This window comes from Myotis daubentonii, chromosome 11, assembly GCF_963259705.1.
Source record: "Myotis daubentonii chromosome 11, mMyoDau2.1, whole genome shotgun sequence".
Lineage (NCBI taxonomy): Eukaryota > Metazoa > Chordata > Mammalia > Chiroptera > Vespertilionidae > Myotis > Myotis daubentonii.
The window spans coordinates 42,429,044-42,501,132 of NC_081850.1; the positions used below are offsets into that span (position 1 = coordinate 42,429,044).

The window sequence follows — 72,089 nt, forward strand, 5'->3', positions numbered from 1 at the left end:
CAGGCTTGGTGGGGCCACCAGGCCGGCAGGGGGGTTAGTGAGGGGCGACCAAATAACTGAGCAGCAGGCTGCGTGGGGCAACCAGGCCCGCAGGAGGGTTAGTGAGGGATGACCAAATGACGACCGAACAGCAGGTTGTGTGGGTCGATCAGGCCGGCAGGGGGGTTGGTGAGGGGCGACCAAACGACCGAGTAGCAGGCTGAGTGGGGCGACTAGGTCCACAGGGGGGGCAGGTTGGGGGCCAGTTGGGGGCAAGTAGGCCAGCAGGGGGGACAGTTAGGGGTGATCAGGCAAGTAGGCAGGTGAGCAGTTAGGAGCCAGTGGTCCCGGATTGTGAGAGGGATGTCTGACTGCTGATTTAGGCCCAATCCCCCAAGAAGTCCTGGGTTGGAGAGGGTTCAGGCTGGGCTGAGGGGAACCCCCCTCCCATGCATGAATTTCGTGCACCAGGCCTCTAGTAATTAATAATACTCTATTATATATTTGAAAGTTGCTAAGAGAGTAGATCTTGAAAGTTTTCATCACAAGAAAAAATGTCTAACACTTTGGGGTGATGAATGTGGTAATTGTTTTACAATATATACATATATTAAATCATTATGTTGTATACCTTGAACTAATGCAATGTTATATGTCAATTGTATCTCAATAAAATTGGAAAAAATAGAAAAATCACCCATTACATTCATAAGAGCTATCTTTATGAAATCCATTCTTTTTTTTTTTTCTTTTGGTGCCCCTGACCGGAATCCAACCTGGGACCCTTCAGTCCGCAGGCCGACGCTCCATCCACTGACCCAAACCGGTTAGGGCAATAAAACCCATTCTTAAACTTGTTCTCTTGTCCCAAGGTTCTTGTCTTTCTTCAGGAAAATTATTTAAATGTCCAAGATACAAATCCTTAGTTTCCTTTTGGGAAACCTTATCTTCTACCCACGGGGTTATTGTCACATCTTCAGTAGGTTCCATCCTCTTAAAGATTGGACTCGGTGGGATGCAGTGCTTCCCAATAGTATGTTTCCTAAGTCAGAGTTTTCAAATCTGGAATAACACTTACCATAATAGTTAGGAGAAATGGCATGAGCAGGTGGTCCAGTATTGACTTTGCCACTCCTGGTCATATGGAAGAACCTAAAGTAGTGGGTAGAATCGTTACCTTCCTGAGGTTCCATTGATGGTGTGAGTTGCAAGTATGTTTTTTTTTCCCTCTTCTGAGTCTAGCACATAACAGTTGGAACACACACACACACACACACACACACACGTTTTAAGAAGAAAGATTAATTCTCAGATACTGTATGGTCCAAATTCATCTGGAAGAGGGGATTCATTTTTGCCAACTGCCCCATATTTTTTCTCACAATGGGAATATTAATTTATGTTTTTATAGAACTACAAGAGGCCCGGTGCACGAAATTCATGTATGGGGGGGCGGGGGAGGCGTCCCCCTCAGCCCAGCCCACGCCCTGTCCAATATGGGATCCCTCGGGGGATGTCTGACTGCCGGTTTAGGCCCAATCCAGGATCGGGGCTAAACCGGCAGTCGGACATCCCTATCACAATCCTGGACCGCTGGCTTCTAATCACTCACCTGCCTGCCTGCCTGGTCGTCCCTAACTGCTCCCCTGCTGGCCTGATCACCCCTCACTGCCTCTGTGTGCCGGCCTGATTGCCCCTAACTGCTCCCCCGTTGGTGTGATCGCCCCTAACTGCTTCCCCTGCTGGCCTGGTCACCCCTAACTGCACCCCTCCCACCGGCCTGGTTGCCCCTAACTGCCCCCCTCCCACTGGCCTGGTTGCCTCTTACTGCCCCCCCTGCCAGCCTGGTCACCTCCAACTGCCCCCCTCTGCCGGCCTGGTTGCCCCTAATGGCCCCTCCCTGCCAGCCTGGCTGCCCCCAACTACCCCCTTGCCAGCCTAGTTGACCCTCACTGCCCCCCCTGCCAGCCTAATCGCCCCTAACTGACCCCCTGATCACCCCCAATTACCCCCCTCCCACTGGCCTGATCGCCTGTTATTGCACCCCCCGCCAACCTGGTCACCTCCAACTGCCCCCCTCTGCTGGCCTGGTCACCCCTAATAGCCCCTCCCTGCCATCCTGGTCGCCCCAACTGCCCCCCCCCCCCCCCCCCGCCAGCCTGGTCGCCTCATGCAGCTGCACACAGCCTGCTGTTCAGTCGTTTGGTCACCCCTCACTAACCCCCCCTGCCGGCCTGGTCGCCCCATGCAGCCTGCTTATATAGTCGTTTGGTCATCCCTCACTAATCCCTCTGCTGGCCTTATCCTGGGCAGCCATCTTGTGAGGGCATGAGGGTTAATTGCATATTACCTCTTTATTATATAGGATGGTTTCTTACCCATAGTTCTATACCTTACCTTTGAACTTTGTGGCCTAGAAGCAGAGGCTGACTATCTGTTCAACAAATAGGGGTCATAGTTATTTTCATGTTTTGCCAGGGCTGACCAGCAGATCCTGAGTGATGGATGAATAATTACTCTGACACATGTTTCTGTGAAAGAGAGGGCTAAGGGACTTCTAGGCTTGAGACACCAAACAGCCCCGTTCGCCAGCCTCCTTAGGCTTTTATTATAACAACAGCTTGAACTAAAATTGACTTTTAGATACTATCAGTAGCGTAAGCATCCTTGAGAAGACACATGTGTCCGCAATGTCCTTTAAGCAAGGACGTCTAAAGACTAAATATAAAGTTTCCAGTAAAACACCCAGGGGATCAGACTTGTTTGGAAAAGTTAAGGCAGGGGCAGTTGCCTTCGACCAGCTCTCCTTAGAGTCCCCCGAACTTTTGGAGATTCCTCCTTCCAAACTTTCCAACTAAGTCCGTGCTTCCCCACAATATTTCCAAGCCTATCTTACGATTAAGCTATGACACATGATTAACTTCTGGCTGAAGAAATGTGGGCAAAGTGATATATACCATTTTAAGGCTTGAGCCACAGAACTCTTCCATGAAATTTTACTTTCTCTTTCCCCAACTGCCAGCTGGATGTCAATGCTAATATGACTTTGGAAGCCATATGTTAAAGACAAAAGAACTTTAATAATTCTAGGTACTTGAATGACTACATGGAGTCATCTCCTCTCCTGAAAATGGCAGTTTGACTATGAGTGAAAAAACAAATTCTGTGGTATTTGGCCATGGAGATTTGGGGGGATTTTCTGTTAATAGCAGCTAGTATTTTCCTAACACTGGCCTCTACTTGAAGTAAGTAGTGGTCCTGATACCATTATAATAACCTGGTTATTAATAACAGGAAAGGAGCAAAGGAGAGACTGGATAATATAGGCAAGCCTTTTATGCAGTTGACATTCTCCAAGTCTGTTCCCCACAGATCACTGTGGGAAGGGACTGGACAGTAGAGGCATGCCCAGTAAGGTCTGGGTGATGTGGGAAGATGCTTATCTGTCAGTCACACCTTGTAGCAAATCAGTGGCCTGCATAGATGTGGCCACTGCAAGAGTGGGAAAGCTGATATCGTTAACTCCTCAACAAAGTAAGTTCCCTCTCTTGCTCTCTTGGCCCACTTGTTCTCTTGTTGCTGTAGGCGCACTCTCCTGCATTCACCCACGTGGCTCATGGCCATAGGGGACCCACACAGTGGACTAATGGACTAATTAGTCTGATGCTATATTGGACTTGGCTTCGCCATGGAATGAAAGCTCTGGATACTGGCTTTGCTTTTAGCTCTGCTAAAGCCCTAGCTGCACCTTTTGCAGGACTGGTTTAAGGAACATGGGACTTTACAAACCAAGGGATCTAACTTTACACAAATAAAAACCATTCATTCTCCTGGGTAAGTCTTAGAAAATTCTTTTTCTCAAGATATCACAAACACCCCACTCTCACTAGTGATGGAGGAATTCCACCCACTCAGTTCCCTGGCGGTATTCCCACTTTTGATCACATGCTAATTATACAAGCACCTGACCACTTATAAGTCATGATTAAGTTCTTAATCAAACCACCATGGTTTCTGGGTGTGTGTGTATAGGGGTAAGAGTGTGGCAGGGAGGGTAGGTCATTTTGCTCTTACAGCTACATGTGTTCATGACAAATGTCTCTGATGAACACTGAATACATTCAAACCTGAACTAATTTTATTTCTTTATTTTTTATTTCAATTATTGGCATTACTCTTACATTCACTCAGACAAGCTTCCTGCTTTCATTTTCTCATTTAATTAGTCAAAGAGTCCTTTTGATCCTACATTTTAAACACTTCTCATATTTATCTCTTATTTTCTTCCTTTCTATTCCCACTGTGGGAGATCAGATCTCTATTATTTCTTATCTGGATTATTGCCCTGGCCTCATAACTCCTCAGTCTCCAAATGATACTACATCTTGCTGCCAGATTAATCTTTTTAAGGCTCTGTTCTGATTGTATCATTCCTCTATCCAAAAACCTTCAGTAATTCTCCATTGTCGGCCAGAAGTGTTCAGATTCCTCTGCAAGGCATTCGAGGCACTTCACGACCTGATTCCAAGCCAAACCTTATACCTCCCACTGCTCTCCTTTACATAGTTGTACGCCAGCCGAACTGGACCGCTTACTGTTTCTTAAATGTACACTAGTTCCTGCCTCCTTACCTTTTGCTCTTTTTAAACTATTTCGTTCAGCTTATAATTTCCTCTATGTCCATTGTTGCCTGTCAAAACTTTGCCCTTCAAGGCTCAGATGAAATATCTCCATGAAATCTTTTCTGATCTCCTCAGTGATAAGGAATGCCAGTAACACTGCACATACCTCCCTTCTGGCACTTGTGACATTTTACTTTGAAGTGTCGAGGCAATGAATTGTAGCGGATTTGGTGTCAGATAACTTTGGTTTGAGTCTGAGTTCGGGTTTTTATTACTTTTGTGTGATCTTGGTGCAAATCATTTAACCTCTCTTAACCTTAATTTTCTCTCACATTAAATAAGAATGAGCACTTCTGTATAACTCACAGGGTTATTTTGAATATCAAATGGAAAGATATATGTAAAAGTTTTACAATCTAAGTTTATATTTTGTCTAATCTCAGGTACCTGTCAAATTTCCTGTTTCTAGGAAGTATGTTTCATTAATTTTTTAATGGGATTTATAGATCAGGTACTCAATAAATGTTTGTTTGTTGAATTAATACATTTTTAATATAATTTATATTGTAAAGAGAATGTCAAGAATTATTTTAAGTTTACATTCCACATAAATATTGATTTTTTTTAGTGTAGTCTCTCCCTTTTTACATTTATTTAAGATTTCTTGTTGTAGTTAATCCTCACTTGAGGATATTTTTCCCATGGGTTTTTAGAGTGTGGAAAGGGAGAGAGGAAGGAGAGGAGAGAGGGACGGAGAGGAACATGATGTGAGAAAGACACATCAATTGATTACCTCTTGCATGTGCCCGACTGGGTTGGGGATTGAACCTGAGCTACATGGGCCATGGCAAAATTTCTTCTTACAACACTTCCATTCTTCAATTCTAATGGGGCAAAGTCATGCTGTCTATTTACATTTATGTAGTCATCTCTTCAATGTTGATAATCCAGTCCAATTAAAACTTCTATCAATTGTATCATAAGTCCTTTGACAGTTTATTTATTTCAGTGTGGAAATTTTTTAGAAGTCTCCACAGTACTGTAACTTTGGGCACTTAGATCTCATCATTCTTGTACCTCATATTTAGCCCTGTCTCCATGCCACACCCCATAAATAAAAGAAAAAAAGTTTTTGTTCAAAAGAGTTTTCTTATGAAGGAAGTGCTTCTTCTTCCTTAGTGCCCTGAAGGCTAGTTGAAGTGCAGGAAACCACAGGGTAGAAGTGTAGGACTTTCTATGTGGTCTGCATATAATCTGCACTCGCCAGAATAGCCTGCCCTGCTTTTTGGTCAATCCAGATTGCCCAACTGGATTGTTACTCTTTATTTCTATTTTCCATTTCTTCTAGTGTCATTGGTCCAGAACCACTCAACAGTTAGGAATGAGACCCACAAGGGAAGGGTATGTTGCAAGAAACAGAAATATTGAATATACAACAGTTCAGAGAATGTAGATCACAATGAGAGTGTGTCACTCGGTACAAAATGTTCATCTAGAAATCACTCTTGTTTGTTTCTGTGATTATACCAATGAAGAATCAAGCCAAGTGAACCACAGTCCTACTCTGGGCCTGCAGAGAGAACAAGGGGTGCATTTCTTCTCCAGTGGGAAGAGTTACTTAAGTGACAGTTTAGGATTAAGGAGTGACATCATTCCTACTTGGAAGAGTCTGGCTGGATTTGGTGCCATTTTTGGAAAGTGAGAGTGATGCACCAAGAATGGTAGACTGCTGAGAAAGAAAATTATGTAGAAACCTCCCAATCCCCCTGAGTTTTATTCAAGAAGGAACTCAAGGGCAAAAGACAGCCTGGGCACCAAAGTGCAGGTTCCTGCTAATAGTCTTGATATGGAAAGAATTGTGTGCCTGAACTACTTCAAAGCATATTTGTCTGATCCCATACATTTATTTAGATGGAATCTTAGTCTCACAGGTTTTTACATAGAATGTTCTATCTTGTCTTGTGTTGAGGGAGGGTATTTCATGAGAAGAAGAGGGAAAATGCTGAGATAAAAATGGAGCATAATTTGTTTATGAACCTCCTCTAGAATAGTCATTGCCATAGCCTCTGTGTGCCTTAAGCTTGTATAGTTTGTGGTTGGAGGATAGGATTGCCCATGCTGACAGAGAAGGTGGTGGCAGACTGGGTAATCCAATATGGAGTTTAACACACATCTAAATAAAAGTAAACATGTTTTTGGCAAATTGATAAATGATAAGAAGATCAGCTTCCTGTCTTCAATAGGCCAAACTGTGGTTGATTAGCTTAATGCTTAGTTAAGGTGATAGAAGTTGAATCCTGGAAAGGACCAATTTTCTTTTCAGAAACCCACTCTGCCCCACTGATGAGGCACACGGCTAAGCTCAGCATCTTCTGCAGGGCAGTTATTTTACATATCTATTTTCTCACAGCTTCTTGTCAGTAAGTTTTAAAATAAACAGACTAGAAATACTGGTTATAAGAGGAACTGATAGAGAACATTGATGATACCATCCCTACTGGAAAAAGTCCAATGTGGCACCTTCTGGATTTGTAGGCAATAATATCTTTTGAATTCAAAGCAATTCAAGACTGACCCCAGGAAAGGGTTGGACTGGGGGCAAGAATGCTAATTTTAGTAAGTTTTAGTAAATTTAGTATACCTCTGCCCCTCCCTGCCTTTTCAACTTCTCTGTGCTCAGTTTATTTTGTTAATCCTTTGAGATGTTCTGAACTCCAGTCTGTGGATGGGGGAGGCAGAGCGGCACGCAGACTCCTCTTGGCGCTGGCATACAGGCATGTTAACTAGAAGCATACGTGGGGCCAGTTATTTGAATTGAAAACAGACTTGAATGAAGAGCTAGCTATATTGTGTTCCAATATCTCCATGTCCAACAAGTTATCAGCAGGTCATGTGGAATGAAAAGGTCTTCCAGCAAGCTGGGCTCATCACCGCCTAGTGATTTAATTTGAGAGCCCAGATGGTAAATTGGACTTGACGTAAAACAGCAGCCAAGGCCGAGCGTCTGCCGGGGTGTGCTGGGCTTGCCTTGGGCTGACCTAACCAGCAGGCCTGCTGTCACGTCTGAGTCATCTGCTGTCAGAGGACAGCTCCCTGTGGGAGGTCCAGGTTTCGAACGTTGCAATAGTCTAGACAGGAGGTGACAAACACGTTGACCTTTGGGGCAAGATTGATCTCTGTGGTTTTTGACAGGAGGCCTTTCCAGAAGGGAGTCTCAGGAGGAACAATCTAGAAGCTTCATCGTCTGTGAGTAGAATCCAACCTATGTATCTGTTCCACCCAGACTAGAATGCCAAAGAGAGTTTCTCAAGGTTATTTATTTATTTATTTATTTATTTATTTATTTATTTATTTATTTTTAGCTAAACAAGCGATGCTTATTTATTTCATCACTTTCCCTAAAATGTTCACTCTGGACTTCAAGAGGAGGGTGTTTGCTGAGAGAAAAAGGAAAAAAGGGGGAAATAACTTACTTTGATGGTGTATCAGTTCTGAGGCCAAGGAAGGGTGCTTTTCCACATGCTGCTTCATTTAATCCTCAAACAATGTTATGAGGTTTACAGCATTACCCTCACATTAGAGAAGAAAATTAGAGGCTCAGAGATGATCAGACCTTGCCCAAGGCCATGCAGCAAGTAGTTGCTAAGGCCCAGATTTGAGCCTTGTTTTATTTTGACACTGATATCTTCCCAGGGTCTGGGTTTTCTGCTGTGGTGAGGATGATTTCAGCTCTTCCTGGAACTTTGGGAGTTATTAAAGTGTTAAAATAATTTAAAAAACAAACTTTTGCTTCTCTTCAAATCTAATTTTAACTAAAATAAAGCTTGTGTCCTCATGTTGTAGCTGTCTGGTTATTCCTGAAAGAGAACAGAGATTTTTTTGCTGAAGGAGGTGAAATAGGAACCGGTCAAGACTATATTTGGGTGAAATGGGTGAAGGGGGTTGTTGTATGGTGAGGGATGGTACTGTTCTTTTGGTGGTGATCACTTTGTAGTGTATGCAGATCTTCACTTCCAATGTTATACGCTTGAAGCTTATGTATGATATACCAATTTTACCTCAATTATAAAATAGGGTTTGGGAAACTCGGCATAAATTTCCCTTCAGAGTCATGTGACTGGGTTTGCATATTGTTGAAACTCAAGTTTTTCTTATTTTATTTTTCAATTATGTTGACATTTAGTATTATTTTAATTAGTTTTAGATTTTAGCATAGTGATTAGACATTTATATAATTTACAAAGATCCCCTCAATAATTCTAAAACCTACCTGTCACCATATATAGTTATCATAATATTATTGACTATATTCCCTATGCTGTATTTTACATAACCATGACTGTTTTGTAACTACTGATTTGTCCTAGTACTTCTTAATTCCTCCACCTTTTTCATCCAGCTTCCCAAGCCCCTCTCTTCTGGCAATCCTCAGTTTGTTTTCTGTATCTATGAACTGCTTTTGTTTTGTTTGTTCATAAATTTTGTTCTTTAGATTCCACATATAAGTGAAATCATATGGTACTTGTCTTTCTCTGGCTGGTTTATTTCATTTAGCATAGTACTCTCCAAATTCATCCATGCTGTCACAAAGGGTAAGATTTCCTTCTTCTTTTTTTATGGCCAAATAGTATTCTATTGTGTAAATGTACTGTAGCTTTTTTATTCACTCATCTACTGATGGCCACTTAGGCTGCTTTCAAATCTTGGCTATCCTATATCATCCTATATAATAAAGATGTAATATGCAAATGGTCATTACTCTTGAAGCATAACGACCCACTGTGTAACGACCAGATCACGGATCAGCAGGAGGGTGGGGCAGCGGGCTATAAGCGAGTGGCGGAGAGCTATAGGAGGGGGCAGAGCAGCAAGCTATGAGAGGAGGGTGGGGGGAGCTACAGGAGGGCGGGTCAGTGGGCGGAGAGCTACTGGAAGGCGGCAGGGAGCTACTGGCAAGCTACTGGTGCATGGATTCATGTGCAGGGCTACTAGTTGTAAATAATACTGCAATGAACATGGGGTAGATATATTCTTTCAAATTAGTATTTTGGGTTTCTTTGAATAAATTCTCAGGAGAAGGATTGCTGGGTCATAAGGCAGTTCCGTTTTTAATTTTTTGAGGAAACTCCATATTGCTTTCCACAGTGGCTGCATTAATCTGCATTCCTACCAACAGTGTACGAGGGTTCCCTTTTCTCCCCATCCTCACCAACACTTGTTATTTGTTGATTTATTGATGATAGCTATTCTGATAGGTGTGAGGTGATATCTCATTGTGGTTTTAATTTGCATTTCTCTGATGATTAGTGACATTGAACATATTTTCATATATCCATTGACCATCTGTATGCCATCTTTGGAGAAGTGTCTATTCAGGATCTTTGTCAATTTTTTAATGGATTTTTTTTTGTGTGTGTTGAGTACTATGAGTTCTTTATAAATTTTGGATTTAATCCCTTATTGAATGTATTATTGGTGAATATCTTTTTTCATTCAATAGGCTTTTTTTTTTTTCATTTTATTGATGGTTTCCTTTGCTATGCAAAAACTTGTTAGTTTGATGTAGTCCCATTTGTTTATTTTTTCCTTTTTCCCCTTGCCTGAGGAGATAATATCAGAAAAAAATACTACTAAGAGCAATGTCAGAGAGTTACTGCCTATGCTTTTTTCTAGGAGTTTTGTGGTTTCAGGTCTTACATTTAAGTCTTTTATTCATTTTGACTTTATTCTTATACTAGAGGCCCGTTGCACAAAGAGATTCGTGCAATAGGCCTTCCCTTCCCCTGGCTGCCGGCACCGGTTTTCCTGCAGCACCCAGGACTCAGGTCTTCACTCCGGACAGAGCCGTCAGTCTTCGCTCTGCCACTTCACCCTACATATGCAAATTAACCGCCATCTTTGTTGGGTTAATTTGCATGTTCTCCTGATTGGCTGGTGAGCATAGTGGAGGGATGGTTAATTTACATGTTTGTCTATTATTAGGTAAGATATGGTACAAAACGGTCTAGTTTGATTTTTTGCATGTATCTGTTTAGTTTTCCCAACACCATTTGTTTTCACCATACTGCATATTCTTGCCTCCTTGGTCATATATTAATTGACCACAAAGATGTGGGGTTTTTTTCTGGGATCACTATTCTGTTCCATTGATCTATGTGTCTGTCTTATGCCAGTATCATGCTGTTTTTATTTCTATATACTTGTAGTATAGTTTGATACCAAGTTGCATAATACCTCCAACTTTGTTCTTTCTCCAGATTGCTGTGGCTATTTGGGGTCTTTTGTGGCTCCATATAAATTTTTGTGTTATTTGTTCTAGTTTTGTGAAAACACCATTGATATTTTGTTAGGAATTGCGTGGAATCTATATATTGCTTTGGGTAGTATGGACATTTTAATGGTGTCAGTTATTCCTATTTATGAGAATGGTGTGTGTTTCTGTTTATTTGTATTTTCCATTTCTGTCTTCAGTATCTTACTATTTTCTGAGAAATTTTCAATTTCAGTCTTCAGGATCTTATTATTTTCACCTCCTTAGTGAATATTTATTTTGTATACAGCTAATTTACTGAATTCATTTAGCAGTTGTAGGACTTTTTCAGTTGACTTTTTAAGGTTCTCTATATATAGTATCATGTCCTCTTCAAACAATGGGTTTTTTTTTTCTTTCTTTCTTTCTTTCTTTCTTTCTTTCTTTCTTTCTTTCTTTCTTTCTTTCTTTCTTTCTTTCTTTCTTTCTTTCTTTCTTTCTTTCTTTCTTTCTTTCTTTCTTTCTTTCTTTCTTTCTTTCTTTCTTTCTTTCTTTCTTTCTTTCTTTCTTTCTTTTTCTTTCTTTCTTTCTTTCTTTCCAATCTGGATACTTTTTATTTTATCCTTTTTATTGTCTGATTGCTATGGCTAGAACTTCCAATACTATGTTGAATAAAAGTAGTGAAAGTGGACAACCTTATCGTGTCATCTTAAGGAAAATACTTTTAGCTTTTCCCCATTGAGTATTATGTTACTGTGTGCTTGTATATGTAGTCTTTATTATGTTAGGTATATTTTCTCTATTCCTGTATTATGTTGAGGTATGTTTTCTCTATTCATTTGCTGAGGGTTTTTAAAAATAAATGGATGCTGGATTTCATCAAACAGATTTTCTATACCTACTGATATGATTATATGATTTTATTCTTTATTTCGAAGTCCAAGTTTTTCCAACTGAATGGATCATTAACCTTTTTGCACCTAGAAAACTGATTACCATCACATAGATCCAATGTTCTCTGGACTACAATTTGCAGACACTAGTTTAAGTTTTAATAGTAGTAATGTTTCCCTAGGTCTAGACTCAGAAGCTTTATTAACTTAATCCAGGCAATGAGAATAGGATCAGTTATCTAGGTTTCTCACCACTTGTGTTCAAGACTGAACTATTAGCAAATGCAAGGACAATCCGAAATAGTTTCAAGACTATTTAAATAATATTTTGAAGATGGTGAAGATATGAAAGAAATATACAAGGCTGTCCGTATAGTTTTCTAAAGTGTGTATAGTATTTTCTTATACCCTTGAGCCCAAAACACTTGCACAGACCATCTTTTAGTAATGTGTGATTATCAAGTACAAACATTCCAAACCCAAAGGCCATTTACCTTCTGCAGTTAAATAAAAAATCCCAAATCAAAATGCTCTGGCAAAGGCAAAATGTGATCTTTTCTTTTCTTTTCTTTTAAAATCTTTCCTCCTTCTCTTTATTTTACTTCTCTTTCCTTTTCTCTTCTATTTTCCTCCCTGACCACATCTGACCACATGTACAGTCCATCTTTTCCTGAATACTTTGTCACTGTGGGAATGGATATAATGATAGTACTTACACATATACCTCTATATCTAAAAGTCTTTAACCATCTTCAAGCTGAACTTTATGTACATTATACTCATCAACTTAACAAGAGATTCCCATTGAGATTAACCAGGGATTGCGGGCTAATATAAACCATCCTGGTTGAAAATGAATTTGAGCCAATACCTCATTCTGTGAACTATCAAATAAAACTAGGTCATTCCTCTTGTTATTTATTTTGGATTTGTTGGTGTATTTAATAGTATACCAGAGGTGCTCTTTCTTTGATTTTTAAAAAACTAATTATACAGAAAAAGAGGTTTCAAAGCTAGGGGGAATTATATAAACACATTGATTTATTTACAATAAAATAGTTCACCCAGACTGCCCCTTTAAGATTTTTAAAAAAATTTATTAGAGAGCAGAAATTTTCTTTTTTTTTTTTTTTTTAAATTTTTTTATTGATTTCAGAGAGGAAGGGAGAGGAAGTGAGAGATAGAAACATCAGTGATGAGAATCATTGATCGGCTCCCTCCTGCACACCCCCTACTAGGGGTCATTGATCAGCTGCCTCCTGCACGCACCCTATCGGGGATTGAGCCTGCAACCTGGGCATGTGCCCTTGACCAGAATCAAACCCAGGACCCTTCAGTCTGCAGGCCTACACTCTACTTACTGAGCCAAACATGCTAGGGCCGAAATTTTTTTTTTTAATTTAAATTCTTTATTGTTGAAAGTATTACATATGTCTCCTTTTTAACCTATTGACCTCTCCCTGGCTGCTCCTACCCACCCCAGTAAATATCCCTGCCCCCCTACTGTCTGTGTCCATTATTTATGCTTATATGTATGCACACAAGTCCTTTGGTTGATCTCTTACCACATCCCACTCCACCTTCTACTTCCTTCCCTCCCAGGCTCGATGGTGTGTTCGATGCTTCTCTGTCTCTGGATCTATTTTTGTTCATCAGTTTATGTTGTTTCCATGTCCTGGTGGTTGTCCATGATGCTGCAGTGAACACAGAAGTGAAAATATATCTTTAAGATAGTGATTTCATCTCCTTAGGATAAATACCCAGAAGTGGATTTGCTGGGTCGGATGGTAGTTCTGTTTTTAATTTTTGAGGAATCTCTATACTGTTTTTCATAGTGTCTGCACCAATTTACATTAAAGCTGGTCAATTTTAAAGTCATTGTCCACTCTTTTTTTTTAATGTTTTAAATTAGGCCAAGCCACCCATGCCCCAGGTGGTTCAGGAAAATAGACCTCATACCAAGGAACTTACGCAGGACTGCCCTCTTCCTGTTTTTGTGTGGCTTGCTCAGATGGTTCTCATCTTCCTGGTCCCATGTTTGGATGACTTCAGAGTCTCTGTCTAGTCTGAACACCAGTGCCTGGAATCAGCTGATGAGGGTGGAGGAGGACGTTGGGCATATTTGTACAGTAGGAAGATTGATTTCCTAACTTCAATTGAACTTGAAAATACTGGTAACTTCTTGTGCTTTCTAGTTACTTCACTACACATTGGTGTTTTTAAAAGGAAAAGCTATTATGCTGGATCATTAATTATAGTCATAAATTGCTCTATTAGCACATAAAAATTAGACATGAAAACATCTCTCAAAAACATTAAACAAAACTGTTTGCTCATATCCAGCTCCCCGAGACCTGGGCATTTCTAGTAAAATGACAATTATATTATCACCTCCATACTTACCTGCCATGCTTTATAGAAAATGACTTGTACCATTTTAGTATTATTATTATTATTACTTTCAATCAATTTACATGTCAGAAGGAACTATAAAAACACCTTCACAAATCAGTTTCCAAGAGTGCCGGAAGCCGGTCCATCCTTGCTGCTTGACACAGTCGCTGTAGGGAAGAAACATCTGCACAACTTATGTTTCAAGGGACCTGGCGTATATGGCATACTGTTCTTAATATGTTTGCTCCCCCTCTTAGCGCTATGTGTTTTAAATAGGACCACCTCCCTGAGAAAGGTTGTTTTCCCAGGTTAGGGATTAACAGGACTAAGGAAGAGAATAAATCAGTAAATCCCCCTAGTGTTACAGAAAACACCATGTACTGCTTATGAAGAACTTGGACTAAGACTGTTGGTAATAAATTTGGGACTTGTTGGGCCCACATCCCCAGGGGTCTGCCCACCAGGGAAAGCACCAAAGCCTATACCCCTGGAGATCCACCAACACAGGGCAGTCCCAGGGAAGGCAAGCAGTGAGGCTGGGAGTACATAACCTTTACTGGGTAGGATAATCTCCTTCAGTCACTTCCTTGTATCTTATCAGTAGAGCAGTGACCTTGGAATAGCCCTTATAATGGAACACAGAGATTAACCTAGACAGGATTAAACTCAACAGAACTAGATTAACAAACGCCCTAACCTTTGGAATAGAATGGATAGGATTAAAATCAACTGGTATAAATGCAGATGTAACAAGAGAATAAAGAGAGAACCTGGCTACAGAACCTGGCTGGAGAACCTGACTAAAGAACCTCGCTATGCTGATCAACTGAATGCTACCTCTGTGTCATTCCTTCTTTGCTGAATCCGTCCACACCTTTGGGGAACCCCTGGGCCTACTGGGGCTGGACCCCAACACAAGAGAAAGCAGTGGAACTGGAGGAACTGGATGAATTTTCATTATGGTTAAAGACAGAAAAATAGCTAGGTAATAAGGAGACGACACCAAATAAAACCTAAAGAATTCATTACTGTTTATAGGGCTTTCTCTGTTGGTGGAGATAAAACCTTAAATAAGTTCATTTCCTGATTCTAAAGCAGGGGTGGGCAAACTTTTTGACTCGAGGGCCACAATGGGTTCTTAAACTGGACCGGAGGGCCGGAACAAAAGCATGGATGGAGTGTTTGTGTGAACTAATATAAATTCAAAGTAAACATCATTACATAAAAGGGTACGGTCTTTTTTTTTTTTTTTTTTAGTTTTATTCATTTCAAATGGGCCGGATCCGGCCCGCGGGCCGTAGTTTGCCCACGGCTGTTCTAAAGTCATCATGAAAATGTTTGTGACATGCCTATAAAAGAAATTTATTTTTAAGAGCTATCTATACTGGTATATATAAAATCCTAAGTGACCGAACGACTGGTTGACCAGTCACTATGACATGCACTGATCACCAGGGGGCAGATGCTCAATGCAGGAACTGCCCCCTGGTGGTCAGTGCACTCCCACAGTGGGAGTGCTGCTCAGTTCTACTCAGCAGACTGACCCATCCCAGTGGCCCGACAGCAGCCACTCACTCCCTCAGTAGTCCTGCAGGTCCAGTCTCCAGAGAACAGGCCAGACACTGATGGACCAGTGCCACCAGCATGATCCTGACAGTACCTCTGGCCTCCTGGAAAGTGGCCTCAGACACTGCAGCTGCTTCCCCTCCTGAGATGCTCCACGAGGAAGAAACGGTGTAAAAGTGGGTGCCAAGTGGCTCCCAACAACCTGCGTGAACATCAGTGGGACAGATCTGGATCCTGGGCAGGCAAGGGCATTCCACCACCCACCCAGAAGGCCGATTGTACCCTGGACCTCTCTCCACCCCACTCGGTACAGGCGCCAGACATAGGTCTTACTGTTGGCAAACGCTGCTGCGGGTGCCACTGCAGTGGTGCCAGCCTCTCCCCATCAGGACTGACTGGGCATGAGCCCACAGCAAGTGCAGTGGGGCCGGGATGAGTCGGAGAGACAGGCAGGAACTTTGGTGTTGGCCTGCCAGTTTTGGCCCAATCCCTGCAGGCCACCCAGAGGGACCCCATCCATGCACGGATTTGTGCACTGGGCCTCTAGTAGTGAAATAGTTCTTTATTTGTGACAGAAGCACAGATTTAAAATTCTAGGGTAGTAGTAATTTTAGGGTAATATATACATATGCATTGTATACACAGTTTTGTTAAAATGAGTAAAGGGTCCTGGCTGGTGTGGCTCAGTTGGTTGAGCATTATCCCATGCACCAAAGGTTGCTGGTTCAATTCCCAGTTAGGGCATATGCCTGGGTTGCGGGTTTGATCCCCAGTAGGGATGTGTGCAGGAGGTAACCATTGTTTCTCTCTCCCTCTCCCTTTCTCTCTAAAATCAATAAAAGACACAGTTAAAATGAGTAGAGGGGGGTGGTACATTATAAGATTGATAAAACTGTATTGGATATAGTAAACTAGATTAGAGACACTTTAACATAAGTTTAGGTAGTGAGAATTCATTTATTCATCATTCATTCATTTATTGCAGTAGGTGCCATGACGTACTGCCCTCAATTCCATACTTGGCCTGAGTGTTGGCTGCTAATGGGTTACAGCTGAGTGCTTCTTCAGGCCTTGCTGTGGCTGAAGGGAGCTGCCTCACCCAAAATGAATCCCCAACCCTCCCTGTCTGCTTGCAGTGTCTGGTCCATGTGGAACAATAAGGCCAAGCCCCATGGAATCTCCATCCAGAGCATCTTTGAAGGGACATCCTAGTTCAGTTTGCATCTGAGTCACAGATCAACTCATCCCTCTGACCATTTCCACTCTCCTCACTCTATTACTACTCTATTTATAGGGAGTGTTTTGTTTTTACAAAGACTACTCCCTATAAATTTCCTGAGTACAAATCTCTGCCTCAGAGTCTGCTTCCCAGGGACAATGACCTTATCCATCAAATAATTTTGAGCACCTATCATGTGCCAAGCATGGGTTTAGCCAGTCGTGGGCAAACTACGGCCCGTGGGCCGGATCCGGCCCATTTGAAATGAATAAAACTAAAAAAAAAAAAGACCGTACCCTTTTATGTAATGATGTTTACTTTGAATTTATATTAGTTCACACAAACACTCCATCCATGCTTTTGTTCCGGCCCTCCGGTCCAGTTTAAGAACCCATTGTGGCCCTCGAGTCAAAAAGTTTGCCAACCCCTGGTTTAGACACTGGGAATATACTGGTGAATAAGACAAAAAAGGTTCTTGCTCTCATAGGCTTGCAATCTAGTGGTGTGTGTGTGTGCATGCGCCCATGTGCCTCACGATAAAATTTCAAATAGTGATAAATGCTGTCAAGGACATAATATAAGATAAAATGTTTGATTCTTGCTGGTGTGTGTTGGTGTGTGTGTGTGTGTGTTCATGTGTGTATGTAGGATTCCAGGGAAATCCACATTGAAGAAAGGATATTTCTGCTGAGAGGCCCCAATAGCAAGAAAGAGCTTAGGGTGTCTAGGAAATGGTATTCAAAGCAGGTGCAAGAGGGACTTTGGTGACTCACATTTTGAATAGTAATGGGGATAAATGAAGAGAGCATTCCAGGACTGGGCTCCTGTCCATCTCCCAATTTATCCCTTCAAACACAGCATTTCAGTCCCTTGGCTTGCTTTCTATTCTTAAGCCAGCTTACTCTGTCTTCAGGACATCATGCTTGAAGTTCCCTCTGCCTGGATGCTCTTCTAACATCTCTATCCAAGTGTCTATCTCATCCTCCCCATCATTGCTCAAATGAGACCACATCTAAAGAGGCCTTCCCTAACCCACCCTATTTATTTACCATCACATAGCCTTTATCACCCTGCTTATTTTATCGGTTGGTTTTGTTGTTCATCTCCTCCGTTAGAATGTATGTTGTAGGAAAGTAGGTAATTTTTATAGCTTAAAAAAACACACAGCCCTAACCGGTTTGGCTCGGTGGATAGACCATCGGTCTGCGGACTGAGGGGGTCCCAGGTTTGATTCCAGTCAAGGGCATGTACCTTGGTTGTGGGCACATCCCCAGTAGGGAGTGTGCAGGAGGCAGCTGATCGATGTTTCTAACTCTCTATCCCTCTCCCTTCCTCTCTGTAAAATATCAAAATATATATATATATATATTTTTAAAAGAAAAACACACACACACACATACACACACACACACACACACACACACAAACAACAACCCAGAAACCGGATCCTGAATTACAGGTATTTTCTTGGACACTGGGGATATAAAACAATGAACAAAACAGATAAAAACCCTTACCCTCCTGGAATTCATGTTATAATGGGAAGAGATACAAGATAAAGGAGATAATAAGAAAAATAGCCTATATTAGATGGTAATAAGTGCTATGAATAAATTAAAGTAGGGAAGGAGAATGGAGGCTTAATGGAAGGGGGCTATAATTTTAAATAGGAGGGCAGTCAGAGACAGCTTCCCTTAGGAGGCGGCATTGGAGCAGAGGCTTGGAGCATGGAAGGAGGCACATCAGGAAGCCATCCGGGGAGGAGGGAGTTCTGTGTGCAAAGTAAGTTTGATATGGACCCTGAGCAGCACACACTTCAACATATGAAAGGCTAATTTTCTTCATCCTTGCTCCTTGTGTTATGACTCATGGCTTACAAGATCAGTGGAAGTTCCAAAAGAAAATTCAGTTCCATCTGAGAGTAAGCTTACTTCACTGTTCAGTATGGAAAGTCAGTTCTCCATCCTGAGACTTGTAGATGTTCACCCTTTGCAGGTTGTTGGTTCTAAGGGGATCTAAGGAAAAGTGTTTTGTCTTGTTTGTACCTGCTTTTAGACAATAATTCGAAGGCAGTCCCTCCACATAGAATTCTTAATGATACAATATCAAAAAGCCCAACATTCTTTTTAACATTGTAAATTTAATTGCTCACTAATCTAATAAAAGAGAAACATGCAAATTGACCACACCTCTGCTATGCCCCAAGTCATGCCCACCAGCCAATCAGAATGACTATATGTAAATTAAACCAACCAAGATGGCAGCCGGCAGCCATGGAGCTGGAGCAAGCAGGAGGCTTGGTTGCCATGGTGATGGAGGAAGCCAAGCTTCCCGTCTGCCCTGGCCAGCTGTGGCCTCCGCTCAAGGTAACAAAGTTTCAATTATAGAAGATAAATAAATCCCAGATGCCTGCTTCCAGCCAGCCTCCACTGGGAGCTTGGGTGGCTGGGGGCTGTGGCCAGCCTGCAAACAGCCATCAGCCACTCACCCAGGCTGACCACACCCTCATGGGGTGAGGATCCCCGCTGGGGGGCTTGGCCAGCCTGCAAACAGCCATCAGCCCCTCACCCAGACTGGCCAGGCACCCCAGCGGGGACCCCCACCCTGAAGGGGCTGTGGCCAACCTGCAAACAGCAATCAGCCCCTCACCCAGGCTGGCCACACCCTTATGGGGTGAGGGTCCCTGCTGGGGGGCTTGGCCAGCCTTAAAACAGCCCTCAGCCTCTCACCCAGGCTGGCCAGGCACTCCAGTGGGGACACCAACCCTGAAGGGGGTGTGGCCAGTCTGAAAATGGCCCCCAGCCCCTCACTCAGGCTGGCCAGGCACCCCAGCGGGATCCCCACCCTGATCTGGGACACCCTTCAGGGCAAACCAGCCAGCCCCCACCCATGCACCAGGCCTCTATCCTGTATAATAAAGGGGTAATATACAAATTGACCCTAACAGTAGAACGACTGGGAATGACTGGTCACTATGACACACACTGACCACTAGGGGGCAGATGCTCAATGCAGGAGCTGTCCCCTGGTGGTCAGTGCGCTCCCATAGTGGGAGCTCTGCTCAGCCACAAGCCAGGCTGACGGCTGCCAGCACAGCGGTGATGGTGGGAGCCTCTCCTGCCTCCTCAGCAACACTAAGGATATCCGACTACAGCTTAGGCCTGCTCCCCGCTAGCAAGTGGACATCCCCCGAGGGCTCCCGGCCTACCAGAGGGATGTCTGACTGCCAGCTTAGGGCCAATTCCCAGGGGAGCGGGCCTGAGCCAGCAGGTGGTCATCCCCCGAGGGGTCCCAGACTGGGAGAGGGTACAGGTTGGGCTGAGGGACCGCCCCCCCCCCCCCAGTGCACAAATTTTTGTGCACCAGGCCTCTAGTGTAATATAAAATTTAGTCTTTCTCCTCCTCTCTCAACCACTAAGTATTTCTGAAAGAATCCTATTAGTCTTTGTTAGTGGAAAGCAAACAGAATAATAAATGACACTACCAAACTTTTTAGATGTCCTTAACCTTCCTATTCAACTTCCCAGTCAGTGGCTTGGAGATATAATTGCCTCTGATGAAAAAGTTTGGCTTTTTCAGGTATAGCCAGTTTGGTAAAGTAGATATGGAGAGTTCTGAAATTCTTGTCACATGAAAATAATGGGAGGAACAGCAGAGAGAACCAAGGGAAGTCTCCAAGGACTTTCTTCAAGTATTGGAAGGACTTTCTTGGGATGATTCCACATTTTTTCTGTATTCCATGGGAATGCTGAGTTAGAACAAAGTTTTGGAATCTTTGCCCAAACAGATTTTAGCTAAACATAGGAGAATCATTTTAAAAGTCCTAACATTCCAATAGAATTGCTTGCCTCTGAATTTCCCACTGCTGAAAGCATTCAAGCGGGGACTGATGGAATCTATTGGCAATGTGAAGGAAGTGTTTCTGTATTCGATGCCGAGTTGAGTTGGATGAACTCTAGGGTCCTGTTTATACTAAGCTTTTGTGACTCTATGGCATGAGATAAAGACTGAGACTCAATTTATATATGAATAGGAATTCACAGGATAGGACTGATGGTCTTGCCAGTTTCTTTTTTTGTGTGGAAGGACTTTAAGTTACTGAAAGGTGAAGTGGCAAGACAGATGGAACACTATCCCTTTGACATGTGCTTCAGACACTGACTACGTGTCAGCCTGTGGTGTAAAGACAGTGGGATTCCCCAAGCAGCAGGGGACCCCAAAGGGTAGTAATGCTTCAGCAGTCTCACGTGGCTGCTGCCTCCGGTAGTGCATTTCTTTGCATGACAGCAAAATGACTGCACTGCAAATGTATGGAAAGACTAGCACCCACCAAAAGCAAGATTCCCAACTGCCTAGCTTTACATTTTTTATATTTTATTATCACAAATTTGACTTTATAGAAAAACAACCTCATAAACTTTAATTTACAGAGGGATAGAGTTGTAGAGTTTAAAGAGCCTTAGAGCTTTAATCTTTTCTCTTCCATTGTGGTGCATCCATTACTGTTAACTCAGCCTGCTTCCCCCCAAGGTGGAGGATTGTACTTCTCCACAACATTGAGGTTGGACTTGCTTTGGTCGATGGAATATGGATGTGGCACATGTCATTTCTGAGCAGAAGCTTTTAAAAGCCAATTTTTTCACTCTATTCTCTTTTTCTTCAGCCTCAACTCTATGCAGTGGTTCCAAGGTGTTGCTTTATCCACCTGGGTTACAGAATGAAGCTGAGACAGAGAAGAGCCACAGTTGGCTGTGATGATCATGTTGCAAGAGTGAAGAACCATCCTTTGTGGTAAGGCACTGAGATTTGGGGGATTATTTGTTATTGCGGCATAACTGAGAGCATCTTGACTGATACAGAAACATATTAGCTTTGTAGTAGCTAAGGGATAATGAAAGTCTATTAATTATCATGATACTCATAATAATTATACTAGGAGCTAATATGAATTGGTACTTTTTATGTGAGAGGCATTGTGTTCAGCACTTTATTTTTCACAGTCATTTAATGGAATATGTATTAACTATATATATATATATATATATATATATATATATATATATATATATATATATATGTGTGTGTGTGTGTGTGTGTGTATGTGTATGTGTATATATATATATTTGAATTTTTATAAGAGTTTATTTGAGCCATACTAATGACATAAGTGGAACAAGATTGCAAATACTCCCAAAAATAACAAAAGAAGTTTTGCAGTTTCTTTTATGCACTTGAAATTAAGGAGAGGATGTAAGGAAGATTGGAGAAAGTAAGGTGGGGATTGGATTATAGGATAATTAACAATATGACTGCTCTCTTGAGGGTCAATACCTCACTTCTGGCATTTCAAAGGTGTGGTAATCTAGATGCATAAGAACAATGGGCAAGGCTGCCTTAAAAACTTTCACTAAATGGGAGTTCCATTTTTAGTTTTTTGAGGAAAGTCCATACCGTTCTCCACAGTGGCTGCACCAGTCTGCATTCCCACCAGCAGTGCATGAGGGTTCCTTTTTCTCTACATCCTCGCCAGCACTTGTCGTTTGTTGATTTGTTGATGATAGCCATTCTGATGTGAGATGGTACTGCATTGTTGTTTTGATTTGCATCTCCTGGATAATTAGTGACTTTGAGCATGTTTTCATATGTCTCTTGGCCTTCCTTCTGTCTTCTTTTGAAAAATATATACTTAGGTCCATTGCCCACTTTTTCATTGGGTTGTTTATCTTCTCTTTGTTAAGTAGTATGAGTTCCCTGTAAATGTTGGAGATTAAACCCTTATCGGAGATAACATTGGCAAATATGTTCTCCCATGTAGTGGGCTTTCTTATTGTTTTGTTGATGGTTTCTTTTGCTGTGCAGAAGCTTTTTATTTTGATATAGTCCCATTTGTTTATTTTCTCTTTAGTTTTCATTGCCCTGGAGCAGTATCAGTGAAGAAATTGCTTCGGCATATGTTTGAGATTTCGCTGCCTGTGGATTCCTCTAGTATTTTTATGGTTTCCCGTCTTATGTTTAAGTCCTTCATCCATTTTGAGTTTATTTTTGTGTATGGTGTACCACTTCTAGGAATATATCCCAAGAAACTAGAAACACAAATCAGAAAGGATATATGCATCCCTATGTTCTTAGTGGCACAATTCACCATAGCTAAGATTTGGAAACAGCCTAAGTGCCCATCAGCAGATCAGTGGATTAAAAAACTGTGGTGCATCTACACAATGGAATTCTACGCTGTGGTAAAAAAGAAGGAATTCTTACTATTTGCAACAGCATGGATGGAATTGGAGAGCATTATGCTAAGTGAAATAAGCCAGTCAGAGAAAGATAAATATCACATGATCTCACTCATTTGTGGAATATAATGAACAACATAAACTGATGAACAAAAACAGATTCAGAGACAGAGAAGCATTGATCAGACTATCAAACCTCAGAGGGAAGGTAGGGGAAAGTGGGGGTAAGGGGGAGAGATCAACCAAAGGACTGGTATGCATGCATATAAGCCTAACCAATGGATACAGACAACAGGAGGGTGAGGGCATGAGTGGGAGGGGGAGTTGGGGGGGCGTAATGAGGGGATAAAGACACATATGTCATACCTTAATCAATAAAGAAATTTAAAAAAAGAAGTTATAGACCTGGGTTGTGACCACCCACTATGACTTTCCTGGTTAGGAATTTATGATCTTTACTCTGGGAAGTTAATTTTGATAGAACCTCCTTTTGGTCTTAAATCAATCTGAAAGATGCATTGATGACCACTTTTTGGTCAGGTAGTGTTGTCTAACAGCGCTAGGAAGGCTCATTCCTAGGAAGTCTCAGTTATTGACATTGTGTTGACCACTGGGGATAGGGCAATACTGTAATCATGGGATCTATGTTGAGGCAGGATTTTCCCCCCAAAAAGGGAAGGGCAGGTAAATGGCAGGCAGTTAGATCTTATGGCCTTCATTGTGAAAAAACACTCTGGGTCATTTCTATTCTGTGAACTATCATGATCTGAGTTTTTCCTTCTCATCTTTCTGTATTTGGTATTTAGTATAACATTTACATGAGCTGTGAAAAAAGTATTAACAGATAACTTATACATGTTCAGTAATCATAAACAGTTGGACTATATAAAAAAGCCCAAAGAACAAGTAAAACTATTATTATGACTGATATCATTAGCAGAAAGTTAAAGACAAAACAAAATGGATTCTGAGTTCAATATCAATATGTAGGTGTACAGGCCTTGTCGAGGTCTTGGGATAGCTGTCTACCTTTGTTGTCACTGGTTCCTCATCCTCACGGAGTCTTTGACATCCACAGACAGGGGTAGATGTTCATTCACAGCTAGGTGCCTGATAAGATCCTTTCCAACGAGGTTGGAGTGTGTCTTTTATTAGATTCCTTTCCAATAAACACTATCTGTAGGTGGTAGCCAATGATCTTTGAAGTCTACATCTTCTGGGAGCTCGCCAAATTCACCTGATGTGAAGCAAGTTGCCAGTAGGACACAATGGGACCTTGTGCGTACCGAGCATTGAGTCAAGGTCTATGGCGTGGCCCTGGATGGCTTCCTCAGATTCCTGCAAGGTACTAAGTAAATGTTGGCACTAAACCTGTGGAGAATTTTTATAAGAGTTTATTTGAGCCAAATGATGACACATGCTGGGGAGCAAGATCTCAAATGCTCCCCATAATATATATTTTATAGATGAGAAAACTGAGGCAGAGAGTTCAAGTAACTTGCTGAAGGTCACATAGCTAGTGAGTGACAGAGCCAGGATTTGATCTTGGTCATGACCAAGTCCGGAAGACAGCAGTTTCTCTGAGTTGTTCCCTGAGTTGTCATTCTTCTTTGCTCCAGTTCTCAAACGTCTCATCTATAAAATGAGGGTAGCAATACCCTTCTCTTGATGCTGTTTTGAGGAAAGACCCAGATAGAGAAAAGGCTTTCTGTTTTTTTCTCTGCTTCCCAGGATCATGGAGGCAGAACCTCAGAAAGATCCCAGAAGGTGGTTGACTGTGGGACATTTAAACTAATAGTAAGTTCCCCTTGTTTGACCTCTTTTGGCCATACTCCAAAGCAAGGATTCAGAATGATTTGGTCAGACACCCATCAGGCTGTGATCAGCCATAGCAGGTCCAGAATGGCTATGGTAAGATGAAAGGCCAGGACAGAAGCTTAACTATGACAAGGCCTTGAGAAAAGTGGCATGGTGTCAGTGCTGGGATGGTTAGACAAAAAGGGACCAAATAAATTTGTCTCCGTTTTTGGATCTGAATGAAAATACGAAGTACAGAGGGAAAGTGCTCCAGAAAATCCGACAAACAACTTGGTTTGGTTTGTTCATGAAACAGTAGGTGGATTGGAGAATGTCATAACAAACCACAGAATGACCACAGAAATAACTGTGCATAGCTTTTAGCCAGATTGTTGAGATATCAGCTGTTCTTTCTGAAACAGTCTGAAAAATACTACACCCTACTTGGAATTTTTAAGCCCCAGGGAGAAAAGTGAGAGGCCACTATTTTTTTGCCCCAGCAACTCTTGCGTTCCTTCTATTTAAAACTAACAGCATCTGTCCTCACAACACTGGCTATTTACTTGGTTTTCTTCTATAGAATGACTATGTATGTATGGAGTTTGGTGTGCCCACAATGTAAATGAAATAGTCCTTTCTAGAAGGAGTTTATAATAGTTCGGTGATTGATCCTATTTACCTCATTAATCCTATTATCTATCTATCTATCTATCTATCTATCTATCTATCTATCTATCTCTATATATATATAGTGTGTGTGTGTGTGTGTGTGTGTGTGTGTGTGTGTGTGTGTGTGTGTGTAGGGAAAGAGGAATGGAGAAAATGAGAGAGGAGAGAAAACCTAAGTATGACAGTCATTGATCTTCTTATCATGGTAACATTAACATCAGTATGCTTCCAAATTAATACCCATTCCAGTTTTTTTTGACAGAAGAACCAGGGTCACAAGATAATGAAAATATATCAGGGTGAAGGAAGCAGTATGGGAAGAATTTTAAGCTTTCTCCAAATGGTAATAAAAAGGGTGGTTTTCTTGTTGCTGTTCCTCTCCCTCCTCATCTTCTCCTTCCTCTTCATCTTCTTCGCCTCCCTTTTAATTCCTTTTTAAATAGTAAACTATACATAAAATTTACAATCTTAACTATTTTTAAGTGCACATTTCAGTGACATTAGGTACATGCACATTGTGTATCCACCATCATCATCTGTCTTAAGAAATGACTCTCTGTACCCATTAAATTATAACTCCCCATTTCTTCCTTCCCCTCTCCTCATCCATGGCAACCACCATTCTACTTTCTGTCTCTATGAATTTGACTTCTCTAGGTACCTCACATAGTGGAATCACATACTATTTGTCCTTTAGTGATTAGCTTCTTTCACTTAGCATAATGTCTTCAAGGCCCATCTGTGTTGCAGCATATGTCAGATTTTTCTTCCCTTTTTAAGGCTAAATAATATACCACATTGCTTTCATCTATCTGTGAATGGACACTTGTGTTGATTCTACCTGTTGGCTATGGTAAATAATGCTCCTATGAACATGGGTGTATAAATATCTGTTTGAGTCCTTGCTTTCAGTTCTTTTGAGTATATACCCAGAAGTGGAATTGCTGGATTATTTGGCAATTCTGTTTTTAATTATTTTAGGAATTGCTATACTGTTTTCCATAGTGGTGGCACCATTTTACATTTCTTCAAGCAGCACACAAAGGTCTAATTTCTCTACATCCTTGCAAACACTTGTTATTTTCTTTTATCTGTGTGTGTGTGTGTGTGTGTGTGTGTGTGTGTGTGTGTGTGTTTAATAATAGTCGTCCTAGTGGATATGATGTGGTATGACATGTGGTTTTGATTTGCAATTCTCTAATTATTAGTGATGTTGAATATGTTTTATATACTTATTGGCCATTTGTATAACTTTCTTTTGAGAAACATCTATTCAAGTCTGTTGCCCACTTTAAAATTGATATATTTGTTGTTGAATTGTAGGACTTTTAATATATTCTGGTTATTAATCCCTTATCAGATCTATGATTTACAAACATTTTCTTCCATTCTGTGGGGTGTCTGTTCATTCTATTGATAGTGACCTTCATGTGCAAAAGTTTTAAATTTAATATAGTTCAATTTATCTATTTTTTTCTTATGTTGCCTTTGCTTTTGGTATCAGGTTCAAGAAATCATTGCCAAATCCAGTTTCATGAAGCTTTTCCTCCTATATTTTCTTCTAAGAGTTTTATAATTTTAGCTCTTGGACCTATTTTGAATTAACTTTTGTATCACCTTCATTTAAAACAGAAAGAGCACTACATTATACAGATGTCACTTGCTATGTTTAAGGCCTAGTGTCTGGCACTGTATGAGACACAGATAAATGGAACATTCTGACCTCAGAAATTTAAGGATGCAGAATAGCCATGGTATGAAGCAGGAAGTGGCCTGCTAAGTTTTCCCTGAGTTCTATCTCTGCACTGGGACATCAGGTTTTATAGTGTAGTTTGTGCAAATCTTAGTTCAAAGACTACCCAGGAGAAAGTTACCAAAGAGGATAAGCTGACGAAGGTATGATGAATGACAGAGCAACGTCCCTGCTCAGACACCATTTTGCAGAAGGAGTTGCTTATTGGGATTTGTTTCCTCAAGGTGCCAGGACTAACCATAACTGTCAGTTACCCTGTCCTGTTAAGCATATGCCCAAAGGGGTTATTTTAATTCTAAATTTTATAAAGTGACCAAAAAAGGTTTGCTGAGAAATCTACGTACAGTGTAGGAACACAGGCATATATATAGCTTCAGAGTAGTCACTTCTTAATTAAAAGTGGCTAAGGAAAATGTCTGCACTATTTTGTCTGAATCTTCTTCTGGAAGCCCTGGTTGGTTCCATGATTTGCTTCTTGGTGTTAAGCCATGTCAGTTCATGCCAGTCATTACCTTGGCTCAGAACAGCTAAATTCATTCATTACAGAGAATTTTCAGCCTCTTACTTAACATTTTTGAGATTCAAAGAATAAACAAAAATTTTAAAAAATATTTTAATTGAGAGAGAGAGAGAGAGAGAGAGAGAGAGAGAGAGAGAGAGAGAGAGAGAGAGAGAGAAACATTAACGTGAGAGCAAAATATCAATCGGCTTCCTCCTGCACACCCCTGGGATCAAACCCTTAGCCCAGGCATGTGCCCTGACCAGGAATGAACCAGCAACCTTTTGGTGCACGGGATAATGCCCATCCAGTTGAGCCATACCAGCCAGGGAATAAATTTTTTTTTATCATAACATTAACCCTTTTTATCCCTTTTCACTAACTCAAATTATTTGTGTATTCATTGCACATGTAAATTTAAGCGCCACGAAAGCTGCTGTATCTCTACTACTTAGAACCGTACCTGGCACATAGTAGGCACTCATTAAACATTTGTAAAATAGATGAATGTATTGATAGAAGTTAGCTATTTTTTGTTCCTGTTTGATACTGCACAGATCTCTGCAAATTAGAATTTCTGAGTGTACAATGTTGTTCTAAATTTTTACTTTCAAATAGCTTCTAACATGTATTCTTCTCTGTGCCCCCCGGGGGAGGGTTTTTCTGTTTCCCTGGTTTTGGTGGGAGGGAAATAATTTGTGAGTTGAGCACTCCTAAAGAGGCTTGCTGTTGTTCAGACGTGTAATCCCGCTCTGGGCACTTCCTGTGTCACACCATTAAATGTCTAGCCTTGACCACACAGTTGGATTCTTTCACAGCTTCTCTGAAGTTATATGGCTTAGTTCCGTATTTCCTCCTGTTAGTATATATTACAGAGCAGACTGCCTTCTCTGCCAATAACCAACACCTATGTAACCCAGGCAACTTATAAAATTTCTTTGTGCTTTATTTTTCTTATATGCAGAATGGGGATAGTAATAGTATCAATAATTAAAATTGTTTGGGTCAGGCTCTGTTCTAAGCATTTTACATTTAATAGACTCTATTCTTCAATAACAATCCTATGAAGTACTATCATTATTCTCATTATATAAAAAAGGAAATTGAAGTACAGAAAGGATAAGTGCTTCATCCAAGGTCTCACAGATGGTAGGTGGTGGAGCTGGAATTAAAATCCACATAGTCAGCCCTAACTGGTTTGGCTCAGTGGATAGAGTGTCGGCCTGCGGACTGGAGGGTCCCAGGTTCGATTCTGGCCAGGGCCATCTACCTTGGTTGCGAGCACATCCCCGGTGGGGGGTGTGCAGGAGGCAGCTGATTGATGTTTCTCTCTCATCAATGTTTCTAACTCTCTATCCCTTTCCCTTCCTCTCTGTGAAAAATCAATAAAATATATTTAAAAAATAAAAAATAAAGTCCACATAGTTAGATTCCAGAACTAGCACATTAGGGCATATTCCCCTCATCCAGCGGTCATGAAGAGGATAAGAGATGAAAATTTAAAGTGCTCAGCAGAGTGTCTGGACCAGAGTCAGGCACTCTGTGGATGTTGATTGTTAATAGCTCATCTCCTTCCGTGACAAATGCAAGGTAGGCCTTCTGAAGACCACAAACACCAGTTGAAGACTGCAAAGGGGTAAAAGTGGATAAAGAGGGACTAAGGAGATTTAAATTGGTAGTGTTTTGTTTTTTTATTGTTGACTCTATTATAGATGTTCCTCATTATCTCCCCCTTTGTCTGCCTCTACCCTGCTCCTACACCCTCTAGGCCAGCGGTTCTCTTTTACTCGGGTCAACTAAGACCATCGGAAAACACATATATAATTATATATTGTTTTTGTGATTAATCACTATGCTTTAATTATGTTCAATTTGTAAGAATGAAAATACATCCTGCATATCAGATATTTACATTACGATTCATAACAGTAGCAAAATTACAGTTATGAAGTAGCAACGAAAATAATTTTATGGTTGGGGGTCACCACAACATGAGGAACTGTATTAAAGGGTCGCGGCACTAGGAAGGTTGAGAACTACTGCTCTAGGCCTTCACCATATGATTGTCCATGGGTTGTACATATATGCATATATATTCTTTGGTTGATCTCTTCCTGTCCTCCGCCACCTTCTTTCCCTCTCAGATCTATCAGACTGTTTAATTTATCCATGCCTCTAGTCCTATTTTGTTCATCAGTTTATTTTGTTCATTAGATTCCACGTATAAGTGAGATCATGTGATATTTGTCTTTCTTTGACTGGCTTATTTTGTTTAGCATAATAATCTCCAGGTCTGCCTTGCCGGAGGGGCTCTGTGGTTGAGTGTAGACCTATGAACCAGGAGGTCACAGTTCGATTCAGGGTCAGAGCATATGCCAAGGTTGAGGGCTCAATCCCTAGGAAAGAGTATGCAAGAGGCAGCTGATCAGTGATTCTCTCTCATCACTGATATTTCTATCTCTCTTTCCTTTTTCCTTACTCTCCAAAATCAATAAAAATATATTTTTTAAAAATCTCCAGGTCCATCTATGCTGTTACCAAGGGTAAGAACTCCTTTTTTTTATATATAGCTGCACAGTATTCCATTGTGTATATGTACCACAGCTTTTGGGAGTACTTTTAATGGAAGGGTAAGTCCCGAGTAGGGGGTAGAAGATCTAAATCAATCCATTTCTTATATGGTGAAGATGCAGAGAAGTTTAAGAACTTTGACTAAAGTTGACTTTGAGAAAAGTCTATGGAGGCAATGGCAGTTCTGCTTGTTATACCATTAAAGGAAGGAGGAGGATGCCCCAAAATGGGGGGTGACCCACCCTCTGTTCTAAACACATCGGTTTTGGGAAGAGGCGATAACCATGACAGAAGTGCCAGGCGAATGGGGAGTGAGGACAGGAGGGAGAGTTCTTCTAATCCTTGAATAAAAAATCCCACAGTTGGTCATCCTCTATGTGTCTGTTATATCCTGAAGGTATGCATGTTTTTTAAAATTTCGGCAGGAAGATGAATGGAGGTGATTTCAGTAAGGGAGAGGCAACCTACTGGCATTAAATAGATAAAATAATAAGATATGGTACCTTTTCAGAAAGCCAGGAAACATATTAAAACAGTTATAGGATCCTGCCCATATATTTGGGGGGAAATGCACATTGCTGATAAGGTTGAGAGCCTAGGAGATGATACACACACAAAAACATACAAAATAAATTATTTCAAAACTTTTTGATTTAAGAACACATGAATGGAGACATTTAGCCTTACATAAAATTCCCCAGAGCTAGAAAATTTGTTTTTAGGAAGAGTAGAAGAGAAAGTTAACTTGACAAAAATCTAAACAACCAAAAAAATACCACTAAGAAATAGGAAGTAAAAGACAAACAGTGTCTAAGTTTGGGGGTGGGATGGGATTACATTGAAATGCTATTCTTTGTAATCTCACATCACTACCCCACTTCTTAGGAGACTAGAATTTTTCTTTGATAAATATTTCATCAAAGGATTCATCTGTCAATTCACAGAGGAATGTAAGTCATGACAAAGAAGACAATGGGACATCAAGGTGGTCATAACAGCAGAAAGTGAGAAAAAAGCCTTCCATCTTCTGCTTTAGACCAAGCAGGCTTCTTCAGCTCTAATGTGAATATGAATCACCCAAGAAGCTGTTACAGTGCAGATTCTGGTTCATTCAATGGTGGTGATGATATTCTGATTGATTGATTGTGTGTGTGTGTGTGTGTGTGTGTGTGTGTGTGTGTGTGTGCGCGCGCGCGCGCGCGCGGGGGGGAGGACCTGAGATTCTGCATTTCTAACAGGCTACCAAGTGATGCAGGAGATCCTGGTGTATGGGCTTCACTTTGAATAGTAAGAGTAGACCATAGGATACCAGTGGTGACAATTACGAAAACATATACAGATTTGGGGAGAATGTAAGAGACTTAGTTTCTGTGTGTGTGTGAGAGACCCAGAGAGAGAGACAGAGAAGTAGATAGGAAGAGGGGGAGAGGGAGAGAGGGAGAAAGAGAGGGTGGGAAGGAGGCAAAGAGGGAAGGAGGGAGGGAGAGACTAAGATAAAGTTGAACTCCTTTCAGGGCAGCTTTGGGGATTTTAATGCAGGAATACAAATAGGAAGGACAGGAAGAATGGGAACATGGTAGCAATTAGAAAATGAGACTAGTACCCCAAGCTGATTAGTGTCTCTATGCTCAATTCTTAATGGATAGCCTTCCAATAGTCTCTGTTCTTTCTCATTTCATGGATGTGTACAAAGTGGGTCAATTTTGTTCTTTTCAGCCTTTTTTAACACCTAACCCTAACTCAGAGTTTGGCATGCAGTAGGTTCTCAACGAATATTTTGAATGAACAGGTTAAAAAGTATAAATGATCATACCTCCTAGATTTTCTGGGCATTGTGTCTTTTAGACCAGCTATAATACCAAATGGTTTGAAAAATCTGATTCTGGAGCCATTGGAAAGTATTAACAGGATAGGTTGAGGGCTAAAGGAGGGGGAAGAAATGAGTGGACACAATTGGTCAAATGTAAGCAATTTAAGATAGGAGACAAACATGGATTCAGCCAAAATATGTAGGAGGAAACTACCATACAATATGAATAATGCCATTTTCTTAAATACCTCATATATGCTAGATCTGGTCATAGTATATTGAGTGTCATCTTATTGAATTTTAACAGAAATGTTATTAGGTGGATATTAGGTGATAGAAACTGTGGCAACAGAGGGTAACATTTGCACAGGTCACTTGGCAATAAAGTGGTGAAGAGGATTTACATTAAGAAGCCAAGTATAGCCGAAACTGGTTTGGCTCAGTGGATAGAGCGTCGGCCTGCGGACTGAAGGGTCCCGGGTTCGATTCCGGTCAAGGGCATGTGCCTTGGTTGCGGGCACATTCCCAGTGGGTTATGTGCAGGAGGCGGCTGGTCGATGTTTCTCTCTCATCGATGTTTCTAGCTCTGTATCTCTCTCCCTTCCTCTCTGTAGAGAATCAATAAAATATATTTAAAAAAAAAAAAAAGAAGCCAAGTATAGATGCCTTGGACACTTGACCTTATGATCTGTCATCAATGCAATCCAGCGCCCAGTGTCTGCCTTCTCCAATAACCTGTAAACCCCATAAGAGCAAGAGTGTCAATTCCGTTCTTAGCTGTGTCCCCAGCACCCAGCATATTTTTTCATCTTTAGGTACTCAAAAATAATTGTCAAATGAGTGGTCAGCCCAATTTGAAATGACCCCTCCTTTCTACTGATTGCATTATATAACCTATAGAATACAAAAAAGAAGCTTTGCCCAAAGACAAGTGTTTCCTTGCTCTCAGCTTTGAGATATGTTTCTGGGAACTCCTGCATTAGGTTTGAATAATGCTTCTCAACATTTTTTTCCTGAAAACCTTCCCTTGATCACCAGTCAAAGAGCCTTTTAAGTTGTTTTTTACTAAAACCCTCTTCCATGAATTTTAATACCATAGTTTTATTGTATATCTGATACGTATTGTGTGTATTTCTGTGTTTTATACATAATATGGGTAAGATTTTTTCCCTGCTCCCCTGTCCCAAGAACCAATATTGGTCCCTTAGGAAAATGTATGAATGAGAAGGATTGCGCATCAGAGAAAAAGTAGGAAAGCATTCAAAATATCTTTTACTTTCATTCAATTGAGTTGCAGTGACGCAGCAGTGATGCCGCAGAGATGGCCAGTTACATCCCCCAATCCATCCTCTTCTTAGCGAATCAGTTGCTAAGCACAACCATCAAGTTGAAGGATTATATTCCCTAGCTTTGCTCCACACTTTCCTTTTGGCTAGGTCAGTGGTTCTCAATCTTCCTAATGCCGTGACTCTTTAATACAGTTCCTCATGTTGTGGTGACCCCCAACCATAAAATTATTTTCGCTACTACTTCATAACTGTAATTTTGCTACTGTTATGAATCATAATGTAAATATCTGATATGCAGGATGTATTTTCATTGTTACAAATTGAACATAATTAAAGCATAGTGATTAATCACAAAACAATATGTAATTATATATGTGTTTTCCTATGGTCTTAGGCGACCCCTGTGAAAGGGTCGTTTGACCCCCCCCAAAGGGGTCGCGACCCATAGGTTGAGAACCGCTGGGCTAGGTGAACACAATGACACTGAATTAAAGGACTATATTTCTTAGCCTTCCTTATAGACTCCTTTTGGCCATCTTACCAAGTTATGGCCAGTGAGCCATGAACAGTGGGAGAGAAACAATGTCTATATTAAACTACTATATTTTGAAAGTCTATGTTACAGCTGAACCTACCATTAATAGATACAAATCTCATTTTCATTATATCTTAAATTATCATTAATTCTGTTTAATGAATTTACGTTTACCAGGCCCCACTCCTTATAAATTTTTAAGGATTTCTCCTTATGCCCTTCTTTTGTGTCCACCTCCATCATTTTAATGACTTGCATTAAACATTTGTGTAGAGGTGCAGACAAAAAAAGTAATGACACTTGTATGTATAATATATACTGCAATCATGATGACTACAGTGGAAGTCCACTAATTTTGAATTTATGACTTATAGTCTATGTATAATTAAATTTTGAATGAGGGAAGTTTTCAATTAAGGAAGGATTATTGAAGACTAATAATGAGGAAGAGAGAAAAAGGAGGAGGAATGATAAGATTAGATAAAATGAGAAATGATAAAAATCATTATTTAAAAAAACTTTTTTATTGATTTCAGAGAGTAAGTGAGAGGGAGAGAGAGAGAAACATCAATGATAAGAGAGACTCATTGATCAGCTGTCCCCTGCACACCCCCTATAGGTATTGAGCCCAAAACTCAGGCATGTGCCCTTGATGGGAGTCAAACCAGGGACCCCTCAGTCCACAGGCCGACACTCTGTCCACTGTGCCAAACCGGCGAGGGCTCATTTATTCTTTTGATTAATTTAGAGAAGGAAGAAGAGAGAAAACAAAGAAGTATTTACAAATTAATGTTGGGTTGTATTGAATAGCAGGGAAAATAAAGACCTAAAGGTCAAAGTAAGTGTCAGAGTGAAGAAAAGTTTCAAAGCTTAAGCCTTTAAAGAAAGGAAGGATTCCAACCACAGTCATGCTTGTGCTGAATTATGACTTGCTCTCTGCTGTAGGAAAGGCTCTGGAAGCCTCTTCACCTACAGGCTTGGTACAAAAGCCATCAATTATTTAGCTTAAAAATCAGGGGTAAGAGGTGACACCAGGAATTGGGATTAAGGTTTTTTATTTTGTTTCGTTTTTGCTGGGAATTTAATTGCAAAGTCTTTACTTGTGGTAACCAGACTCAGAATGAAATACAAAATTGGGCAATAAAGTTGTATACCTCTTAGAGATTTGAAAAGAAATAAAAAAAACATACAAAAACAAGGAGAAAGTTTGGTTGCCTTGTAAAGCTGGATCAAGAGAAAACACCCAACCGGATAGAGATTTTGCTTAATTTAAGACCATATAAACACACAGGTTCTCTTCCCAAGTCATGAGTCATGAAAAAAAAATGTTGTTAGTAATGCTACATGCAGAGTATCTATGATAGACATTGTTAGCGTCCAACCAATAGCCATTCCCCTCTACTTCCTTGTTGACCAAACCTGCATTTTGATCAGAGAGGTAAAGTGCCCTTCCTCAAGGACTAAATCAGCCTTGGTCTAAGTTGGTCATGGAGATCTTTTTCCCCTTTGTCAAATTTACACTTTCCCAGCCATCCTTGCAGCCAGGAGTGGTCATGTGACTAAATTCTGACTGACAACCTGTCAGTAGCAAGTCTGCTAGGGAGCACCTTTGAAATACTTTCGTGTTCAGGTAAAAATGCAAAGATTTGCAAGAGAAAATTGTTCCCCTTGCCTACTTTGACCTGCTTGGTATGCTGGTGTGATGATGTGCTGACTGGATATATACTGGCCAACTTGTGACCTTGTGGTGACAAACAAGCAGATAAAAATATTATACATAGAGTTTGAGGAGACTTAATTTTGTAAAAAGCCTGTTTTTTGTTTGGAGCCTGGGGTTTGGAAGAAATTATTGAGCTATTAACTCTCCTAATGCTAAAGGTTGGTCATGGACAAGATGTTACATGCTCAGTGATGCAGTGAAAAATAGAACATGAAGCCTGGATGGTGTGGCTCAGTGGTTGAGTGTCAACCCATGATCCAGGAGCTCACAGTGTGATTCCTGATCAGGGCTCGATCCCCAGTAGGGGCCATGCAGGAGGCAGCCATTTGATGACCAATGATCGATGATTCTCTCTCATCACTGATGTTTCTATATTTCTCTCCTCCCTTCCTCTCTGAAATCAATAAAAGAAATGTATAAAAATATTCAATGTTTGAATCATTCCAGACCATAGAAAAGGAGCCAAAGCTTCCTGATTCTTTTTATAATGCTAACATAACTTTATTACTAAAAGTTGATCAATATATCACAAAAATAAAATAATATTTTCCTGTATTAATATAGATATAAAAATTCTGTATAGCATGTAGCAATTGATTCCAGCTGTGTATTATGAGAACAGTGTAATATGATCTAGTAGAATTTATTCTAAGACTGTAAGGATAGTTCAATATGAGGAAATCCATCAGTGTAATTTATTACACCAACAAATTAAATGAAGAAAGTCAATAATTATATCAATAGATGCCTAAAAGGCATCATAAAATTTAACAGCCATTCCTAATAAAAAGTATCCAAGAAATTTAAAAATGAAGGAAACTATTTAAACGTAGTAAATTCTTTTTACCAAAACCCAATAGTGAACACTATACTAAAGCATAAAAATGCTAACACTATTTTCATTTAAAAATAGGGTTGATTTCTTGTTATATTTAATCTGTGGTGAAATTGCTCATACCTTTTTTTCTACCCCCACTAGTTGAGGACATACCCCTCAATGAAGTGCCTGAAATGATGTATTTAAACATATTTTTCTCTTTTTAGATTGAGACTTTTTAAAGGCAGATATAGGCTTTACAAATTTTGTATCCTTAGTCCCTGATAGCTTCTGCCACAAAAAATTTTCTTGAATGCATAAGCAATTAAATTAATATAATGGTAGAATTTTGTACTTTATAAAAGTCCATTTCCCTTCCCCATAAGTGGACTGTGTCAGTTTTGTTTACATATGACATGCTGTGTATACCATGAGCACAGTTTACAAAACCATGTTTCGAAAAGTACACCCCAACCCCTCCAAAAAGAAAAGAAAACAAAAAAGTCCAACCAAACAACTATATCTGAACAGAGGGCAAAGACCATTTTCACTTTTTATGATTTTATCTTTCCTTGAGATTTTAAGATCTCACATAGTTTTATGATAATCAGTTTTGTAACCCCTTTCATAATTGTTCTGGGATTTATTTATCATATTTAGAAGTTGAGCTGTAAGCAGCTTGGAAATGCAATAGTATGCCACTTAGCTTAAGTTTATTTACTTTAGAAACCATAAGAAGATTAAAAACAAAAACAAAATAACCCCAAACTGTTTGGGAAATGCTTCTCAAAGAGGAATTTTATTTTCACATCCTTCCCACCTTCTAAAACCAAAGTAAAAAATTTTTTTCTTTCCATATTGCTATTTAAATCTGAGGGCGTCCATATATTTAACTTCCCTAGAATCCTCAGTTATTTCACTTAGCATTCATGGACTAGGCCCCTCTACCTGTATTTGCTGCTACCTATTATAAACTAATGCCTCCTGCTGCTGTGTCTTTCTCTCAAGAGAGAACAGATGTGCTACCCTGAGATGGAAAACAGAGGTTGGATGTTCAGAATTCCACTCTGGAAGGGTTGTGCACCCCCAAGTTAATGCACTCATTTATTTATTTAACAAGTGCTTATGAAGCTCATAAGCTGGAGTGGGTATAGAGTGAAGACAGGCTGCCCTTGCAAAGGAATGTAGTCTGGCATCCTTTTCCTTGTTGCCTGTCTTTGCCTTTTTTCTGCCTATGCTGTGTGTTTCTCAGTGGTATCCTTTGAAGTCAACAAGGAAACAAACAAACAAAAATAACAACAACCATCTTTTTACATTTAACAACAAATCTAATTATTATAAAGGATAATTTAAAGAAATAAGATTTCCTTCCCCCCCCATCTCTCTACCCATCTCCTTCCTTCCTCCCTTCCTCCCTCCCTCCCTCCCTCCCTTCCTTCCTTCCTTCCTTCCTTCCTTCCTTCCTTCCTTCCTTCCTTCCTTCCTTCCTTCCTTCCTTCCTTCCTTCCATCCATCCATCCATCCATTTTTGGCCTGCTTAGCTTTAACCTCATCCGCTCTCTCCTAGAAACAGCACCCTGATTTTCTTTGGGGAATTCACCCTTTTCTACTGCCAGCCTGTGTCCACCAAAGCTTCAGGATAGACATGGGATCCTGATTGCCCAGTAAGGAATTCTTGGGATTCTAACTGGAATGACAGGAAAAGGTACTCTTATCTACTTACTAAATTGGTTTAATTTTGGTGCTGCTGATGGCCATCTTGTCATTACAAGTAGAGAAATTATGTGAAAATGAAGCTGAACAGAGAGGAAAAGGGAGTGATGAAGGAAGACACATTTTTGATGAGACCATTTAAGTTCTTGAATTTGACCAGGCCTGTGAGCCAATAAATTCTCTTTTTTAAAAAAATCACTTTGAGAGGGACTTCTCTCACCTGCACCTAAAATTCATGTTCAATAGAGGCACAAAAAGCAATCCAGAGGAGTCAGAGCAAGCTTCCTGGGAAAGTAACATTGAAATGATTTTCTAAAGGAAGTTGGGCTAAGATGAAAAAGGAGAGTGTTTTCAGCAAGAAAACAGCATGTCAGAAAACTGCAGTTAGAAAATGTTCGGCTTCTTTGAAGAACCGAGTGCAATAAGGGACAGAGTAGGAACACCACGGAGACGTGAGACTGTGGAGGTTATGCAGGGTCAGAGTGCACAGAACTTCATCCTCAGGGTAAGGGCAGGGGTCTTCACTGGGGCAATGCAAGATCCCAGTTCCATCCCAGAAGTGTCTCTCAGGGAACCATTAGAAAATTGATTCAAGAGGGGGAATCAAGGAGACCAGTCAGTGTGACACGATGGTGGCCTTTCTGAGCAGTGTCAGTGCAACTAGAGAGAAATGAATGGATTAGAGAGCTTTGTAAGTTAGAATCAAGAGGCTTGGAGACTGACTGGGTGGAGTGAGTGGAGGAAGAGTGAGGAGGAGTCAAGTAAGACGCACAGTTTCCTGGCATGGGCTGATGGTGTTGAGGGAGAATATCACACACAGGAGGAGAAGGTTTGGGAAGAAGAGGAATTCCGTGTCGGAGAGTTTGAGTTTGAGTTTGAGTATCAGGTGTTTGGCATGTCTGAGGGGAAACATGGAATAGGCTATGGGAATTATGGTCAGGAAAGTAAGTGTGGTGCTAGAGATATAAATTCGGGAGATATGTGAACCGCGTCCAGCACTTCCAGTGGTGAACCTGAGGAGGGGTAGTGAAGGATTAAAGAAAACAGACAAGAGAATATAGTTGGGGCCAGGTGGATCACTGCACCTGGATGAGGACACAGTGACACAGCCTGTAAGCCGAATCTTTATTTTATAGCCAGATCACACAAAGCAAAATAAAGGAGTGGTCAAGATGTTTACAATGTTCTTGCGAGTTTCAAATCTGCTTCTTTCCTCTTATTGCAATTCTCTAAACTCTATCAAGCTTTGTTTTGGCAGCACTTGCTGTACCTCCCACAGCCCACAGCCCTCAGCTACCTAGGACTACAAGGTCGGACTATAATGTCAAGCTTACATACAACCATAGCCTTTGGCTATAATTGTGCTGGGAGGGCTTTGCCCTCCAAGCCGGGACTTATATGTGCCTTTGCTACAAGAGGACCATACCTCCTCTTCAGTCCAAGGCTTGATCCTATCCAAACGCTATAGCTGCTCTCCACAGATATGGATGCAACTGAAGCCATGATTATAGGTGAAATATATGTTAGGTTAGGAAAAAAGAGGGCTTGGGGCAGAATCCTAAAAAAGAATCAGTATTTAGAGGATGAGCAGAGGAGAAATGGCCCTAAAAGGAGTGTAGAAAAAATTGATCAGAGGGACAGAAGAAAAATCCTAAGAGTATGGCACCTCAGACTAGAGCATATGTCAAGGAGAGAGTGGTGAAGAGTCAAAAATGCTACTTGGATCAAAGAACTGTTAAAAGTTAGGGAACTGTTAGAAGTTAGTGTTACTGCTTATTGCAGAGAGAGATGATAAACCCTTGATAATACAACTACTCATGTCCAAGTTTCAAAAGAAGAAAAGGTTGATCTTTAGGATAATTTGGAAGTCTTAGAGTCATTCTGAAAGGAGACGGTGAGGAAAGGAGATGGAAGGGAAAGAGCCAGGGAGCTAACTGAGGCTCTTGTGTGATGGGACATATTCATGAGCCTCACAAAAGTTCTGTAAAATTTAATAAATGTGTGCATGACTGAAGTGGTTATTGTTTGGCACGCCTGCAAGGGGTTGCCCACCCCTGCCCTAGGGCTTAAGGGCAAGGGAAATTCCCAAATGATACTAGCATTATATAAAAGAAGGATTGAACATTGTCTGGGATTTAGCCATAAGGATGGTGTTACTGATCCTGAAATAGTTTGGACCAAAACTAAATGGCAATGTGTTCATTCAGAAGTGAGTGAGTGGGGACAGTGACATTGAAAAAAGAAGGTTAGCTAGGAAAGGCAGGAGAGAGAGAGAGACAGGATGGAATTTTATCTCAGAGGGTACTCATTCACCGAGGGCAGTGTAATTGTCTCTTCTAATAAAGGTGATATCTTTTTTTAAAAGTGATTGTGCAGAGAGAGGAAGGAAGAGGGAGAGCGAGAAATATCGATGTGACAGCAAAACATCAATCACTGCCATCTGTATGTGCCCTGACCAGAAATCAACCAGGCAACCTTTTGGTGCACTGGGTGATGCCCATCAACTGAGCCACATTGGCCAGGGCAGTGATACCTTGATATCGCAAAATTTGCCTTCATAGCTCCTTACTCTGTTCCTACTATCATTTATGCTTATTTATTTATTTTTTGTCATTTAGATTTAAAGAACACAATCAAGACGTAAAAAGTATAGCCTGTTGGGAAGTTTAATTTTGAATCTTGTGCTTTAAAGAGGCTTATTAATTTTCTGTGTTCATGAACCGAGACCCAATCTGTGTCATATAGCTCCTCATATTTTCTTCCTGAGTGGAGAGAAACATCTTACTGGCATATCATTACTCTTCAAATAGCTGGAAGCATCATCAAAAATTGAGATAATTACCCCTAACAGGAATAAATGAATTTTGAGTACATGGGCTCCCGCCCCTTAAAGCAGGGCAAAGGAGGTTAACCAGGCAGGGCAAGTCTCGGCTGGAGGAGTCCGTATAAGTCATTCTTAATTGGAGGTTTCACCTTTGTTCCCTTGAGCAGCTGCCAAGGAACTTTCTCCATGTGACTTGAGATAAATGGGCGAGACAAGGAACTGTTTGCATCTTTAAGATGAGCTGCTAGGCTATTCCTTTGAAATCCAAAAGGGGATGGTGGTGATTAAAGATATATATATATATATATATATGTTTCTTACAATGTATTGTAAAAGACAGTTAAGAAGTGCTGAGGGAAGAGTCAGGACACAAGGAAGCCCACACACAGTGACTCTGGGAAGCTGTCTGTCACGTTGTTTTCTTACTCATGCCAGAGGGAGGCTGACGGACAGCTCATAAGGAGAACAGTGGAGCATGAATCAGAGCATCACTGCTTCTTTGTAAAAGAACAAAGGCAGCAAAGGGAAACCTTGAAAGGAAACTTATATTAACACCCTCTTCTGCAGACAATCTCTGCTGCTCCTCAAGGGAAGACACAGAAGACCATCCTTTCAAGGCTCTAGCCTCAAAGGCTACATGTTGAGCATGATTGTGTGATGCCATAGAAACAGCGCTGGGTGGAGAGTCAGGGGTCTGAAGGCATAGGGCTCTCCTTTTCACGTCTTTGCCACTAATTTGGTGACTTTGGGCAAGCCTTGACCCCTCTGAACTTCCGTTTGCCGAAGTGTAAGATAGCAGAAAGCAGATGGCCACTGGTATTCTTACCTATGATGGGATTCTGAGCATCTTGAAAGATGGACAATATATCTGTAATAAAGAGGCTCAAAAGAAAGCTGCTGCCCTGTGTATTTTGCTTTGGGAATAATATGTTCCATTATATGGGAAAAGAAAGAATGAGTGTGAAACCCAGACGTGTGGGGCTGGCACGTGCAGACAATAATATTCTTATATAAAATTTGGATAAACACTTATTATACACTTGCTTTCACCCAGAATATTTGGTTTTCAATTCCTTAATCTTTTGGAATGCTGGAAATTACTTCTGGCATTTTCATCATTCCTGGGGTACAACTTAATGCTATTTGAAACAGAAATGGTTTCAGCCTCAAAAATAACACAGTTCCTGCTAATCAACTTAAAATCTTCCAAGTCACACAAACTGTCGGAAGCCAGAACCTGTTTTTCTGGACAGGGAATGTATTTGCTCAGTCCATGAGATTGAGATCAAACTTGGATATTATTTCCCAGGTTCTAGTTTTTGGAAAGCAGATGAAGAATACCTCGATGGCATGAGATGTTTTGTGAATAGCAAACTCTATAAACATTTTTTTAGGAACCACATTTTGTCCTGAGAATAAATTAGGAAGGTCGTAGGTATATTTTCTTGAATTTATTTTTTGCTTAGTGTGGAGCATAGCATGTTTTTAGCACACAAAAGTGTTTGTTGAATAAATGAATGAATGCATACATATATGGCATTTAAAAGAGACTATGAAATCTATCAGGAATTTTTCCAATTAAAATTTAATTATTGCTATCAATTTTAATCTATTATGTATATCAAAGGATTGACAGTTAATGAATGAGTATATTCTTCTGAACTCTTCTTGAGATAGTCTTATTAACTTTAAAGGCTTCTAATGGCATCTGGCTTTCTTTAAAAAAAAAGTTAACAAATAAGAGAACCAGTGTTTCTGCTTATTCAGACATCCAAGAGCTAGTCAGGGGATGATTTAATCTGGGAATAACTTCCTAAATCAAGTGGCTTCTCTGAGAGGCCTCTCTCCTTGGAAACCTTCTTGAGTCTGATGGTGACATTCGAATTGTGGGCCCCTTAGATTCAGCGAGAGAGATCTGGAAAGGAAAAGGGTTGATTAGAGGAAGGTTTGATCACTTTTGAAACTAAGAAAGCACACTCATTGGGATGAGGAGGAAAGTGCTAACTATTCACTTATTATCCTGATTAAAAATGTGAGTGAAGATATTCCTATCTGTCTCCCATGGGCTGCAACTTGGCAATATTTAATTTTGATGACCTATTTTCCTTTTTGATTAAGATAACCTTTCCTGGAGGTTTTTCCTGTGGGAAATAAACTCTGTAATACATAGTTAATATTGAGGCTTCTGCTGATCATTGTTTCACTGAATGTGTGCCTAAGAAGACTGTCAAAATTTGAGTGGGACGAAACGTCTAAAGGACCTCGTTGTATCTTGACAATTGACATTTATAAGTTGGAATACCATTCAAGATCTGTTTTATCACACATATTTATTAGAAGAGTAAGATATGATATTTTATTTCATTTCATTTCATTTTGGTAGCAATGAGTCATGGATCACCAGGGTTGATCAGCCAGCCAATCCAACATCCTCATTTTATGATGAGAAACTGAGGTCTGGAGAGGCAAAGTTACTTCACCCAAGGACACCTCTAGCTAGAACTAAAATTTAAGTCTTACAATATTTTTGAAATTTGTAACAGGCTGCATTGCCACTTCTTGGTAAATTCTATGTAAGTTCTATACTTTGATTGAAGCTTCACTTGAGGTAGAAAATGGTATTTTGAGGAGGTCTCAAAGTGTGACTATTCCTGTTCTAGATTTTTTTCCTAATCAGTCATAAGTTCACATAGCTCAGGATACCTTTTCTTGGAATCTAGCCCTAGGTCATACAATAATTAGTTTGTGGGTTACTTTAAGGACAACAGCAGAAAATGGTGGTGGGGGAGCCGAAGATTCTATGGGATATAGACTTACAAATATACAAGTAAACTTTGGGGCATCAAACTGGTTTGCATCCTAGTCAGTTCTCATCTAACTGATCTTCCCTTGGGGGAGGGGCTGTAGGCTTTGATTTCAGATCAGGTCCTCACACCCTGGTTCTCTCCCTGTAGGCCTGGATGACTGTGGGGTCTTAGCCTGGCCACCAGGACTCATAGGCTCAGTCTGGGCATTCACCACAGGGGCAGGTGCCACTTCCCTGCTGTACTCGCCCTGCATGGTAGGAAGGCGCATATTAAAGTGTTGAGGCTGCACGTAGCCTCTGAAGCCATCTTAGGCAAACTCATCTTTCTGTGCCTCAGTTTCTTCATCTGTATGTGGGGATAATATTTGTGTCTAAAGAATAGGGATATGTGGAATGATTCACAGGATTGTCCCAAAATGGCTTTGAGTGATTGTCCCAGACTGGCCAGTGTAAGCTGGCTCATACTGGATCCACTGCCTTCATTCACCTCAGCTGGTAGAAGGCAGTCAAAATATCAGGAGATTCATGCCTTCCTCTTTGCAGAGGGAATTTGGGGATGAGTGGTGGAGGTGGGGGTGTGGTGGAAGTGGGGATGGGAGCAGGGGATGGAGGGATATAGCTCAAGTACCATGGAGAAACCTCATCTTTAGTTTTCAAGTGAGAAGTCACAGTGAATATAACATTTTTATTTGCTGGCATTTAAAAAAATAATGCATCAGTGAAATTTGAAGAGAATGTATATTTGGCACATAGGAAGTGCTCCTGGTATGCTTATGAATTCACCCATCTATTTATTTGATATACTACTTATAAAATCCAGAATTATTCTAGGTGCCAGTCATTAAAAAAAAAAGCAAATAAAATGACCCTTAACCACTTTTTACCTTCTTATTCATTTACATCTTTGACTTAGATTTCAATTAGGTAAAATTCATAAAACTCAGACTTGGAATGGAGGTTCTTTATAGTCTAGAGATTACTAAGCCATTAACAAATGCTAATGGCTTAGTATTTGTTACTGCAAAACCTGGATTGGCACTAGATACAAACACACACACACACACACACACACGCATTTAAATTTGCTTTAATTTTCTTTTTTCCTTTTTATATTTATTGATTTGAGAGAGAGAGAAAGAGAGAGAGAGAGAAAGAGAACACATCAATTTGTCATTCCACTTATTTATGCATTCATTGGTTAATCTTTGTATGTGCCCTGACCGGGAATCAAATCCACAACCTTGGTTTAGCAGGATGATGCTCTAACCAACTGAGCTACCTGGCCAGGGCGGCTTTAATTTTCTAAAAAGAAGGATGCTCCATGTTGATGTTCTATATTAGGGTACTGGTTTGGCTGCTTTAGCAGAAACCAAATAGCAGTGGTTTAAACTATATAGAAGTTTCTTTCTTTTATACATACAAATCCAGGTTGGCAGGGAATCCAGGGAAAGGCAGCCCTGGATGAGGTTATCCAGGGACCCAGAGTTCTTTCTGTTTCCTGACTCTACCATTCCCTAGGGCCATGGTCCGCAAACTGCGGCTCGTGAGCCACATGCGGCTCTTTGGCCCCTTCAGTGTGGCTCTTCCACAAAATACCACGTGCGGGCGTGCACGTACAGTGTGATTGAAACTTCATGGCCCATGCGCAGAAGTCGGTATTTTGTGGAAGAGCCACACTCAAGGGGCCAAAAGCCACATGTGGCTCGCGAGGCACGTTTTGCCGACCACTGCCGAAGGGTGCTGCCTTCATTAATGTGGGTGATGGTGTCTTGCTACCACCTGCTTGTGCCCCAGCCTGACAGATTGTCAATGAAAAAGTGGAAGACACAAATTCTATTCAAGACCATAACCTGGAAGTTGTACAGATTACTTCTTACAACCCATTGTACTGAACTAGGCCAATGGGCTAACCCATAGGAGGCTGGGAAAGTTAGTCTTCAGGTGGGTAACCATGTGCCCAGCAAAATTCAGGAAAAGAGATTAGTATGGATATTGGGGAAAAACTAGTGATATTTAAGGGGTGTCCTGACTCCTTCTTCTTCACATATACATCTGCATTTTTTAAGGAGATTTTTTTTTGGTTTTGTTTTATAAAACTAAATTTAAAAGCTACATAGAACTTTAGAATACTCATGAGCCCAACTTCCAGATTTCATGTTGCTTGTTGAGCGAACCCCAAGGTATGAAAGTTTAAACTCCCTGAATCTATGTCTCCTCTTTAATGTTAAGAACTGGTAGTATGGGCATTTCCCTCCTTTTCACCAGTCATGGAGATGCCTATTGGGAGGAAATGGGCTATAGCAGCCTATTAGTGATGCAGGGGTACATGTGATCAACTTCCACATCCTCGCGGGTCCTCTCAATGGCCTTGCAGTCTCTCCCCCTTCCAGGATAATTGGGCTCATTATTTCCTTATATAAATGAAAAACATTCTAAAGCCCGACTCTCCAACTTAACTTCCGAACATCAACCTGGTCCAATGCACTTTTTCTTGGAATATAGAAGGTCCAGTGTGTGTTGCATTCAGGTTTTTGTTTTTGTTGTGATTTAACTTGCAAATGGCAAGTCTTTCTCTACTGTAAAGGATAGGGGATGTGTCCCTCTTCCACTGTTTGGGCAAGTCCTGGGGAAACAGCAGACAGATGTTATTTAGGAAAGTGTGTTAGCCAGAGTCACTTATAAAAACACATATAAAAGAAGACTTTTTCATAACTTTTCAGGGCTCTCAAAAGTGAGACTTTCATGAGTTTATTTCTCAGATATAGGAGAAACACCAAATTCTTAGAGAATGTCTAACAGCACCAAAGTTAAATAAAATCATTTCAGTTTCTGTGCTAAGCACAGAGGATTCTGCACATGACTCTTGCCTGAAACCATATGAGAACCTGAAACAGAATAGAGGCAAAAATTTAAAATGGTATTAAAATGTTAATTTCTCTTCAGTAGTTCCACTTGTAACAGTGTCTGAACTCACCGAGTTGAAAATAATGCTTTCTACTTTGTGACAATAGGATAACTTCTGACCGAATTGTAAGCATTTCAATTTGGAAGAAGTGTTTTGATTTTGATTTACATTTAAACGAGGCTCCTTTTGGATGGAAGTCTTAAAAGATGTCCTAGCAGGATGTCCTGATTCTGGCTGAAGTGGCATCCAAAACAGAGAGAAGGGATTGGAGGGCCTACCAAGTAGCTGCTTATTGTGGTCTATCTTCCAGTCTCAACAGGGATAAATGCTCCTGTGGGTAAAATGTTTGGCCTCCCAGGAGGAAAGGGAGTAGAACAACCCAGTGTGGCATAGATATAGTCACCATTATTTATGAGGTTTAGAGCTGAGTGAGGGAGGACTGAGGAATTTTGATGCTGGTCTCTTTTCTAGGTGGGAAATGAACATTCCTAGTGAGTGAGAATTGCTAAATAATTTTTGATTTTATAGCCCAAAGGCCTGTTTGCTTATCATTTACTTGTTCTCTTCTCAGTAGCTAAGGCTGAATATGTAGATTGTTTCTGGGGCAATTTGTAAGTAACAGACACATAAATAATAAATCTTCATTAATGTTTAGACTAGACTCTTGTAACCTTTCCTATTTCTCTATTAAACTTTTCTCAAAAACCTTTTTGTCTCCCAGGATATTGCTGTGCATTGGAGGAAGGTTTTGTTTCGCTTTGTTTTGTTGCCAAAACAACAATTGGTAGGCTGTCAAAATAGACTTACTTTGCCAGTTAGGTTGACATACTTCAATCCAATCAAATATCTGATACTTGGAAGCAAAGAAGTAAGGAAGGAAGGGAGGGAGGGAGGGAGTGAGGGAGGAAGGAAGGAAGGAAGGGCTAGATTTAAGGGAGGTACTGGAAAAAGATCCAAAGTTTATCTTGAAGAAACATCACCCTTTCACCAATTGTTGAGAAGCCACATTGAAAATCAGACCTGAGTACGCCTTGAGTATGAAGTAGATACAAAAAAAACTGATGCCTCTAACCGAGGTCCCAATACCATAACACTATTCTGTTGTTATAAAAAGATAATATTAGAGGGATAATAACAAAGACTCCAGCTCTTCTCACAGACTAATTTCAGAAGAGTTTCAGTTACTTTTTTTCTCATTCTTTAATTGACCAAGGTGTTAGTGTACAGAATTTCCCCTTTTTCTATCCACTGCCTAACAAAGTCTAAAAGAAGACTGAGTTTTTCCACAATGCAAACAGACCTCAGTGAGCCAAACCAGTTCCATTGTGAATCTTCACTACAATCTCAATGCAAGGTATTCCCTGCCTTGCTCAATCTGCCCAGCAACTCTTATTTCTCTTCATGGAACCATTGCTTTAATATGTGTATAATGGTGTGTGTATGTTTGGTCATGAGTGTGTGTGTGTGTGTGTGTGTGTGTGTGTGTGTGTGTGTGTGTCACACAGCAAGGGTGAGAGGATAAAACAAAAAATGCTCTGAATAGGGGAGTTTCTTCTACATTCTTCTCTCTTCATTCGTCCAGTAGGAATACAGAGCTGAATATTAGGGAAGCTATTTCTAGTGCTGAAATCCAATGATGCCAGTCACATAGATAACTCACTCAGCTTCTCTGTATTTTAGTTTCTTTCTTTCTTTCTTTTTTTTTTTTTGCAAGATGGGGGCACTCTGAATCAAATGAAATGGGAGGTGACTTTGAAAAGCAAAGGAGGCCAGGACTGTGATAATGCCTTTAGGACTTCCTACTATTGCTGTCTGTTTTTTCTCTAATTGCAGCAGCTGAGTTGATGCTGGAGGAGGAAGAAGGGTGAGGACAGGCAGAATCCTGGACAGTGCAGCAAGTTTCTTCCAGGACAGATGTTCCCTCTGGTACCAGGACAGCCTTCTCTTTTCAGACTCACACAACCATACCATGAAGCTCTATCAAGTCCAAATAAATTATTATGTCTTTGAATCCTCTTTATTTTATTTTCCCTCTCACCAAATCATTTCTTTGTCCAGGTGTGTCCTTACCTCCTGGCTGTGTTTCCCACTGATCGCCTCTGGGATTACTCGCTAGAGTTGTGTTTGTTAACACGATGCCTGTTCTCCTGCACAAATCTCTCTCTAGCTGGTCTTGGGATTTCCACAGTGCTCTAATTACACAGACAGGGGCGACATTTTCTCCAGAGGTTCTGGAGGGACAAATCGGCACTCAATAGTCTCCTCAAATGATACTGTGGAATGTAACACAGAGTGAATGAAATTGTTCTGAAGCACAGTCTTAAGGAAAAAATTATTATTTGATTTTTTTTCTTCAAATAGTATGAGATTCCCATTTTAGAAGTTAGAAAACCAAGCTGCTGCTTGTCTTTTCCTTTGTAAGCATCAGAATATGGAGTGGAAAAGAAGTTGACAATCCAAATTCTGGCTTCACAATTTTCTATTTGATATTGAGTTTTTTCCACCTCTTTGAACCATAGTTCTTTGATCTGCAAGATAAATTTAACATACAGGGTGTCCCAAAACGTGTATACATACTTTATCAGCTAGGTTGTTGTGAAGCTTCAAATAAACGGTATAGATGTATATGAGAAAATAAACAGTAATCTACTGAATGTCCAGCAACTTTCCATGCAGGGTGGGGCAAAAGGAGGTTTACAGTTATATGTATGAAAATAATACAACAATAAATAAATAATAAGACAGGAATGAACTCTGTTTTGCATACTGACAACTGTGAACATACTTTGCCCCACCCTGGATGTATGTTAATTTTCCATTCTGTCTTTCCTATTTTCTCATTTGCACAAACTTTATGGAGCAAGTAGTAATAATGCATGTTGTTGAGATTAACTATTTGCAGGAACACAAAATGTTTGCAAATATCATACTAAGTTATTACTTGTGTGTGGGGGGGTGTTCTAGTTCTTAGTCCAGCTTTTTAAAAATTGTTTAAAGTATTACATATGCCTCCTTTTTCCCCCATTGACCCCTTCCCGCCACTCCCACCCCCCAGGACAAACCCCCACCGCCCCAGTGTCAGTGTCCATTGGTTATGCTAATATGCATGCATACAAGTCCTTTGGTTGATCTCTTACCCCCACCACCCCCCAACCCTGCCTTCCTTCTGAGGTTTGAAGGTCTGTTCAGTATTTCTCTGTCTCTGGATCTATTTTTGTTCATCAGTTTATGTTGTTATTTCACAAATGAGTGAGACCATGTGATAATTATCTTTCTCCGACTGACTTATTTTGCTTAGCATAATGCTCTCCAGGTCCATCCATGCTGTTGAAAATGGTAAAAATTCCTTTTCTTTTATACAGCATGGTATTCTATTGTATAAATGTACTATAGTTTTTTAATCCATTCATCTGATGATGGGCACTTAGGCTGTTTCCAAATCTTAGCTATTGTAAATTGTGTTGCTATGAACAAAGGGGTATATATGTCCTTTCTGATTGGTGTTTCTGATTTCTTGGGATATAGTCCTAGAAGTGGGATTACTGGGTCAAATGGGAGCTCCATTTTTAACTTTCTGAGGAAACTCCATACTGTTTTCCACAGTGGCTGCACCAGTCTAAGATATCTCACTTTTGATTGAACTTGGTTTATTTTTCTGCTTTAGTAAAAGAGGTGACAAAGATTCATTATCATTCTAAGGAGGTTAAATCATTGATGTCATGCTTATGTTGGTTCTTCCCTGTAGAAGAACAACTTCATACCCCTAAATCATCAGGGTATGCAGCTAAGGAGGTTGCTGGCAAAAACTTAAAATCAGGCCTCTTGTGTTTTGTGTTGGTGTGTATTCTTTATTTTAAAAATTATTTTTTTAATTTAAATTTTTTATTGTTGACAGTATTGCAGATGTGGGCTTCTTGTGTTTTGAAAGCTAATGGGTCCTCTAGAGGCAATCCTGGTAGCATACATAGCTGGTGTTTGGGTAAGCCCTGTTGTCTACCCAGAGCATATAGTGAGGCCTTTTGCATTTCAGGGGTTAATGGGGGAAAGTTGCTTGATCTTAGGGAGGAAAGAATTAGTGGATCCCAGAGAAGGAAAGGAGACAGTAGCTCTGTGTCCACAATGGTGGTGGTTTGAATTACTGACAGTACAGGGAAGTGGGGCTGGTGTTTGCAGGGATGGCTGCTCAGGGAAAGGCTGACACTTAGAGCTGTGATTCTGGGAACCCACAACATTTTGTATCAAAACTACTCTTGAGGGAGCAGGATCATCTTCCCATAAAGATTCAAGGTGAACTCTGTAGGGACTCAGATCCACAGCAGATCAGAGTGACGATGCAGACCCAACACCACGTGGCGATGAAAACCAGAGGTAGCAGCAGACCCTTCAGATTCCAGGGTCTCTCTTTTTCAGACGATGATATCAGAATCACCTCACCTCTCTCCCAGATCTTTTCATATTTTAAAGAGGGTGAGATGAGGAGGATACTAACATTCTATAATTTGGCACTGGGGGGCTCAAGACAGATTTATTTAGGGAAAACAAAAGCTATGTGATGCTAACTGTAACTTTAAAGTATGGAGCAATTTGATATGAACCTGCATTAGTGTTTGGCTAATTTTTCCTTTTGCCCCATATTTCAAGTTATGTCCCCCCCCCTCCCCCCAGTCTGTGTTCTTTCTATTTTGTATTTGAATGAGAGAGAGAGAGAGAGAGAGAGAGAGAGAGAGAGAGAGAGAGAGAGAAAGAGAAGATAAAATAACCTGTCTGACTGACAGAAGTGGTTGGGGAAACAGAACATGTTATTGTCCATTATTACTTGTCTTTCACCAATGCTGGTCATGGGTTATGACCTGTGCTCTCCTCAGCTGTTGCTGAAAAATTACCCTTGTAGACCACGTGAGTATCTGTGCCTTGCTGCTTTCCCTCATGTGTCTCAGGGCCAACACTTTGGGGTGAATTTTTTTCGTTCCTCATACAAAAACCATATTGTATTGTTAATATACTTTTTTCTATTAAGTTGCAAATTGCACTGCCTTATTGGGCATATTTAAATGTATTGAGTCCCTTAGAAAAGATATATATATGAAACACAAGTAAGTGGGATTATTTTGTGAATAAATGATTAGGCTACAAATAACATTGACTAGCAATAGGAGAAAGAATGCCTTCCCACAAATGAAATATCAATTGCGAGTGTGGTAAGGCAGGGTTGGTCTGTGCTGCTGAGGGGTGTAATGAATGATTCTATTTTGCAGTTGTTTCTAAAACGTAAGCATTTTCGAATCAGTGATGCAGTGTTTGGCCCCAGGAGAAAAGTAAGAATTTCTAAAGACAGTCTCAGTTTCCAAGTACAAATTGTTCAAAGAGGAACATTGTGTCCCTCATCCTGGGCTGGACCAGTTGGGCCATTGCAGAAGAGCATAGACGTGATGTTGACTCAAAAAGTCAGTGATGTGACCCTAATTTATTATACGACCTTGGTCAAGTCACAGAACCTTTTTGTTTCTTTTGGTAGTTGTTTTTAATTTGTATAATTCTGGACTTTGAAAAAGGCCCTTTTTCAGAACTCTACAAAACCTGTTCATTGATGGAGACAAAACATTCCTTTAGGACTTTTGGAGGTGTCACTTAAGCCTCTGAGTCATAAAGTGTGGATGCTCTTGTCTTTCCAGATGCTCAGGGGTAGTTGTAAAGAGCGATAGATTTGCACACGAGTTCCAAGCCTCTGAGCACACATTGCCCTCCTTAACTCTAGGAGTTGAGAGCAAAGGGGCCGCTCTGGGAGTGCACATCCCAGGGAGAGTGCTGTGCAGCCTGGGGCAGAGGCATCTGGACACAGGGTTGTCCCACAGTGATTTGAGAGGGACAGTTTTACTTCTCTGCTTGGAACTCCAAGGAGGTCATGGGACTGAAGAAAAAAAAAGATGCCAAAATTTCAATAGCTTTTCTTTTAGAATAGAAACATGCAAAATTACCAAACATTTGTATCTTTTCCTCTTTCTACGTGTCTTACTCTCTTCTTCCTCTGCATGCTATATGCTGGGGTAGATGAAAGCAGCATGAGGGAAGGAGGTCCTTAGTATTTACTAGTCTCCTATGTGCTATGCCAGACACTAAAAGACAAGATTTTATTTAATTCTTACAAGACCTTTTTGAGGTAGCTCAATTATAATCCCTATTTCATAGATGAGGGAACTGAGTCTTAAGAGCATTAGTGTAACTTGCCCCAAATCACGTAACCAGTAAGAGGCAAAGTTAGATTTAAACCCAAATCTATGGAGGTGTTGCAAATCATTTTCTCTTGTGACTCTCATCTGTCACTTCTCCAATGATTTACTCTAATCCCCTTTTCATTTGCCCAGAGATCAACATTTCTAAATCTCTCCCAGACTCTTCCTCTCTCCCTCTTTGCTGCCCTATTCCTCTCCCATTTAGCTGGCCATTAGCCAATAAAAAGTTTATTTCCATCAGAGTGACAGAGAAGGAGATACCATTTTAACACTCTGGCATAGAGTCTACATTTTATAATAATTTTATTTTCCATGGGAGACTAGATGTGGGGTCCAACACTAAAAAACCATAAAATTAGTCCAGTTCAGTGAAACCACAAGAATATGGGTATGTCTAGTGATGCCTGCGGGGGGGAGGTCTAGTCAATAATGGTGTGTCTTAAATGCAGGTTTTCCTTCCCTCTCTGGTGTGGAGACACATATACAAAGTGCTTATAAGCATATAAAGGAATTTTGACCTCAAATAAGATTTCCTAATTGACTTCATTTTTATCCAGATAACATCCTATCCAACTGTATTTTGGTAGAAATCCCCAACTCTGGTCTGTATGAGGCACAGGTCCTAAATGCACCTCTCCCATGTTCACTACAAGGTTATTCTATTTCTGGTGTGGCCATGGTGTGGATATGAAAAGACGTCAGTTTTAAAATTTTCCTTAGATAAATAGTAGTGATGCAGTCTTTGAATTTCATGTTTTCTCAACCCAAAAAGAGAAAGAAAGAAAGAAGGAGAGAAAAAGAAAGAGAAAGATAACGAGGTTTCTAATGACTGTCTAAAAGACAGACTTTTGGTTGACAGAAAGGAAGAGAAACTCTTCGTAATTGACTCTACTTCCCTCCCATACCTTGGATGTGAATTTCTGCATACAAAGAGCATTTATGAAACAGAGGAACTCTCTTCATCCCTAGAGCATAGGAGCAACATCAGGAAGAGCAGAGTCGTGTCCTGCACTGTAGATTGCTAACTGGTTTCCCACCATCTACTTTCATCTTCCTCTACCCCAGTGGTCCCCAAACCTGAATGTACATCAGATCCCCTGGAGGGCTTGTTAAAACACAGATTGCTGGGCCCTCCCTCCAGAGTTTCTGACACAGGAGGTCTGGGATGAGGGCCTGGGAATCTGCATTTTAACAGCTTTCCACGTGCTGCCGCTGCCTCTGATCTGGGAATCCCACTTTGAGAAATATTGCTCTAATCCTTTTGCATGCAGCCTCCAGAGTAATCTTTAAGCGTATAAATCAGATCTTGTGTTTTTACTTAAAACCTTTGCCCTGTCCTTCCATTGTATGCAGAACAGAGTCAGGTGCTGTTTTGTGCTTGCAAAGTCTCATAGGGTTGCCCTCTCCCTACTTCAAGCTTATCTCCTCCTGCTCCCTCCTCTTGCTCACAAGGCTCCGGCTCTTTGGCTCTTTCTCAAGTTGTCCTAGAAAACAGAGGGCACCTGTTTCCCTTCAAGGCCTCAAGCTCTTTGTTTCTCCTCTAGTGCCTGGCTGATTCCTTCTCAACCTCCAGAAGTTTTACTGACAATATCATCCAGTGCAGTACCCCCATCTCACTGCAGTCATTCTATAACACCTCATTTCCTCTATAGTAATATCACTATCTGAGATAAAGAGATGAAGTCCTCTCGCTCTCTAGAGTAGTGGTTCTCAACCTTCCTAATGCCGCGACCCTTTAAGACAGTTCCTCATGTTGTGGTGACCCCCAGTTCCACTGTTACAAATTGAACATAATTAAAGCATAGTGATTAATCACAAAAACAATATGTAATTATATATGTGTTTTCCGATGGTCTTAGGCGACCCCTGTGAAAGGGTCGTTCCACCCACAAAGGGGTCACGACCCACTGGTTGAGAACCGCTACTCTAGAGTATAAGCTCTATGATGACAAGATCTTATTCCTCTCATAGCTGTAACCCCAGTGCCCACAGAAGGTGTTTGACACATTGGAGGTTAGTTTCTATTGTTCAAAGTGGTATGCTTAAACAAGGGGTCTGAATTACACGCCTTGAGTAGGGCAGGCTTTGGACTTAGGTAACCAATCAGTGAGGATAATAAGCTAATCCTTTCTAATGTTACCCCACCCCATGAGCAGGACCAGCCCAGAGGCGCTAGGCTGGGTAGAGGGATGTTTGAGTCCATGGCGATGATTGTGCTGAGCTTCCACCACACAAGAAAAGTCTATGAACCCAAAGCAGGGAGGGTTGGAGCGGCAAGAGGACCTCCTTTACTGTTTCCGGGGTGGGTCCTGTAGCCACAATGCATCTTGAAGCCCAGGTTGCAAAGTTAGTGACAACACTCAGCCTTATTTGCTGGCCCTGGGAGAAGAAAGATCTCATCCTCAACAAGGAGAAAGGCCAGTGGTCATGTGCGTGTCTGTCACCAGAGGGTATTCAGACTGGATGGAACTTTGGCACTTCACTCCAGACGAGGAGGATATGTGAAATTTCAAAGTGGGCTTGGGGCAAAGTGGGCATGATTTTGACAGGTCTTCCTGTATCTGTTTGATGCATTATTTGGAAATATTTTTGAATATGGACATTTTTCAGTGTTCTTGAGTCTCTCACCATGAAACAAAATGTGATTCTCCCACCCAGGCGCCCTCAGAGATCCGCAGGACTTCTGCTCCTACTCCTTCCCCTCCAGCAGCCCCGATGCTGTAAACACAGGTGTAACCCAGGGCACAGAAAGTGACTCTAAAACAGTTGTGTTAATATCAGAGCCTCACATTAGAGAAACTGCTGAACAACAATCCCATTTCCCAGCACCTCGCTCACTTCATATGAGCTAAACCTGATTGAGGCTAGACCCAGAGAAAACACATGTTTCCGAATGTGGTCTGGAATCATCTAGACTGGCAACAGTCTAGCACAGGGGTGGGCAAACTTTTTGACTTGAGGGCCACAATGGGTTCTTAAACTGGACAGGAGGGCTGGAACAAAAGCATGGATGGAGTGTTTGTGTGAACTAATATAAATTCAAAGTAAACATCATTACATAAAAGGGTACGGTCTTTTTTTTTTTTTTTAGTTTTATTCATTTCAAACGGGCCGGATGCGGCCCGCCGGCCGTAGTTTGCCCACGGCTGGTCTAGCACCAAGAAAGAGTGAATGACTTCAGCACAATCTAGAAGTAGACACATTTCTGGAAGAAGCAGGCACTCTTTTAGGTGATAACTCTCTGAAAGACACTCCCGTTCTAGCTGTATCGATAGAAGTTATAGACACACATGCGCAGCTCCAGGGGGAACTGTTCCGATTGTAATGGACCAAAATGGCACTTTTAGGAAGCACGTGATGATGAGAGTGACAGTGATTTCAGGTTTGCCTATAATCCCAAGATGGTTCGTTTTATATGTCAACTTGACTGGGCTAAGAGATGCCCAGATAGCTGGTGGCACATTATTTCTGAGCATATCTGTGATGGAGTCTCTGGAGGAGATTAGCACTTAACTGAGCAGACTGAGTAAAGAAGATTGTCCTCACCCATATGGATAGACATCATCCCATTCATTGAGGGTCAGAATAGAACAAAAAGGTGGAGAAAGGGAAAATATTCTCTCTCTGCATCAGCTGAGAAATCTGTTTTCTGCCCTCAAAAGAGAAAGGAAGGCTTAGTCACCTTTAGAATAAATAACAACTCCCTCTCCCATTTTAATAACTGAAAGAACTGGAAATAGAGTTAGAAAATGGTTGGACTTACGCATCTGAATAACAGTCATTGTGGCCATTAGTAACACACAGGGGTTTGACAGATGAGGCAGAATGGGACTCTATCCCTTTTAGTTCTCATACTTCCCTCCCTGCTAAGCAGACCATTTTGGTGTGCAGGATTTAGATATTCTAAAAAGATCAAACTAGTAGTCTGAGTGTTTACTTTTTTCCCCTGCTGTGCAGTGAAGGCAATCATGAATGATGGCAAAGCTTTGTTAGAATGCATTCCAAAGAAATTTCAGCCAGATGGACAATGGAGACTGTGGATCCAAGAAGAGTCTGATGTTGGGTGTCCACACCTTCGAAGCTCCATATCTTCTCTCCTTTGGTAAATTCCTTCTGGAAGAATCACTACTGTAACAACATCTTCCCCCCTCCCCCTGAAAAAAAAGAAAAAGGTTAGGTAAAAGATGAGAAGAGGCAAGAGCCAGGGTGTAAGGACAAGGAGAGTGGAGTACAGTAATAATCATCTGGTGGGTGAGGAAACGGAACTGAGGGTTTTGGTTTGTCTGGGTTGAGCTGAGGAGGAAGAGCTTGCTGAGGTTTGAGGACAGCATGTTGCCAGTATGATAATCCTGGGAAAGGACACAGACATGCTCAGTTTTCTCCATGGTTTGGATTCCTCTTAGCAAACCAGATTTGCTCAATTGAAGTGGGGAAGGGAACGAGGTAGTGCAGTTTTGTTCCTTGGACATTTTACTTTTAAAATGATTTTGGACAGAACTACTAATAGAATCCTATATAATAAAGAGGTAATATGCAAATTGACCATCATTCCAACTCACAAGATTGCCGCCCCCATGTGGACACAAGATGGCCAGCAGGGGAGGGCAGTTGGTAGGGACCAGGCCTGCAAGGGAGGGCAGTTGGGGGTGATCAGGCCAGCAGGGGAGGGCAGTTAGGGGCAATTGGGCCGGCAGGGGGGCAGTTAGGCATTGATCAGGCTGTCAGGGGAGTGGTTAGGGGGTGATCAGGCAGGCAGGCAGGCAGGTGAGTGGTTGGGAGCCAGATTGGAGAGGGTGCAGGCTGGGCTGAGGGACACCGCCCTCCCCTCCCTCCACCCCCCGCATGAATTTCGTGTACCAGGCCTCTAGTAGATAGATAAATGGATAAACAAAATATGGTGTATACAGATCCCTGAATACTATTTAACCTTACAAAGGAAGGAAATCTGACACAATGGTATAACATAGATGAACCTTGAGAACATTATGCCAAGTGAAATAAGAAAGACAAATACTGTATGATTCCACTTGTATGAGGTACCTAGAGTAGTCAAATTCATAGGGATACAAAGTAGAATAGTGGTTGCCAGGGGGTGGGGGTAGGAAAGAATGAGGAGTTGTTTAATGGGTGTAGAGTTTCATTTTTGTGTGATGAAAAAGTTTTGGAGATTGGTTACATAACAATGTGAATGTATAATACACCTGAATCCTATACTTAAGATGATAGTTTTTTTTTTGCTATGAGTTATGTTTTTTGTTGTTTTTTATTTTTTATCACAATTCAAAATAACTACAAAGAGATAAGGTAGTTCTGAGATTTTTGGCTTTGTCTTAAAAGTTGATTGTTCATTTAAAAAGGGATTTTAAAAAAGTGAGTAAAGCCGTAACCGGTTTGGCTCAGTGGATAGAGCATCGGCCTGTGGACTGAAAGGTCCCGGATTCGATTCCGGTCAAGGGCATGTACCTTGGTTGTGGGCACATCCCCAGTAGGGGATGTGCAGGAGGCAGCTGATTGATGTTTCTCTCTCATCGATGTTTCTAACTCTCTATCCCTCTCCCTTCCTCTCTGTAAAAAATCAATAAAATATATTTTTTAAAAAAGTGAGTAAACAGAAGTTCATAGTGAGATGGATACTATAATCTCTTTTTCTACCCCTAAGGATATTGCTGTGGAAAATAGAAAGGTTTTTTGTTTTTGTTTTTTTGTTTGTTTGTTTGCTTTTTCCTTATCATAAACCTATATAACTTTGGGCAAGAAAGAAAACATTTATTGAGTATCTACTATTTGCTTGGTATTGTGCCTGGACCTTTCACAAATGTTACCACATTTAATACTTATATATGGCTTAACTCAGTTTATAAATAGGTAAAGCTGAGGTTCAAGAGAGGTTCAGTTATTTGCCTAAAGTCACACAAGTGGTGACACTAATAAGAATAACAAGAAGAGTATTTGACATTTATGGAGCACTTAACTATGTGCCAGGCATGATTGCGAGAACTTTCCAGTTTTAACTCATTTAAGTGACAGAGGCTGCATTCAAATCCAATTGCTTGATCTCTGACTGCCATCTTTCATTTATAGGTGATGTGACTGAGCGTTAGACTCAATGGCGTTCCCTGGTCACACAGCTACTTAGCACCATAGCTAGGCTAGGACCAGAGGCCATATCAGTGCTGTTTCTAATTCATACTCGTTGCTCTCCTGACTTTGGGAAAAGAATTATAACTGCTGTTTAATTGGGAAACACTTAAAATTAGGACTAGCTCCTTCAGAGGGGACACTTAGCGAACTCTGAATCTGTTTCGTGAGCTGGCGTTTCCCTTTGGTATCCTATCAACCAGAGCCATCAAGACCAAGAATAGAGAGACAAGTGATTACTTTCCTGGATGTAATTTCAACTCTTAAGTGGTATACATCATGTGACTATAAATGCACTGTTCTGGGTCAATGTGGTGATAACCTTGTGATGATTCAAAAATTATTTTTATTCCTATTACAAGGCATTTAAAAATATGTTTTTATTGATTTCAGAGGGAGAGAGGAAGGGAGAGGGAGAGAAAGAGAGAAACATTGATGAGAGAGAAGCATTGATCCATTCCTCCTGCACGCCCCCTACTGGGGATCTAGCCCACAACCAGGGCATGTGCCCTGATTGGGAATTGAACTGGTGACCTTTCTGTGTATATGATGATGCTCAACCAACTGAGCCACACTGGCTAGGGGTACAAGGCATTTTTTATGATTGTAGTGGACATGTGTGACTTATGAGAAGGTTCCACATCATAAAAGAATAAAACTGAGGCATAAAGTCCTTGTCTAGGAAGAGTTGGAACATTTTCCTGGATCCACATTCTGTCTCATAAATAATTCTTTTCGGTTTTGAGTAAATGCCATTAACTGTCAGACCAAGGCCATGCATCAACTTGAGATATGCTGCTTGCTCTTCACTCTTTCTTTTCCTAATATCAGGGAGGTAATGGCATGCTTTTATTTTACAATGCTTTCTGGGTATCAGTGCTAAACATAGCATCTACAGAGATCTCACATTTTTTTCTTCCACTTTCCTGCTGGAGTCAAGAAGAATTCATAAGTGGAATCAATATGTGACTTGTCACAAAGGAATTAAACAGAGGAGTTTGTAACATGAAGATAAAAATGTCTCTTTCCTCTCTTGGGTGTAGCTTTGTCTAAAGTGATAATCAAAGGGAGGACATAATGTGAGGAGGCAATTCACTCCATTGCCATCTAACCCAATATTCAACGGTTTTTACAACTCAGATTGTAAGATGAATTAAACCAATATCATTTATTTGCTTTCAGCATGAAAAAATGAATCTCTGTTTTTAAGGTAGTTATTGCAATGTTTTGGAAGAAATGTCCCTCTGAAATACTATCTTTTATGTGCTTTGGAGCATATCATTGCCCTTGTTTCAGGGAAATCAAACATGTGTGTGCATGCACAAGTGCTCACACATGTTTTATTAGTCAGCCCCTCCTCTCTCCCAGCACACAGTAAAATGCCGGCCACACAATTCAGCAACTTTCTCTGGGATTCTATCAGTATTTACTACCGATGGGCTCTGGGGCTTCTTGTGAGGCCACACAGGCCCCTAATCAAAACTCTTTGCATTCTGACTCTGATTCCAACACTAGTCAATTTCCTGACCATGGAAAAGGATTTTCACTAAACTTCCCCATCGTAAACCTGGAATTGTAATAAATAAATGTTTCCTTCTCACCACCTTTGACTCCAAGCGCCTTCTGGTATCTGGGAGGATTTAGTAATATTGGAGAAAGAGCTTGTACCTAGAATTATCTTTTGTAAGTGTGATGAAGTTCAGGTCATTTGGTTTTTCAGCTCTAGGGATTTATTCCCTTGGATCGAAGCCTGGATCTGACCTCCCAGGGGTTAAGTTTCTGTCCTTTGACCTAGTGTCTGAATTGGAAATGCTCTACTTCTTCATTTTGTCAAAGAGTCATTCTTACTACCTTTTTCATAGTCAGTTTTGATACTGTCTATTCTACCTTCCATTTAAGTGTGTCACCTCTGCAATCTGGACACAGTCTGAAATAAGACCTGATATCTGCTCTTCTGTTTTCTGTTTCCATGCTGGTTCTTACCCCTCTATTGGTGGTGGGGAGAGGGGCTTGAAAAAAGACAAATGACTGACCCCCTTAGTCCTTCTTGTAGCAGAAGAACAAATTGTTGAAAATAAGGCTATACCTTCTAAATGTGACATGTGGTGGCCTTGATTTCTTTTCTTGGTTGGCCTTTTCTTTTGAGTGAGGGCATGCCACAGTGCTGTTGTAGCTCCCAAAGGACCTCCGAATAGTTGAAAATGCACAGTTCTCCAGATCACGGAGAACAGGTTCAAGGTTGTGGTCCAGGATTGGAGAATCACAGGGGAGCAGGCTGAACACTGTAGATTCCCAGGCAGTCAAAGCCAAGGTGTTCATAGTTTGTGACAATATTCTCTAACTGGTCACCTTGCTTCAGGTCTTTTCCTTGACTTTGGAATAATGTAAATGGGATCACAGTCATTCTGCTGCTTAAAATCCTGCAGTGGCTTCATTGCCGTAGACCAGAACACCAAGATCTTAGTTACTGTAAAGGCCTTACATTGCCTTGTTCCTCCTAACTTCATGTCACACCCCCCCTCCTTTTTTTTTTTTTTGACTACTCTCCAGTCACATTAACTTACTTTAATATCTTTGAATTTGCCAAGTTCTTTCCTGCCAGAATATCTTTGGTCATGTTGTTTTTCTTGCCTGGAAAGCTGTTTGTCTACTTGACTCCTACTAATCCTTCAGATTTTAGTTTAAATGTCACTTTTTCAGAAAGACCTTTCCTGTTAGTCTCTTTCAGAGCACTTTGTTCTTTTCGTAGGACTTATCATGATGTGTAATTATATGTGTTCATCTTGGGTTAGGGTTAATATTTGTTTGTAATTGTTGGGTTGTAAAATTTGTAAAGATAGGAAGGTAAGTTGTTTTGTTCACCACTGAGCCTCAATAACTGGCACATAATGGATACTCAAATAGTGTGTGTGTGTGTGTGTGTGTGTGTGTGTGTATGTGTGTGTGTGTATCTTGGGGTTAGAAATCAAGATAAGCAGTTTAGACTCATATCACATTTAGCACAGGACTGAGCCATGAGGTAAAACCTGGCATGTTGTCAAATACCAGGAGACCCAATTCTTCAGGAGTGAGGTTATATGTCAGAGGCCCAGCAGTAGGACATGACTGGGGAATGCGTGTGCTCTGAATGCAGAGGAAGAATCCAGACACACATGGGACAGCACCAGACAGGCTCAGAACTTAGCACAATAACATGTAGCAGACACGTGGCACCAGTGACCAGGAGCACAACACACATGCAGTGGGAGCATCTGGATTTCACTGCAGTGGTTCCACTTACAGGGCCTGGCTGAGATCTCCTGTGACAGTTGCTAGGCCTGACAGGCTCCGACATCCTTTTGTGACCTGTAGACTACCTGAACGTCTGCACTTGATCACTCAGTCTGCACATCCCTCACCCCAGCTAGTGTGTGCCATGCAAATGCTGCATGGCACTCTTTGGTATTCACTACATAGTTCGCAATTGTGACAGCTCCCTTCTGTTCCCAGAGGCATTGAGACTGGGTGATAGGACATTCTCAGCTATTTTAAATGCGTTGCATCGGATTAAAAGATCTCGGGGCTGAAAAGCCCATACAAGTCACACAAAGAAGAAGTCATTGCAGGCTGCTTTGACAGAATGACTTTTTGCTTTGTAAGGGCCATCCAGCCTTCTCAGGGAAAAGAGGCAAAAAGGAAGAGCCTGGCATCTCACTGGACTCATGGAACAGAGGCTGTTTGAATAGGACCTTATAGATCAGTGGTTCTCAACCTGTGGGCCGCGACCCCTTTGAGGGTCAAACGACCCTTTCACAGGGGTCGCCTAAGACCATCGGAAAACACATTTATAATTACATATTGTTTTTGTGGTTAATCACTATGCTTTAATTATGTTCCATTTGTAACAATGAAATTGGGGGTCACCACAACATGAGGAACTGTATTAAAGGGTCGCAGCATTAGGAAGGTTGAGAACCACTGTTCTAGATCATTTTCAAATTATTTATCTTTCTTGGGTAAACTTAGTTTTGAATGAATGGATTACTATTATCATTATTGATTCATTGTTTTTCTCTCAAGGTTTCTTTTCAAGTGTTCCTAAAGTAGGAAAAGACACAAAAACCAAGACAAGATCAGTTTTCTCCCCATTTCTCCTTTTGTTTCAATATATATCCTCAGGAGAAGGAAAGTTTTCTTTTTCTGACATAAAATGGGCCCCGTAAAGTGCATCTCACTTCCTGTGGCCCTGCCTTTTGCCTAGATGGACATTTTCTGGGAAAACAGCATCCCTTTGAAAATAGAATAAGCAATAAGGTGTGAACTAGGAAGGATTTTTCCAGAAACAAGTTTCTGTGGGTAACTCATCGTAGCAAAACCAGAGGGGAAAAAGGCGACCATTGAACTTTGGCCCTCAGTGAGCTCAAAGCCATAGGAGCTGGAGCCCGGGGGACAGACAGCATGGCCCAGCTGAGTGGGATACCCCATCCATACATAGCATAAGGCGCCCCTGAGGAGCCGTAGTGGCTCATACTGATGCATTGCCACCACCTGCAGCATCGCGACGCATCTCGGCAGGTAAGCCTGAAGACTCAGCTCACTGGCACCCTGTGAAAACACACTTGAAGTGGGGGATGGGATTGCCACGTATTTCAAAGAAACGTAAATGTGTTTAAACAGGAGGTAATGACGCCTGTCTGAGCTCTAGTTGGCGAGGCATATGGAAGACAATGACAGATACTCAGTTTCACCGCACAGTGAACCAGCAGGAAGAGACACAGCGATTACCCCTGGAAATAGCACACGTTTATTTGCTGCGGATCCATCAGGATACTACATTGTATGCTTACAGAAGGCTCCTTAATGAAAAGCCTCATGAGTAGATGGATGTCCTCATTTTGTAAATAATTTAATACATGTCTCTTCAGTGAACACAAGTTTAGCAAATGATTTTGGTATTTAGGAGCAGAACCAGAACATTTTATTTATGGGTGATCTCTGTATCCAGGTACTTGCAGTATAGTTTTTCATCTTCCCTCCCTCCCTCTCTTAGCTGCTTCCGAAAGCAGTCCAGCATTAGATACCTCCCCTGGCTCTTCCTTAGGGATGCAGCTGTCACTTCTAGTCAGCGATTCCGGATTACAGGGAGGGGAAGTAAACAGGAAAATAACCAGGAGCCTATTCTGAAGTTCTTCATTGAAAAACAGGCGTCTCTTCCCCCGCCCCTTACAGAGAGAACTCCCTCCCACACATCTTCCAGAGACGTCTCTTCCCTCCAGCTTGTCTGGATGCTCCAAAGGGAATTTTCAACATCTTCTCACCCAAGCATACTTTTTTATTAAAAAAAAAAAATCCCTCAGCTATAAAATGACAACTGAGCACACAGAATGCAGAGCTACTCGGAAATTATAGTTCTTGCCAGCTTGGCTGGCCCAGCCTAGACTATTTGAGGGTTTATAAACCACGCTTTGTTGGACTCTCAGGGTGAGAGGAAATTTCTTAACCAAGAGCTCCTCATGGAAAACATTGTTTCTGTAATGGCCTGAGGTCAAACTCTGGGACGAGCTAGCAAGAATTCCACTGGCAGCGCTCATTTGTCTTGAGGTTATAACAGGAGAAAGGAATCCCTTTCCCCCCTCTCTCCCCTCTGAGGTTCAGGGGAGCCTGGATTCTGAAGAATTTTGTCTGCTCAGCCATTTTTGAAGTATTCACAGAAGCAGACGGTATGAACTGCAGCTGAGGTTGTCTTTGTGGTTAAAAAACACACCCCAAAACCTCGTAGGTCTGAGGAAGCACATTTTCCCCCCCAGAAATACCTACCAGGTAGGATAAGAGAGATGGAGGCTCAGAGGAGCTGTGTGCCTCCAAAGATCTTGCTCATGTGCTTAGAAAATGCTAGCGCTTTATGTGTTATGGTTTCCAAAGGTAGTTATTTACTATGAAACAGCCCCACTAGGACATTCTTGGAGCAGTTTGAAGTAAAATCTTAGGAGACCATAGTCATAGGCATTATTCAGATCGTGAGGCAACTGTTTCCAAGTCTTATTTAAAGCAGTTAGGAAGAAATAACTCTTAGCAAGCTTGGGGCTGAGAAAATTCAAATGCAAGAATATGGGGGCTGGATACTTACCCCAGAATGAAGGTAAAGCACCAACGGAAATATCTCTGACTCAGTTTGCGAACCTCTTTCTTCTTTTTCCCTCTAAACTTTCTAACTTCTAACATCCCCTTGCAGAGGATGCGTGAGTGGAGGAGGAAAAGGAAGAGTCCCAGGTGTCTGGGGTTTTGCACACATTACCTTTGGGGCTGGGTTCAGTATCTGCCTTAAGAGCAAATCAATACAAGAGGCCAAGGTCTTCCTCTGGCAGAGAGCTAGGCACTGGTGCAAAGTGGGCAACCAGTATTTGCTGGAGGAAAATACAAGGAGAGCGAGGAGTGTGTATAGCAGGGGTGTGGGATGGGGAGAGAGCTCTGAAAATCATCTGATTTAGTGAATAGGTTCTACTGAATAGTGGCTTTGAGGAATCAAAGAAGTGGGCAGGGTCTTAGAAATATTTTACTTTTTAGTCTTAAATTTGCCCCCATTTACATTTTTTTTTTTGCCCAGGAAAAGGATCTTTAAGTTTAATTTAGAAAAGCTCTAGGGTTTTTGAGTTAACTGTCTTTCTTCATCTACTCTTTCATATACACCCCCACCCTGCCCCATAGGCCTTGAATTTGGGAGATGAGGAAAGAATGGGTTCTTAGCATGAGTTGACGAGGGATGAAAGGTTTGAGATGTCCCTTGGGAGTGGGGGTCCAAATAGCTCTTATCTTCCCTATTCCCTTACACTTTAGTCCTTATTTGTTAGGACTAAATAGACTAGACTATTTTTATAACTAGCCGCTGTGTCTAAGGGAAGTACTAAAAGTCCACTTGGACATTCTCAAGGATAATCAAGCAAGGATCATGTGCGAAGCCAAGAGAAGGCAAAAGCTGAGGCTGGGGTGTAAGGTCATACTGCTTATTGCCAGGGCCTGAAATCGACCTCAGATGATCAGAACCAGAGACTTCAGAGTCATACACAGGACCTAGATAGTAGCAAATCAAAAGCAGGAAAGCCAAGGACGGGAGGAAATGAGAGCATCAGGGCTGGAGACACAGTGTGCTTGGGAGGGATGGTTTAATCCTTTACACTCCGTGGGTTTACGTGTGATTATTCACACTCAGTGCCGATTTTCAAATGCCTTGTAGTACTTGGATTACAAAGGTCAAGAAGTGACATTTTTCACTCTGGACTTTTAAAGACTATGCTTTTGTGAGTCTCTCTATGTTCTTAAATATAGAATACATAGGATCGTGTAATAAAATTTTACTCAGCCGGTTTTGGGAAGAGAGTTGGGAGACTCTCTTGGGGGTGAGTGCAGGTGTGTGCCACTTGGCATGCCCACCCACAATGAGGCTGGTGGATCTGGCATTTTGAGCAGAGCTTACTGTGGATAATATCCTGGGTGATAAGGATACTTTCCCCCCAGTACATTTCATCATAATAGCTGGAGGTGAAGCAAGACCCCTACAGAATTAATCTGAGTTGAAGGGAGAAGAAATAAACCAGCCTTTAGAAAGCAATACTATGGAGAAATGTGACATTAGCCATGCTTTCCTAACTTTGATTTGCTATAGTCTAGATTATGTTCACGACTTTGAAGGTCTCTGGTTCTGATCATTTGGAAAGTATTTCAAGCCCTGGCAGTGAGTCATGTGACATAAAAGGCCTTTGTACAGTATCTACCTCTCTGGTGTCATTTTTGCCTTCTCTCTGCTTGGGGCACATTGAACTTTCCAGGACCTGAAGGTGCCTTGTTCTCCCCTTCACACATGCCATCTCTTCTGTGTCAATTGTTTTTGCCTCATCTATTCACTGGCTAATTCTAAGGCATTCTATGGTCTCTGCAAGCCTTTCCTAAACCCAGGCTCACTCATCCTGCGTTCCCGCAGGTTGAGCACTTAACACACTGAATTGGCAAAGCTTGTCTCCTTGTCTGGGTCTGTATTGGACTATGGAAAGTTATACTTCAGTTATCTGTGCCTCAGTGTCCTTATCTGTAAAATGGAACCATTAGGGGTACTGATCCCAGGGAGCATGAGGATTAATGAGTTAATGCAGTACTAAGAGGATCTCTGGCATACACTAAGTGCCCAACAAATGTCAGCTTTTATTTTTATATTTGAGGGCAGGGACCATATCTGTCCTTTTTATGTCCTAGAGCCTGCCTCAGGACTGGTACAGAGTAAGCTGCCAAAACATAAATACGTGGGAGAAGGTCAAGAACTCTGTAAGGACTAAATCATAGGCTTAGGAACATTGAGGCTTCTGGTAAGATTGCTGCAGCTTTGCAAATGTTCAGACTTACTCAAGCTGTCTCTCTAATATGTGGAGGCAACGAGGCCTTTGGCCCTGGCACAGGCACGTCTGGAGGGCTCTGTGGGAATGACAGAGGCTCTCTTCTCTTAGCTCCTAGGAGTTTGCTGAGCTGCTTTAAGGGTTTTACATAAAAGACGCTGACACTTGGAAGAAGCTGAGAGGTACTACTTCACACCCATTCACTCAGAGGATCTTAAGGAAGACAGGCAAATGCAAGAGGTAACATGGTCCTGTAGTAAGAAAAGAGCTTAGCCCTGGAGTCAGACACACCTGGTTTTGTATGTCAGCAACATAACCATCTGTGACTTAGTTCTTATCCTCTCTCAGCCCTGATGTCTTCGTCCATAAAATGGGAATTGTGGGCTTTGGAGTGAGTCAGACCTGAGTTAGAAAATTAGTTTTGCTATTTACTAGTTGTGTAACATTGAAGCTGTTACATAATCTCTTTAAGCTTCAGTTTTCATCATTAATAAAATGAACATAATAATAGGATCCAATCGTAAGGTTGTTGAGCAGATTAAATGAGACCTGTATAACAAGTTAGCACGGTCTAAGTGCCCAATATTGGAAGCTGTCTTTGTCTGTAGTGGTGCCATAAATTATTTATTGAAAAATAGCAATTGCACAGGGTAAAAATAATTCTGATTTTTTGAGTGGGAGTTTAAAGGTATGTCTTCCTAATTTCAAATAGCACATTCCTCTTAGGAGACACTTTTACTACCAAGAATGGCAACCCAACTGAAGGCACAGATATCCAGTTGGTTTTACCTCTCTATAGCATTCAGAATTATTTCAAACATTCTATTTGTCTTGGCTTTTGGTTAGAAGTGCTTTGTCACAGAGAGAAATACATGAGTGACCATCTTGTCCTTAATGAGCCATGTCTTTAGACACAACATTGTGCAACATGATTACAAATCATTACAGCGTATTCTTCTTACGATGAAAAGCAATAGAGCAAGTGATGTTAATGTTATTGGGATTTTGCCCAGCTCAGTTGAATCTCGATAATACTTCCCTCTAGAAAGTACCCAAGGAATGACTGGCTGGTAAGTCTCATTGCCAGCCCAGCTCGGCAGTCTATAGACTGCACTTTTGCATGTTTCATGCTTTGGAACCAAACATCCTTAAATTGTTCCATTTTCAACTGCTGGGTAGCATTCCACCTTGAGATCACACTGAGTGAGGGGGAAAAACTTTAGCAAAATTTTTGGGTTAGCTGCTTCACATTCCTCTGCTTTACAATCAAAGTATCTCATTTATGTCTCTTGGCTCCTGTAGGTAGAATATTGTGTATCAAATGGAGCCTGAGCAAGCAATGGTGTGGTGCCATCGAGTAATTTATTGGCATTGTTTCTGCAGTGGACCCTTCAATATGACCATATGGCCTAATTTCTAATTCTGTTGTTTCAGTTAGAAATATCCCTGGAACATAGTTCCTAAGATAGAAGGAGAAGATGTGAAGACATCAGTGCCTTAGAACTCTTGAGGACAAAATTTGAATGTAAAATGGCCAGCACTGCATTTGACTGTTCCCATCCTATTATAATATCCTTGTATTTGCCTTCTGGCACTCCAGACCCAGCCTTTACCAGGTTTCTAAAATGTGTCCTTTCCTCACACCTGTGATGTCCTACAGTCAGAAAGGAAGTCCAGAGAAAACCACTGTCTGAGAACACTTTTGTTCATCCAGATATTTCCTGTGCAGATACTATTTGCAGGGCCAGTTCTGGGTCCTGGGGATTCAGAAGTGAATAATGTAGGACTCCTGAGCTTTGAGGACCTTAGTGCGGGACACACATACTTGGATAGAGTATGATGTAATGTGTGTCAGAGGAGCTACTGAGCTGCTTGGAGACTGCACAGGGTGGAGAGGAATTCTGCCTGGAAAACGGGAAACTGCCTCCAAGGACACAGTGTTGGAGATAGGCCTCAGAGGACAGTGTCCCATGCTTCACAGCGTGTCCAAAGGCTCTTCTGCCAGGTAGAATCACAATCAGTAACGTGTACTTTTATAAAATGCATATCAGGCGTGTGAGGTAGACAGGACAGGTGGCATCGCTTTCAATTTATAGAAGAAATCATGTTCAAAGAGACTGGTAATCTGAGTTCCCACGGTTGGACAGAGGTAGCGCTGGGACAAGAAAGCAGGTCAGGATCTGAATTTGGGTCTCTTTGGTGTTGCTTGGTCAGTGTTCTCCCACACTCAACACCTGTGAAAGGATAAGATCTGTGTTCTCAGCTATGCAAACGCCTCCCCAAGCACTCCAGTGCCAGTGGCCTAGATTGGGCCAGCCCGGGCCAGAGTCCTGTGCATGGGGGGATTTCTCCATGGGAAGAAGGGTTAAAACAGGGGAAGAATGTCTTAAAAGTTATACAGCTTCCATAGCTTCCCCATCTGGGCCATTGGCCCCTTGGTGAGAGAGTGTCACCTGGGTACTTGTGAGCAGCCAGCGCCTCCAGGAAAGGGGAGAGCATCCTTATAACCAGGGTGCTTTATCTTTATGTGGATTGCTCTAGTGGCTCTGTGGTGTAGGTATGACAGATAGGATTTTCTTACTATAGACAAAGACACCAAAGTGCAGAGAGGTTAGTGACCTGTCCATGGGAAAATAAATCACGTAACTGGGGCTGGGATTCAGATATTCTTTTAGTCCTACTGGCTTTCAGTCAGCTGAGGGATGTGGTGAATCTTTATCTTAGTTCTTGAAATTCCTTTGATAGGAAACAATGCCATTTACTCTGTAATTGAGCTGAGGTTTAAAATGAAGTATTAGTTTGCCTTAAATATTCGCTAAATCATAAGTCACCTTTATCAGATCTTTCCCTGATGGCAGTTTTGGTGAGTGGGGAGGGTGATAGGAGGGAATATTGGACTCCAGGATTCTGACAGGATGGAAGGAGGAAGAAAGGGGAGAGTAATCTTTACAGAAAAACTGGGGATGTAAAAGCAAGAGCCCAATACTCCAAATCGTTGCCTGTGACTCCAACCTCCCCATCATCTACCTCCTCTCTATACGTATGTTCTGCATCAGCTCTCCTTCCTCAGATGTGATTCCACTTCTTCAGCCTGAATCTTTGTCCATGCTGTCTCCCCCCCGCTATCTCTACCTGTAAACATAACACATCTCTCCAAGACCATTTTCAGTCTTTCTTTATGCTCCTGCCAGGATTCATTCTATTTTTGCTTCAACTTTGATACCAATGGCCTGAGCACTTTGTATTCTCCTTGGTACTTGCTATATTTTACTTTGAGCTAGAGTTGAGTAGTGCTCTTGTATAATTCTCCCACTGGAGTGCAGAGGGAAAGGCCTGTGCTTTAGTCATATAGTAGGTAAGTGCTCAAGTTACAGGGCCATCTTCTTAAGGTCAGCTCTGATCCATGGAGGCCCAGTTATTGGGCCATAATAAGCAACTGAACCTTAGAAGGGGGGCTGAGTGTCTTGAGGGACCTGCTTGGGCCATGGAGAAGGGTTGGGTGGAGGAGAAGATTTCTGGAAAGAAGGTGACCATGTCCAAATAATGGACTGTCTGTAGCCTCGTCTCCAAATATGTGGCATACTACATTGTCGACAGTTCCTATTCAACTAATTAGATGTAGTGACCTGTGCAGAGCGATGTAAGTAGCCAAGGGCAGAGAGAAAGAGACTATTGTGCCCCTAATTTTCAACATGTTCTTTTCAGCCAATGTTTGCAAATCTCTGACTCACATTAAGAACTTTACTTTTCAAAATGACCTCAGTGTCATGGATGAGAAAAGACCACTCAAGATGTAGGTGTTTCTGAGTGCAAACAAAGATCTTAGGATGCCTCAGCAGCTCATTAAATATGCGCAGTGCTTGACAGCTCACAAAGTACTTTCACACATCTTACCTCATTTGGCCTCCACAATTACTTCCAGAAATAGGTGGGACAGGAATTACTACCTCCTCTTTACAGGTGGGGGTCAGAGCCCAAGAGCCTTGTCTATGACCACATGGCTAATGAGGGGCAGGGCAGATTCTTGGACCTAGAATTTAATTCGTCCAGTCTGGGGCTGTTTATGCTATTTTTTGCAAGCATCTTATATAATACCTGCTATCACCATCAAAATGAAAAGGATAGGGTGTCCAGGAGGTGAAATAAACAAATAAAAAAAAGAAACAAAAGGGTTTTGGTGATTTTTTTTAAGAGAAAGAAAGAAATATGCAGAAGGAGGGACATGGTTTTCTGCCCCATACTTCTGTCTTGATACTAGCATTTCTCTCCTAGTAGAGGCTGGAAATGGCCAGTTCTGCTTTCCCGGCCTGCCTGGTAGAAAGGGCATGTGCATGTAACTTCGTCCTGGTCAGTGGAACCAGAAGGTATGGCTGCCAAGAGCCCTCTGGAAAAGGTTTTCTTTACTGATGAAGAGATTCAAAGTGGTAAAGGGAGAAACTGCCTTTTTGCTTGTGGGTGGATTTGTGTGTGGATATGACACCCAGAACTGCAGCAGCT

General features: G+C 41.2%; 1 long non-coding RNA gene across 1 annotated transcript; it reads left to right on the top strand.

Annotated features, from left to right (window-relative positions):
- Positions 1 to 7,757: 7,757 nt before the first annotated feature.
- On the top strand, positions 7,758 to 48,848 carry LOC132212773 (uncharacterized). The gene is made up of 3 exons (XR_009447782.1): positions 7,758 to 7,847; positions 21,587 to 21,714; positions 48,698 to 48,848. It is a non-coding gene; the product is annotated as an uncharacterized LOC132212773 (long non-coding RNA).
- Positions 48,849 to 72,089: the final 23,241 nt, after the last annotated feature.